At 43.2% G+C, this 60,948-nt stretch overlaps 1 protein-coding gene across 2 annotated transcripts; it reads right to left on the bottom strand.

The window, feature by feature from the left end:
* Nucleotides 1-4,255: 4,255 nt before the first annotated feature.
* LOC106565740 (G-protein-signaling modulator 1) lies at nt 4,256-49,434 on the bottom strand. 2 transcript variants are annotated; one of them, XM_045691043.2, is made up of 14 exons: nt 49,201-49,434; nt 26,609-26,830; nt 25,467-25,602; nt 25,134-25,276; nt 24,555-24,678; nt 24,120-24,235; nt 23,632-23,787; nt 18,945-19,053; nt 18,527-18,641; nt 12,389-12,459; nt 12,058-12,222; nt 6,648-6,807; nt 6,246-6,451; nt 4,256-6,006 (listed from the first exon to the last, which is right to left on the bottom strand). In XM_045691043.2, exons 1-14 carry the CDS (start codon nt 49,257-49,259, stop codon nt 5,809-5,811), a joined length of 1,980 nt encoding a protein of 659 aa, XP_045546999.1. In that variant the 5' UTR covers nt 49,260-49,434; the 3' UTR covers nt 4,256-5,808. The 2 variants fall into 2 exon arrangements, with proteins under 2 accessions (XP_045546999.1, XP_045546994.1); XM_045691038.2 differs by having other exon boundaries at nt 6,648-6,810; nt 49,201-49,429.
* Nucleotides 49,435-60,948: the final 11,514 nt, after the last annotated feature.

Genomic DNA, 60,948 nt, shown 5'->3' with positions numbered 1-60,948 from the left:
GGCCATGCTTTTTCATGCTGAAACATGAGGTGATGGCGGTGGATGAATGGCACGACAATGGGCCTCAGGATCTCATCACGGAATCTCTGTGCATTCAAATTGTCATCGATAAAATGCAATTGTGTTTGTTGTCTGTAGCTTATGCCAGCCCATATCATAACCCCACTGCCACCATGGGGCACTCTGTTCACAACATTAACATCAGAAAACCACTCATCCCACACAACACCATACACGTGGTCTGCGGTTGTGAAGCCGGTTGGACGTACTGCCAAATTCTCTAAAATGACACTGGAGGTGGTTTATGGTAGAGAAATTTAAATTCAATTCTCTGGCAACAGCTCTGGTGGACATTCCTGCAGTCAGCATTCCAATTGCACACTCCCTCAAAACTTGAGACATTTGTCGCATTGTGTTGTGTGAAAACTGTTATTGTCTTTAGCACAAGGCGCAGCTGTGTAATGATCATGCAGTTTAATCAGCTTCTTGATATGCCACACCTGTCAGGTGGATGTGTCACGTCCTGACCATAGTAAGATGTTATTTTCTATGGTAGAGTAGGTCAGGGCGTGACATTGGGTGTTTTGTGTTTTTCTATGTTTTGTATATCTATGTTTAGGTTCTAGTTTTTCTATTTCTATGTTGTAGTTTTTTGGGATGATCTCCAATTAGAGGCAGTTGGTCCTCGTTGTCTCTAATTGGAGATCATACTTAAGTAGGGTTTTTTTCCACCTGTGTTTGTGGGTAGTTGTCTTCTGTTTAGTTTATGTGCCTGACAGAACTGTGCGCTTTCGTTTTCTCTTTATTATTTTTTCTTTAGTGTTCTGAGTTAAAATAAATATTCATCATGAGCAATCAACACGCTGCGCTTTGGTCCCCTCTCTACGACAGCCGTTACAGGATGGATTATCTTGGCAAAGGAGAAATGCTCACTAACAAGGATGTAAACAAATTTGTCCAAAACATTTGATAGCATCTTTTTGTGCGTATGGACTATTTCTGGGATCTTTTATTTCAGCTTATCCTGTTATGGCTAGGGGGCAGTATTTTCACGGCTGGATAAAAAACGTGCCCGATTTAATCTGGTTACCACTCCTACCCAGTAACTAGAATATGCATATACTTATTACATATGGATAGAAAACACCCTAAAGTTTCTAAAACTGTTTGAATGGTGTCTGTGAGTATAACAGAACTCATTTGGCAGGCAAAAACCTGACAAGGTTTCAGGCAGGAAGTGGCCTGTCTGACAAGGTGTCGTTCTTCTTGTCTCTGTTTATTGAAGAGTGAGGATCTTAGCTGTCCCGTGACACTTCCTACGGCTGCCATAGGGTCTCAGAAGGCGGTAAAAAGCTGAATCGTGGCTTTGCAGGCTCTGGCTGAAACAAAGTAGCGTGTTTGGGTAGTGGCTGGTTACAGTACTGTGAGACTCAGGCGCGTGCCCGCGTCGACCGAATGCTTTGTTTTCTTTCCTCTGTTTAGCTAAAAGGAGATTCCCGGTCGGAATATTATCGCTTTTTTACGAGAAAAATTGCATAAAAATTGATTTTAAACAGCGGTTGACATGCTTCGAAGTACGGTAATGGAATATTTCGATTTTTTTTGTCACGAATTGCGCCACGCGCGCGACCCTGATTTACCATTTCAGATAGTGTCTGGAACGCACGAACAAAACGCCGCTATTCGGATATAACGATGGATTATTTTGGACCAAACCAACATTTGTTATTGAAGTAGCAGTCCTGGGAGTGCATTCTGACGAAGACAACAAAAGGTAATGAAACTTTTATAATAGTAAAGCTGATATTGGTGAGTGCTAAACTTGCCGGTTGTCTAAATAGCTAGCCCGTGATGCCTGGGCTATGTACTTAGAATATTGCAAAATGTGCTTTCACCAAAAAGCTATTTTAAAATCGGACATATCGAGTGCATAGAGGAGGTCTGTATCTATAATTCTTAAAATAATTGTTATGCTTTTTGTGAACGTTTATCGTGAGTAATTTAGTAAAATGTTAGCGAATTCCCCGGAAGTTTGCGGGGGGTATGCTAGTTCTGAACGTCACATGCTAATGTAAAAAGCTGGTTTTTGATATAAATATGAACTTGATTGAACAAAACATGCATGTATTGTATAACATAATGTCCTAGGGTTGTCATCTGATGAAGATCATCAAAGGTTAGTGTTGCATTTAGCTGTCTTCTAGGTTTTTGTGACATTATATGCTAGCTTGAAAAATGGGTGTCTGATTATTTCTGGCTTGGTACTCTGCTGACATAATCTAATGTTTTGCTTTCGTTGTAAAGCCTTTTTGAAATCGGACAGTGTGGTTAGATAAAGGAGAGTCTTATCTTTAAAATGCTGTGAAATAGTCATATGTTTGAAAAATTGAAGTTTTTGTATTTTAGAGGAGTTTGTATTTCGCGCCACGCCCATCATTGGATAATGGAGCAGGTGTTCCGCTAGCGGAACGTCTAGATGTAAGAGGTTATGAAACATGGGACCAACACGTTGCGTTTATTTTTCTGCTCAGTGTACAGTAGTTAACAGTCTTATGGCATGGTATAGAAGCTGTTCAGGAGCCTGTTGGTGTCAGACTTGATGCATCAGTACCACTTGCCATGCATAAGCAGAGAGAACAATTTGTTCATCTGCTCCTGCCATGCCCTCTACTTCTCATCCTGTGTCTCCCTAACCTGCCGCCACTCCCCCAGTGGTCTCTCCCTCTCTCTCTGTGTGGGTGTATGTGGTTGTGTGAGTGGAGACAGGTGTGCTGGAGGCAGAGCGGATCCCCACCAGCTGCAACCTGTTCCATAATCAAGACCTCTACAAATACTCTTCCCCTGGCCTGCTTCCCCTGGCTTGCACCCCATCTCCCCCCTGCTTTTCAATAAACACCTTAGTTACCTTATCCCTGTCTCCTCGTCTGAGTCTGCACTTGGGTTCACCTGCTCCGCCCTGCCTAACAACAATAGCTTGGGTGGTTGGAGTCTTTCACGATTTTCCGGGCCTTCCTTTCACACCGACTGATAAAGAGGTTCTGGATGTCAGGAATCCGGCCCCAGTGATGTAATGGGCTGTCCATACCACCCTCTGTAGTGCCATGCAATCGAGGGCGGTGCTATTTCCATACTAACCAGTGATGCTGCCAGTCAAGATGCTCTCACTGGTATAGCTGTAGAACATTTTGAGGATTTGAGTGCCTATGCCAAACCTTTTCCACCTTATTCACAACTGTGAGCATGTGTGTGGACCATTTTAAGTTTTTGGAGATTTGGATACCGAGGAACATGAAGATCTCAACCTGCTCCATTGCAACCCATTGATGTGGATTGAGGCGTGCTTTCTGTAGTCCAGCTCCTTGGTCTTACTGACGTTGAGGGAGAGGTTGTTGTTCCGGCGCCACACTGTCAGGTCACTGTCCTCCTCCCTGTCGGCTGTCTCATCGTTGCCGGTGATCTGGCCTACCACCGTTGTTTCGTCAGCAAACTTGATGATGGTGTTGAAGTCATGCGTGAACAGGGAGTACAGGAGGGGACAAAGCACACACCCCTGTGGGGCCCCTGTGTTGAGGGTCAGCGTGGCGGAGGTGATGTTGCCTACCCTCACCACCTGGGTTCAGCCCGTCAGGAAGTCCAGGATCCAGTTGCAGAGTCCTAAGCTTTGTTACGAGCTTGGAAGGGACAATGGTGTTGAACACTGAGCTGTAGTCAATGAACAGCATTCTCACATAGGTATTCCTCTTATATTGGTGGGTGAGGACACTGTGGAGTGCAATTGAGATTGCGTCGTCTATGGATCTGTTGGGGCGGTATGCAAATTGGAGTAGGTCTAGTGTTTCTGGGATAATCTCCTCTAGAAAACAGAGAAAGGCAAACCAACCTGTTTGGTCAGTCCACTGTGCCTTGCCCAACCAAGGGGAAGTCAATGACACCCCCCATCTTTTTTTAAGGCCTTGTTTTCCTTTGCAGTCTGTAAATAGACTGTAAATATACTGTAAAACGTTCCATATCTGATATCAAAAGAATGTCTATGTCTTTGGACTGGGGGGAAATTGAATCATGCACAGCACGTAATGAGGGTCGGGCCATAAGAATAGTTTTACAAAATACTGTAGAATGGGGTGTAATAAAAAAAGGCAGTCTCAACACCACATACGTACAATGTGTTTAAGATTAAGCATAGCCCCGAATTTGAAAACAGACATTCTTATGGTAAACTTTAGAGCAACACTGTTGATGACTACGGAGGCACATGAAACATTTGAATCAACATTTTATTAAAAGCAGAGGGGACATCTTCATGTCCTCAAATGGAACATAAATACAAAAAATATGTACATATGGCAGTGACAAATAGAAGCGTAGCAGATAGGTCTGGACCAAGTTTATCCTCATAAGGTATGAGAAAATAGAGGAAATCAACTATTTTTGGAGAACAGTGGAGACCTTGTTACCCTCTTACTACAGAGATAGAGATTAATCATATGGACCACGACCCATCCTGGGTTAGGTTCACGACCCTTGATGTGCAAACAAGAGCTACACGCTAATACTAATACATTTACAAATGGAGACTCAAAGAAGAAGAGCAACTAAAATGTCCATTGTGGAACATCAGTAAGGCAACATATATGTACAGTACGTTAGATCTTACTATAAGCTGTTTTTGTTTAGTTTCCCCAGTTTGCACCCGTCTTTGGTCTGCTGGGTCTGTAACAGAATAACTCTGATATCCACAACGGAATAAAATACACACAAGGCACTACATTTTTGTTGCAAATACACTAACTTTAAAAAAATTATCAGCAAAAAATATGCAATGTATATACTGTACAGTTTAAGTATAGCTTGTCACTAAAATAATAAAATGTGCTTAAAATCAATATACTTGCGCAGAAGATTACAACCTCAACCTTCCACAGGAATTACAAATCATTTCCATTGGGGTACACAGGACAGTTGTAGTATACAAGTTTCACCACAATGGGGAAGTATACCAACAGAACATGAGACATCCGTTGTAGATGACTGGAAATTGAAGACTAACAGCTGTGGCATTGTAGCAGGAGTTCCCTGCAAAACAGGATTCTGTGTGCATAGGCTATGCATCTACCCCCTTGCTGTCCTAAAAAGTCCCCTGTTCCATCTACTCAATTTCTCCCTTGAATTTGTCCCTAAAATGTGCTTTTCTTGATTTTGTATACTTTTGTCCATAAAATGTATTTTCACTGTATCTTTTACTATTTTGATAAATTGATATATTGTTTGAAAACCTGTTTGGTTGTGCTCCAGAGGACATTAACTCAATAATGAAGAGACCTTAATTAACGATGCTGTTGCCACCGAAAACTGTAGCCAAAACTGTTTGCTACACCAATAATACCAGCAGCATTCATCGTCATCCTTCAAACCGAATACTATTCTATCATGCACTTTGAACCCACAGACCCCTGACACTTGGGAATACAATCTGAGTCAGAGAAAAACTGATTAAGGCAGTAAATGGGGTAAATATGAATATCTGTTATTTGTTGTTGGCGTCTCAAACCCTAGCGAAACACCCCAAAACTTAATTCACATAAATGCATTCCATTTCATCATTATCGGATTTACACACATTTCAAACCTAAACAGATTCACAACAGCTGAAAGGGGGCCACCTATTGCACATAGGGTTCGGATCTTGCATCACACATCAACCTAATTTACTTTCACCCCTTCACGGATCTCCTCAAGTGGTGGCCCATTTCTCCTCTTTCTCTCCACCTTCTATAAGGCAGACTCCCCGAGGGATGTGTGCTTGGGTCCCTAGCTGGAGTCTCCGGAGGGTGGTTCTGGGTCGGAGTCGGGCCCGTCCTGTTCATCTGACGGGAGGTGGACCCGCTGCTCGTCCATGCGCTTGGCCTGTACCCTCTGGATCAGACTAAAGAAGTCCTCGTCAGGCACCGTGGGGGCCCGGGGCCCCCCTTCTGGTGGGGAACACCGTTGGTCATCAATCCTGGAGGACTGGAAACAGACACAGAGAGTGAGAGAGAGGGAGAGACAGACATCTAAAATAGCAAGTCCTGCAGTTTATGAATCCTGCATAGCCTGAGATATGCAGAAACATTTGAGTATTTTACCTAAATCACGCATTGATTGATGGTACCAGAGACTGACTCAACACAAGAATTTGAGTTATTTACGCAGATCTTAGGTTAAGATTCAACCCATAGAGATGCTGAGGCAGTGAGACATGTCCCTACCTGGCACTTCATGAGCATGTTGAAGAAGTCATCGCTGGGCTCCTGGGGGTCTGCATCGACACACAGGTGGCCTAGGTTGTTGTGGGTGATCCTGAGGCCGGGCAAGTTGCTGACGCTAACCCGCTGGTCGTCCAGGCGACGGCTCTGGGAACTGACAATCAGGTCAAATAGCTCCTCTGTCTGGGGTGAGGTGATGAGTGTAGGGTCTGAGAAGCACAAGAGGAGGAGAACTATATTGTACTGTCATTGACAGAAGATATTCCAAGCCACACATTCCTGACTAGAGACTTGCTTTGAGTGAATCATGCATTGACGTCAAATCAAGTCGCTGGAAGTAATGACGGTCCCAAGTAGTATTAGTGATGCTCTAGCTTTAGACCGCCGTCACAGTCATTAACCTACCTAGCATTTCATTGAGAGAGACGGCCCCTCCGTTCTCGCCATTTTCTCCATTCTCTTCGTTCGGGTCGTCTAGGTGGCAGCGCTGGTCGTCCATGCGGCTGCTCTGGAACTTGCTGAGAAGGTCGAAGAAACAGTCCTCATCGGAGGGGTCACGACCTAGCTTCTGAAACAGAGGGACATTGTTGCTAAGTGATGTAACAGGCGCACACAGTGCATTCGGAAAGTATTCAGACCCCTTGGCATTTTCCACGTTGTTACGTTAGATGGATGCCAAGAGTGTGCAAAGCTGTCATCAAGGCCAAGGGTGTCTGCTTTTAAGAATCTCAAATATAAAATATATTTAGATTTGTTTAACACTTTTTTGGTTACTACATGATTCCATATGTGTTATTTCATAGTTTGATGTCTTCACTAGTATTCTACAATGTATAAAATAGTAAAAAATAATGAAAACCCTTGAATGAGTAGGTGTGTCCAAACTTTTGACTGGTACTGTATATACATTTGCAATAATTTCAGAAAACCTGTTTTCTCTTTGTCATTATGGGATATTGTGTGCAGATTGATAAGGACATTAATAAATGTAATCCATTTTAGAATTAACGTAACAAAATGTGGAAAACGGGGAGGGGTCTGAATACTTCCTGAATGCACTGTATTTCCACATACACTGACCCACTTGTCTCTTGTATCCTGTTTATGTGGTTTCTGTTTGGCTTGTTTAAGAGGATGCCAGGTTTGGGGCGGTTGGTGTTCCAGATAGAGGAGAACATTTGCTTAGCATATCAAGTACTATTGAACTGCTGTGAAATGACCATGCAGTATGTCCTGGTGTTAGAGTGTCTAATGAGTCACATGGCCAAATAGATACACAGTCTGTCTGTTTGTCTCCATTGATTGGCTATTAGATTCTCCAGTTGTTGCCCAATGCAATCAGTGGCAGTACAATTATTGGCTCTCTAACATTATGGTGACCTGTACCATTATATATTGAGTTGCTGTTGTTTGAGTTGTTCTCAACCTTTTCAGAGCACTTTGGACAAAAAAAAATTATTCGATACTACCTGGAATAGCACATAACCGTGTTCTCACTATCTGAACTAGGATGCCTTCAAGTTTGCGCAATCCGTCCCGTGACATAATGTAAAAAATACAGAATTCTCCATTAATATATTCATGAAAATAGACTTTTGAAGCTATCTTCATTTCAGTGTTAAAATGTTGGTGTATAAAGTTTGTTACAAATAATGTGTACTCTTATAATGACCTAATTCCAATGGAAACATGAATATGTATGAATTTTCTCTACATTTAGTTTTCATACAAAATTGCTGTTAGGTCATCAAACATAGCACAACCTCTCAATATAGTATTGAGTTTGGGGCGGCAGGTAGCCTAGTGGTTAGAGCATTGGACTTGTTACAAGATCAAATCCCTGAGCTGACAAAGTAAAAATCTGTTGTTCTGCCCCTGAACAAGGTTCCTAGGCTATCATTGAAAATAAGAATTTGTTCTTAACTGACTTGCCTAGTTAAATAAAGGTCAAAAAATAAATAAAATATAGTACACATATAAAACCTCCACAGCCTCCTCTGAGTATCAACATCCAGTAGTGTGGCCATCTCCATTATCAGCATGGTTCTCTGTATTGGTTAATGTGTGATCCTGCCTCCATGTTGATGATAAAACCCTGGGCAGGTTAATGGCAGGCATCAAAGGCAGTGAGCCACAGGACACATCATGGATCAATAATGGCTGATGGTGTCCTTATCCTCCTCACCCTTTCCCCACCACCCCTCGCAGGCACACACACCATAATGTCCCAATCAACACCAAACATTATCTGCACAGAAATAGGACTGGATACACGTACTGTACAAGGCAATTTTGTCTGGTAGCAAATGCTCTATATTTTTTAATTTACGTTGATAATTAAGAACCTTGAAGTCTCAACTCGGTACAGTGTGATTTGTACAAAGGCAACTATCAGTGAATAAGCTCACCAGAATCTGGTCAGAGGCTACAATGTTCAATAGTACGATACAACAGTGCTGTTGCTGTAGGCGGTCACATTTTCAGCAGAGACTTTTCTTCTGAAAACTTTGTACCAAAATTAGGCTACACTTCAAACGTTTGCTTTACTGGGCATCGTAAAATAATTAATTGCCACAAAATGTGTCTGCCTCTCTGGCAGAGCAAGAAACAGACATTTAGGCTAACAAAGTCAAAAATTAGAAAGACTAGTTCAAGCAACACCATCATCCATCAAATTATCATACAGATAAAGAGTACAGTGAAGTGTCTTACCACACAAGCACCTCTCTCCCTTTCTTCACTCTTTCTCTCTCTCCGAGCGCTCTCCTCTTTCCCTCACTCTCCACACGCCTGACTCACACTCCCCTATCTTCCCCACTTCCCTCACCACTCTCCTCCTTTTCACCCTTCCCTCTCGGTGCTCTCTTTCCCCCATCCCTCCCTACTGACGCCTATCCTCCTCATTACGCCCTCCCCTCTTCCCCTTCTCCCATCTCTCATTGCTCCCCCCTCTCTCATTGCTCCCCCCTCTCTCATCACTCCCCTCTCTCGTCACCCCCCCTCATCTCTACCTCTCTCCTAAATCCCCCTCTCTCCTATATCCACCTCTCTCATTGCTCCCCCTCACTCCTATATCCCCCTCTCTCATCGCTCCCCCATCTCTCCCCTCTCATCGCTCCCCCTCTCTCATCGCTCCCCCTCTCTCATCCTCTGTCATCGATCCCCCTCTCTCATCGCTCCCCCCTCTTTCCTATATCCCCCTCTCTCATCACTCCCCCCTCTTTCCTATATCCCCCTCTCTCCTATATCCCCCTCTCTCATCACTCCCCCTCTCTTTCCTATATCCCCCTCTCTCCTATATCCCCCTCTCTCATCGCTCCCCCTCTCTCATCCTCTCTCATCGCTCCCCCTTGCTCATCGCTCCCCCCTCTTTCCTATATCCCCCTCTCTCCTATATCCCCCTCTCTCCTATATCCCCCTCTCTCATCGCTCCGCCCTCTTTCCTATATCCCCTTCTCTCCTATATCCCCCTCTCTCATCGCTCCCCCCTCTTTCCTATATCCCCCTTTCTTCCATATCCCCCTCTCTCATTGCTCCCCCTTTCTTCTATATCGCCCTCTCTCATTGCTCCCCCTCTCTCCTATATCCCCCATCTCTCATCGCTCCCCCTTCTCTCATCGCTCCTCCCTCTCTCATCGCTCCCCCTCTCCTATATCCCCCTCTCTCATCTCTCCCCCCTCTCACCGCTCCCCCATTTCTCCCCTCTCATCGCTCCCCCTCTCTCCTCTCCCCCCTCTCTCATCGCTCCCCCTCTCTCCTATATCCCCCTCTCTCATCTCTCCCCTCTCTCCCATCTCCCCCTCTCTCTTTCTCTCACTCACACACTCGCTTTCTCTCTCCCACTCGTTCATATATATATAAAATCATATATCCATCTTCCCCCTCCCTCTTTCCCTTCTGCAGGACATCTCTGTCCCAGCTGCAGCTCTCTCTACCACTGTGGGAAAATAACTCATTATGAGGAGAGGGGGGTCTTCTGATGAAGGTCACATTGTCAGCCGAGGCAGGGGGATGGGCAGAGAGTGCCCACTAACAAATCACGGGAACAACAAACTCTGAGCACTGCCAAAAGACAGTTCCGGCAAGCACAATGGAACATCTCATTGGGTTCAATCAAGCCATCTATTTAATAATTGTATCTATAGCAGCAATAAATTAATATGGATCTCTCGTGAATACTATAAGTTCATTAAAATGCTATTCTGTGATCAATTCCCAAATTGACCAGCAAAAGAAAAAACATTCTGTGTGTCTTCCTGTGCCTCAGCTGAGCTCCATGTGATTGTAATTTTCTCCCCCTCCGAGCATAATGAGCTGTGACTTCCTGGATTCTGTCTGTTCTCCCCTTGCCTCTCTGTCTGGATCTTCCCTCTGCCTATGTATTGTTCAATTACTCAATTATGGTGAATGGGAGCGAGAGAGTGAGGTGGAAGGAGAGAGTGTGTGAGTTGGGAGAGAGAGAGAGAGAGAGAGGTGGAAGTGAGAGGGGAAAGGGCTCTCCATAAATTAAATCAGTGTTGCTAAGGAAACCAGAACTCAAAGTTGTGCCGCTATCCTTAACAGACACACACAGAGGCACACAATTGTACCCTTTGACATTTCACCACTTCCCAATGGCCGACCCCTTCCCCTCGCATTTTGTGATCAGAGTGACTTGTGACCTGGTGTGAAAAAAATTGACCAAGTACCCTTTTTATTGTCAGTTCAATATATTATTGAGTCTAGTTCTAGAATCCAGAGAGAGATAAGCAATAGAGGAAGTGCACCTTGTCTCCATACCATCCCACAATGGTACAACAGCTATTTTAGTCAGCCAATAAATAACAGGCATCCTTCACTCAATGGCTTCCTCACTCTTTTCAACGGCAGTCCACTGATTACAACAATTAACAGCATCACAGAACCGAGATGCATGGTTGGTCGAGTGGGGCGCTGAATTACACAACTCCATTGGCTGAAGCTGGCCGATGATGTTCTAAGGATAAGGACAGCAAAAAGGTGTAGGACAATCTAGAGCAGTCAAAAAGGCCAGCAAGTTTACTTTGTGTTATTCCTGGAAGCGCCATCAGACACAGCACTCCTCTCTACCAGGAAGTAACCTGGAGACCTAGTCTGGCCATTAACCCTCATTTAAATCACATCATGTTTCACCTACAGCACTTTCCCTTGCCACTATCATCATATGACGTAAATCTGGATGCAAGGACCCAACAGGCTTCAGATGCCTCTTCCTGACCACCAGCATTGGCTCACTAACCACATTTATGTCGTTTTAGCTGTCAGGTTAGCTTTCATTGATTGCTTAAAAGGCTGCCGATCCTTAAATGCAGAGGGGAAACTGAAGCTGGAGTCAGTAGATAATGCCTTTCAGTAGAACACTTTCATACTAGGTGGAAAGTGTGAGATTTAATTAATGCTTTAAGGAGAAACAAGCTACTCAGAGGAGCAATCGCTACTGTTAGCTAAAGCTAACACAGTTCAAAGTCATTGTGTCTGAGTCCATTATAGAGCTACACTACACATTGAAAACAATAGTCTTTGTAATTGATGCCTTTTAGTGGAGCTGATGAGACAGGGATGAACTTGACTGATCTAAATTAACTTGACTAGTAAACACCAGGCGCATGTTATTGTTAAGCAGAGATATAATGACAATGTGAAGTTATATGCCATCGAGAGGGCTGGTAGGCAATTTAAAAAGAAAGTTCAACAAATAAATCTACTCAGATTAAAATCAGTTGAGTGGATGGAAAATCATCTTTCATGGTTAACTGAGTTTTTCAGAGCTCAGTTGAAATTGAAAATTAAGACTCACTGGAGGCGGGACTTGGACAGTTATGTCATCGGTGTCCACAGGGGATTCCAACCATTGCCTGTCATCTGAGGACTGGCTGTCGGGGTAGCCCTTCCCTCTGCCTGGCTGAGACTGCTGACTCTTGGTTCTCCGGGATATACTGTCCACGTCCTGGCTGTCTCCAATCTGCAGGGAAAGTAACGTATACCAATGGATTTTCATTTATTTTACATTTGTATGCTGTAATTATATAGAAACTTCAAATGTACCATGTAAGTTGTGTTACAGAAAACTGTCAGAGAAATGATGTGAGAAAACGAAAATGGAATCAACAAAAATACTTTGTTTTTACCTTATCTGACGAGTACTTCCACAGTTCGACACTGTCCATGCTGTTTCTCTTGGTGAATTTTGGTCTGGCTCCTAGAACAGAGAAGAGCGCAAAAGAGGACATTAAAGCAGATACCCTTTGTAAAGTTGTCAATGGAAGATTAAGTGTGCCCTTTAGTAATGTAATGAATGGAGGGCCATTATTGCCCTGAGTGGGGCTTTAAAGACAAACATCCTATCCACAATCCCACGTCAGAGACACAGTAACTCATCAAGGCTAGGATTGTTAGCGAATACAAATATTTGATCAATAATTATCAGTTCATGATTGAATCTGTACGATCATCATAAGCTATAAAAAATCTGAAATACAAGATCCCAGAAATTTTCCATACACACAAAAAGTTTATTTCTCTCAAATTTTGTGCACAAATTTGTTTACATCCCTGCTAGTGAGCATTTCTCCTTTGCCATGATAATCCATCCACCTGACAGGTGATTAAACAGCATGATCATTACACAGGTACACCTAGTCCTGTGGACAATAAAAGGCCATTCTAAAATGTGCAGTTTTGTCACACAACACAATGCCCCAGAAGTTTTGATGGAGTGTGCAATTGGCATGCTGACTGCAGAATGTCCATCAGAGCTGTTGCCAGATAATTTAATATTTATTTCTCTACCAGAAGTCACCTCCAACGTCGTTTTGAATTTGGCAGTACGTCCAACCGGCCTCACAAAAGCACGCAAGCCCAGGACCTCCCAGGGGGGCTGCTGGGGACGATTACTGTCTGTGGGGAAAAACTAATTCTGATTGGCTGGGCCCTGGCTCCCCAGTGGGTGGGCCTATGCCCTCCCAGGCCCATCCATGGCTGCGCCCCTGCCCAGGCATGTAAAATCCATAGATTTGGGCCTAATGAATTTATTTATATTAACTTACTTCCTTATATGAACTGTAACTCAGAAAAATCGTTGAAATTGTTGCATGTTGCGTTTATATTTTTGTTCAGTGTATCAACAGTTTACAAACCCCTTATAGAGGGTTGAGTAACATTCTGTTTTACTAATGACTCTAGCATTGATGTATTACAGAAAGTTCTGTACGTTGACCATTCAAAAACTACATTGCTCAACCGTGAGATAAATCTCGTAAACAGAAAATCGACAGTTTTTCACACATACAGTGCAAACAGTTGATTCCCATGAACTCTATGGGAGCTCAACGCAGCATGCATGGTTTCCCATGTGTGTGCTGTGGTCTTATGTGCAGTGAGGACGAGGTTCAGTCAGACAGCCAGGCAAACAGACTATGAATAAGGGGCCCTTTACGAGCCATGCGCCCATAGGGAATGTTGGGCCAGTGTGTGACATGGAGGACCTTCACAGAGACCCAGAACAGCTCTGTGAGGGATGGGACTGCATGTCCATTTCTGCAGTCCACTTCTCACACTTCTTCTATCTGTGTAGATCTACAGATGTAGGATCTTAATGTGATCACTCGTGTTGCAGATCATTCCTACGCTGCAGGAAATGCAGATATGCTTAATCATTTATATAAATTCACTGATAACCTGCAGTAACACACGGTTATATTAACAGTATTGGACTTTTCATGCAGCCTACTTTTGTTTCAGCTAATAGCCTAACCAGCGATCAAGCAACGTTATGGACTAAACGTGTCATAGGCGTCGTAAGGGACGCAGCATGTAAAGTGCTCATCTTCTTTTATTTAACCCCGGGCTGAGAGGCGTCGCTGGAGGCCCCGGGCTGAGAGGCGTCGCTGGAGGCCCCGGGCTGAGAGGCATCGTTGGAGGCCCCGGACTGAGGAGCGTCGCTGGAGGCTCCGGGCTGAGGAGCGTCTCTGTAGGTTCCGGACTGGGGACCTTCGCTGCAGGCTCCATGCCATGGGTCATCACTACTGGTTCCGCGTCATGGATAATCACTGGAGGCTTTGTGCCATGGATCATCACTGGAGGCTCCGGGCCATGGGTTATCACTGGAGGCTTCGTGCCATGGATCATCCCTACAAGCTCCGGGCCATGGATCATCACTGGAGGCTTTGTGCCTTGGATCATCCCTAAGGGCTCCAGGCCATGGATCATCACTGGAGGCTTTGTGCCATGGATTAACACTACAGGTTCCGGGGCATGGATCATCACTGGAGGCTTCATGCCATGGATTATCGCTGGAGACATCGGACCATTGACCATCATTAGAGGCTTCCTTCGGGGCGCTGGAACTGGTCTCACCGGACTGGGGAGACGTATTTCGGACCGCGTGCTCACAGCAGGGACCGGCCTTACCGGGCTATGGTGGCGCACTGGAGGTCTGCTTCATGGGGCTGGCATAGGAGGCGCCAGGCTAGTACCACATACCTTCGGGCTAGCGCAGGGAGCAGGAACAGGACGTACTGGGCTCTGGTGACACACTGGAGGTCTGCTACGTGGGACTGGCATAGGAGGCGCCAGGCTAGTACCACATACCTTCAGGCTAGTGCAGGGAGCAGGAACAGGACGTACTGGGCTCTGGTGACACACTGGAGGTCTGCTACGTGGGACTGGCATAGGAGGTGCCAGGCTAGTACCACATACCTTCAGGCTAGTGCAGGGAGCAGGAACAGAACGTACTGGGCTCTGGTGACGCACTGGAGGTCTGCTACGTGGGACTGGCATAGGAGGCGCCAGGCTATTACCACATACCTTCAGGCTAGTGCGGGGAGCAGGAACAGGGCGTACTGGGCTATGGTGGCGCACTGGAGGTAGAGTGCGCGGAGCAGGCACAGGGTCCACTGGGTCTTGGATGCGCACTGGAGGTCTGGAGCGCACGGCCTGCACAACCCGCCTTGGCTGGATACTCAACTTCACTCGATCACTGCGGGGTGCGGGCACAGTTCGCACCGGCCTTTGTATTCGCCCTGACGACACAGTGCGCGTCTCCGCAAAATACGGTGTCTGCTCCATCACTTGCTCCTTATAGTAAGCCCGGGAAGTTGTCTCAGGACTCCATCCTGACCCTGCCCAACTCCCCTTGTGCCCCCCCTACATTTTTTGGGGGTCTGCCTCTCCGTCTTGCCTTTAGGTGCATTTAGAGCCTCCTCTCGTCGCCGCTCTGCTCTTGCTGCCTCCACTTCTTCCCATGGACAGCGATTTCATCCCTTCTGGATCTCCTCCCATGTCCAGGATCCCTTGCCGTCCAATATCTGCTCCCATGTCCATTCCTCCTGCTGCTCTTTCTTCCACTGCTTGGTCCTTCTTTGGTGGGTGGTTCTGTCATAGGCATTGTAAGGGACAGACCAAGGCGCAGCGTGTAAAGTGCTCATCTTCTTTTATTTAACGTGAACACTTAACCAAAAAATAAACAATACCACAAAACAGTTCTGTAAGGTGGACAGACTATACGAAAACCAACCACCCACAACCCACAGGAAAAAACAGGCTGCCTAAGTATGGCTTCCAATCAGAGACAACGAAAGACACCTGCCTTTGATTGGAAACCATACTCGGCCACACATAGAAAATGAAACATAGAAAATGAAAACTAGAATAAACCCCTATGAAACAAACCAACCCCAAAACACACAAAAACAACACCCCCTGCCACGCTCTGACCATACTACAATGACAAAAGACCCCTTTACCGGTCAGGACGTGACAAAACGTTCAATTCCTGTTGCTGCAGGATTATTTTGCTACTACAATACTGGTCAAATTAAGATCCTCCATATGCATCTGTCAGTATGACACTTGAAAAGTAGAAAATGAAAACACTATGTATGTATTTGGTTGTATCGTTAGCTCTAGCATTATTGGAATGAATTAACAATTACAGTTAGAAAGTTATGTTATTATTTGACCAATGGATTTGAACCATGTATCTGGAGCCTATTTATTCAAAATGGGATGCAAATGCCTCTTTATTTACAGTGTGTTTATGTTATGTGCGTCAGAGAACCCATCTGTCTATTTATTTAGAGGGAACAAATGTATTTAGGTATCTACAAAGGTATGTTGGTTTCACGCTGGATTTGGCCACCCCAAATCTATCTACACTCGTTCCTTTTGGCTCGCAAGTGTTCCAGTGTACTGACACACTGAAGAGCTATCACAGACAGACATAAAATGAATGGACAGGACATATTTTATCATACATCACCTAACCAATAATGCAGATCGCTACATTCCTGCATAGAGAAAAGAAAACACCAATAAATCACCAACTACAATCTTAATCACCATCACCAGCCGGAATGTCTGTTCTACTTGTTGTATTTCTATTCTGTGAGGTGGCAGTGCCAGGGCTGCCTGACCTCAGGTCCCACCTAACCACAATTTATACAGTGTGGGCCTGCTGCTCCAAACAGACGCTCCCTGTTTAAATAAACATCCAACACGTCCTCTCCGTACACAGAAAAGGGCTGTGTCCACCTGACTCACCCTTTCCTCCTAGACCCAGATGCAATGGAAGATGCAATGGCCCAGAATGACCTAAAGTGACCTCAAACATTGACCTGTCAAACATTGACCTGTTGATCAGTCTATCTTCATCAGACAATATCTCACATGGACCCTTTATCTTTCTCCTGTCATAGCCTTAGAACATTGTTGTAGGAAGAAAGAGTATATTGCCTGAATATTGGTTTACAAGCTGTCACAATGACTTAAAGGGTTATTAAGATAAGGACAATACATGGAGTTCCTCTTAACTCTCAGCACTGTGCATGTAGAATTGTAGAGTATGTAATTTGTACAACTGTACATGAATAATTAAGACACATTGGCAGATGAAGTGCATGTCTGTCTGGCAGAAACATTAAGAATAAGTTTTCCTTTACAAAGCACACAACTCCATCGTCTGACCCGTGATTGATTGAATCCAACCTCAGAACAATAGAGCTGAAATGATGACTCTACAGAAGACTTTATACTTGTACAGAAATGCTTTTAGAGGGTCATACATAATGTATTCACCAAGACTATGGCCCTAGAGATGAATGATCAGCAGAGGAAGATTCTGTTGACAGAAGCACAGTGACACATCATCTATCTACGCCCGTGGCTTGGAGATATTTGCACAAGGACAAATGTATGCATTCTCTAGAGCTTATTCTGAGCTTTGCTAACGTCACTCCACCTCTGACATATACTGTACATACATCTCCCTCAACCGATTGAATGGAAAATGGGCTATAGCATTTTACAAAAGCCTTTTAAAGTGTGCATTCAAACCTCTCAAGGGTTCTTTGCAGATTCATGGCAACTAGAAAGGAAAGCTTCCAATACCATGTACAGTATTTTGAAAGAATTAAAAGGCTATAATTAAGCCTCGACCTTGCTTACCTCATACTCCGGACTCAGAGAGCTATGGTACAGTTATTGTTGTCAATCCCATGAAATTGAAATCAAATGTTGCTATAATTGTTATTAGTCTACAGTTGTATTCCATTTGCGGTGTCCAGTAAGTATCCTGGAGGAACTAATCACAGGTCCTGCCTCTCTCAACTCAAAGTTTGGATGGAGAAGTGGTATGTTCTCCTTCCAAGCGAGCGTGAGAGCGAGTCTGTGCTCAGGGTTGTGCGTGGGGTGTGGTAAGGAGAGAAAGAGAGAGAGAGAGAGAGAGAGAGAGAGAGAGAGAGAGCGATGGGCAGTGCATGTGGACTAAGGCTGGTCAGAGACAAAACTTACTGTACAGGACTTTCCATATGTATTATTACTGTCATTACCGAGAAAAAAAAGTGCAGACGGGTCAAATTGAAAATCTACTCTTTATAAACAACAAAAGTAGATTAAATAATTTGGACTGTTAGTTCAGCATGTTATGATTTTGGCGCTCCAGGTAGAATTATCAAGAATTCTATAATCATCTTACCCTCCTCAAATCCCACACTGAACCACCAAGAGGACAAACACATCTAGACTCAAACCAGTGTCTACATGGGAAACTTCATCTTTTTCCAAAAACAACTCCAGTGGTCATAATTGATGTATTTAAGCAGAATCCTGTGGCAGAGAGGGGTACAGACAGCATGGTCGCGAGGGGCCTTGTGTGGTCCGGAGTTGGGTGCTTTGACTGTTACACCAGACTCTGGCACCTGGTCATAATTTCCTCTCACACTGAAAATACAAGTTCAAGGAAGAACCATAGAAAGAAATCTTCCTGTTACCTTGCACCTCGAACTCTGACCCACATGATGAAAGGTCACTCTCGTTGACCCCCAGAGCCTCCATCATCTGCTCCACATTCATCCTGGCAGTCAACTCGCCATTCCTGTCCCCAATCTGAGAGTAGGATAAGCGAGAGAGAGAGAGAGTGAGAGACACAGAGAGAAAGAGAGACACAGAGAGGGAGTGAAAGAGAGACACAGAGAGAGAGTGAGAGACAGAGAGAGAGAGAGACACAGAGAGAGAGATAGACACACAGAGAAAGAGAGACAAACACCGTATTGACTACAGGTGTATGGGATTTCACAGTTTTTCTTAGTAAAAAAAGTGACTGCAAATATATTGGTGTTGAAAATAAACTGTCTCCACAGTAATATACCTCATTTAAAAAAGAGTGTAGCTGCAGTGGTCACTAGTTACCTCTCTGGAAATGTCTAGGTATTTGCGGGCGTAGTGCAGGGCCTGGCGATGGTTCCTTAAAGACACATAGGCATTTCCCAGACTCCAGCAGGCACGGCCCTCTCCAACCCTATCAACACATACACAGTTAGAGAAGGAACAAATCAAACACCATAATGATAAGCATTTTAAGTAAAGGTTTTAAAGTGTGTGTGAGTGCGTGCGTGTATGTGTGCAGGTGTAAAGGCTCGGACACTCCAAGGATACGGACTGCTGAAAGGTGCACATCTGCCCGGCTGTCAACTTTTTGATGTTCACATAGCACAGATTCCCAACCGATCAGCCTAGTTAAAATACTCCAGACCACAAAGTGGCAGTAGCTTACTTAAACTACAGGTATGTTTGGCTTGTGCCTGCTGTAGATCAGAACTAGCAAGCTGTGATAATGTTGTAGCCAGCTAGCTAGAATTTGTAATAAGCCCTTGCCAGATGGCCACAACTAGAAAACTAGCGTACCTACCAACATTATAATTACATCACAATGCATTTAATATAACAACATATGCCATTTAGCAGATAATTTTTTCTAAAGGGACTTACATTCATTCAGCTATTTTACATATGGGTAGTCCCAGGAATCAAACCCACTACCCTGGCATTACAAGTGCCACACTCTACCAACTGAGCTACAAAGGACTTGTTTTTGAATGATGCAGCTGCCGATTAGCTGCCGAGAGTCAGTGGAGTAGCGAGCTAGCTATGTTGTCCTAACTGTTTAGCTAACATTAGCTAGCAAGTGAGCTGTTGCTGGCAGTATGGGATAATGGAGAGTGAATTATTTTCATCATCATCTTGCTAGATAGCTAGCTTGATAAAGCATTTAGTGTTGTGTGCATTGTGTTGCACTAACTCTCTTGCACACACACTGGACTCTACCCACACTCACATACTTACACTGACACCCCAACAGACACACACATACACACACTTTCACACTCACCACATATGCTGCTGGTACTGTCTATTATCTATCCTGTTGCCTAGTCACTTTACCCCTACCTACAGTGCCTTCAGAAAGTATTCATACCACTTGACTCATTCCATATTTTGGTGTGTCACAGCTTAAATTAAATATTTATTAAATATATTTTTATTCTCATTTACACACAATGCCCCATAATGACCAAGTGAAAAATAATTGTATATATTTTGCAAATATGAAATACAGAAATATCTCATTTACATGTAATTCACACTCCTTTGCTATGACACTCCAAATTGAACTCAGGTGCATACAATTTCCTTCGATCATCGTTGCGATGTCACTACAACTTGATTGGAGTCCACTTGTGGCCAATTCGGACATGATTTAGAAAGAAACACACCTGTCTATATAAGATCCCACAGTTAACAGTGCATGTCAGAGCAGAAACTATACAATGAAGTCCAAGGAACTGTCCTTAGATCGCCAAGATATAACTGTGATGAGGCATAGTTATAAAATGATTTCTAGAGTGTTGAACATTTCCAAGAGCACAATGGTTACCACCATTGGGAATCTGAAAAAATATGGAACTACCCAGACTCTGCCTAGAGTTGGTCGTCCAGCCAAACTGAGCAACCAGGCAAGAAAGACCTTGGTCAGGGAGGTGACCAAGAACCCAATGACCACTCTGATAGAACTACAGAGTTCCATGGCTAAGATGGGAGAACCTGCCAGAAGGACAACAGTCTCTACATCACTTCACCGATCTGGGCTTTATGGGAGAGTGGCCAGACGGAAGCCACTCCTGAGAAAAAAACGCACATGACTGCATGCTGTTCTGACCGCAGTTCTCTGCTGCCCGCAGTTCTCTGCTGCCAATGACTGGAACGAACTGCAAAAATCACTGAAGCTGGAGACTCATATCTCCCTCACTAGCTTTAAGCACCAGCTGTCAGAGCAGCTCACAGATCACTGCACCTGTACATAGCCCATCTGTAAACAGCCCATCCAACTACCTCATCCCCATACTATATTTATTTATTTATTTTTGCTCCTTTGCACCCCAGTATCTCTACTTGCACATTCATCTTCTGCACATCTACCATTCCAGTGTTTAATTGCTATATTGTAATTACTTCGCCACCATGGCGTATTTATTGCCTTACCTCCCTTATCCTACCTCATTTGCACACACTGTATATAGACTTTTTCTTCTGTATTATTGACTGTATGTTTGTTTATTCCATGTGTAACTCTGTGTTGTTGTATGTGTCGAACTGCTTTGCTTTATCTTGGCCAGGTCGCAGTTGAAAATGAGAACTTGTTCTCAACTAGCCTACCTGGTTAAATAAAGGTGAAATAAATAAAAAAATGAATAAAAATGCCTGGACTTTGCAAAAAGGTATGTGAAAGACTCGGAGCATAAGGCAAACGATTCTGTGGTCTGATGAGACAATCATTTTACTGTTTGGCCTGAATGTAAAGCTCTGTCTGGAGAAAACCAGGCCCAGCTCATCACCTGTCTAACACCATCCCTACCGTGAAGCTTGGTGGTGGCAGCATCATGCTATAGAGGTTATTTTCAGAGGACTAGGGACTAGGACACTGGCAAGGATAGAGGGAGCATGAATGGAGCCAAATACAGGAAAATCCTTGATGAGAACCTGCTTCAGAGTGCAAACAGTCTTAGACTGTGGTGCGAAGATTTACATTCCAACAGGACAATGACCTCAAGCATACAGCCAAAGCAACACTGGAATGGCTTCAGTACAAGAATATGAATTTATGTTGTCAAAATTCATGCCATAGCCAACTGCTAAAACCAGCTTTTGGTTGGTCTTAAATGGCTCTATTAGCACTGCCTGAAAATCGCACTTTGGATCATTAAGGACACACCTCTCATTTTTCCACCCCACCCATCTGAGCGCAAGCGAGCTGATATAAGACAGATACATTTCCGAAACTGGCGTTAGGGCTGGAAAATGCCAGTTCACCAGAAATTGTAAACTAACGTGCATTTTGAAACTAGAGCGGCCTTAACGCCAGCCAAAAATAGAGCCTCTTGAGTGGCCCAGCTAAAGCCCGGACTTGAATCGCATTGAAAATCTGTGGAAAAACTGGAAAATTGCCCCCCCAAAATTTGGCAAAAATCCAGATGTGCAAAACAAATGCAGACATACCCAAGATGACTCAAAGCTGTTATTGCCACCAAAGGTGCTTCTACAAAGTATTCACTCATGGGTGTGAATACTTATGTAAATTTGAGATTTCAAGCAACAAAGCAACAAATACAGTGAATAACGAGTAAAAATAACATGGCTATATATATATATATATATATAGCCATGTTATATATAGCCAAATTTACATGGCTATATATATATATATATAGCCATGTTATTTTTACTCGTTATTCACTGTATTTGTTGCTTGTGTCACTATTTATATTTTTTATCTTATCTTTAATTCTGCATTGTTGGAAAAATACCAGTAAGTAATAATTTCACTGCTAGTATAAATCTGTTGTATACGAAGCATGTGACAAATAAAATTTGATTTGACTCACCACCCCATTCATTGCATATGTGTGAAATAACTTAGACTGCCTGGCTAAGTTAGTTAGCAAGCTAACGTTAGCTATCTAGCTAACTAATGAGCAAATGCACATAATCAAACCTAACAAAAATCCCCAAGCACAAAACTCCTTAGCTAGAAACTTTTATAAGGAACGGCCCTTTTTTTTGTTCAATTTTCGCCTAAAATGACATAGCATAAAATCTAACTGCCTGTAGCTCAGGTCCTGAAGCAAGGATATGCATATTCTTGTTACCATTTGAAAGGAAACATTTTGAAGTTTGTGGAAATGTGAAAGGAATGTATGAGAATATAACATATTAGATCTGGTAAAAGATAATACAAAGAAAAAAAAGAAAACATTTTGTACAATCTTTGAAATGCAAGAGAAAGGCCATAATGTATTATTCCAGCCCAGGTGCAATTTACATTTTGGCCACTAGATAGAAGCAGTGTATGTGCAATTTTTTTGACTGATCCAATGAACCATTGTATTTCTGTTCAAACTGTCATATTAAGACTTCCCAAATGTGCCTAATTTGTTTATTAATAACTTTTCATGTTCAAAGCTGTGCACTCTCCTCAAAGAATAGCATGGTATTATTTCACTGTAATAGCTACGGTAAATTGGACAGTGCAGTTAGATTAACAAGAATTTAAGCTTTCTGCCAATATCAGATATGTCTATGTCCTGGGAAATCTTTTTGTGACTTACAACCTCATGCTAATCACATTAACCTACGTTAGCTCAACCGTCCTGCAGGGGATCCACCAATCCTGAATAAGTTATTAAAGATGTAAAGAGTTGCTCTAGAAAAAAAAAAATATTATGCAGCTTTTGTTTTTGGTCACAATTCTTATTACACCGTGAAATTGCCCTATTTTCTTTTAAATGACCTTGCCATTCCTGTCGGCTCCCCCATGTGGAGGTTTGTGCACTCTGATTGGATCAAAGTCAAGTTGTTGTCCATTGACGAAGTGCGATTCTACTAGTAGTTTGTTGGTACCAGATTGATACACAGTGGTTTGTCTTTGTTTTAGCAAGAGAAGGAACGGCCTCCTACTGTGCTAACTACCTATCGGCAGTCAGATTTCTCGGTGTGTCTGACTATTAAGTGAGTGTGTATGCCTGCATGCGAGTGTGCATACCTGTCGGTGAGCTCCTGGGCTATGAGGAGGTGTTTGAGGTGGTAGTCTATGGCTCTCTCGTACTGCTGCATCAAAGTGTAGGTGTTCCCCAGGCTGTAACATGCCTGCGCCTCCATCACCTGGTCCTTCAACTGACGAGACAGCTGCAGAGTTTTCCTAGATGGAACAGGAAGACAGGGCGATTGAGAGGGAGAGAGGAAGAAGGAATGAGATTTATACATAGGGGAAGTAAGAGGGTGGTGAATGGAGAAATAGGTATTTAAAGTTAAACATTTGTTTGTTCCACACAAAATTCTAAGTATTTATTTTAAATTAAACATTCTTATTAGAAATGAATCTCATACATCATACATTATATATTGATCTTAAAACATTAATAGATTTGAATACATGCAGGTAATCAAGTACATAACATGGCGTAGCGCTCTGAGATCCATTGGTTGATACATATCAAGTCCACTAGGTGTCAGCGTGTAGTCTTTGTTTACCTGTAGTACTCCGTGGCAGTGTTAAACTGTCCCAGGAAAATCAGAGCGTTGCCTAGGTTACTATAGGCTCTACGTTCAGCTGCTTTGTCACCAAACTCCTTGGCGATGGACAGTCTCTGAACAAAAGAAAGTTTATATATTTTCTTGAACGTATGTGTATATTGCTCACCTTGACCAGTTTTTACCGTATTGATGGAACAATAGCATTGCAAAACTGATACTTTTACGTCTTGTAAGTACGTCATACACTTTACATTGAGCTCATTCAAACAGGCAAGTTGATTATGTGTTTTCATCCAGGGGGCGAAATGGTTGAATGTGAGAACACCTTTTCTTACCATGAATTGTGTTACACTATTGTGTATGTGACATACTCTATCTCTTTACTAGTACACATGATGGTGTTGACTACTGTCCCAGGGATATGTATATCACCTGTCTGTGGAATTTGATGGCCTCCACAAAATTTCCCAGCAAGTAGTGGGTGTTGCCTAGGTTACCGAAGGCCCTGCCCTGAGCAGCTCGGTCGCCCAGCTCTTTGACCAGACATAGATTCATCCTGTAGGAGAGAGGAGGACTTGAGTTAAAGTATCGTGTACCAATTGTGTTTTACACAAATTAATCAAAAGTCTCATTTTTGTTGTCTTGAACTAAAATGTTTATTTTTTATGCTGTGGTTGCACAAAATGAACAGTACAGTACTTCAGTAGTTATGAAAGCTTTGACGTATGAAACTGGCCTGTCAGTGTGTTGTCATACAAAACCGAAGGCCTTAGCGAGCCTCTCAATGTGTCCACAGGGGATCGTGTACTACAGTTTTGACTTAACTGTAAAGGCAATTCACTTTTATCCCACTCCTCCACACACTGATTCAGGTAGTGTTCATTGCCTGCAGAGATTTTGAGGGAGCTAATAGCCCAGTGGGATATATCAATCATATGTATGGTGTCTGTGCTGTGTCCATGCACGGGTGTGTGCACATGTACAAGCATGTGTATACAGCTTAACACTTACTCATAGAAGCTAGTAGCCCTTTGCAATGTATCTCTGACGACTGGTGGGAGGTCCCCAGGGTCCTGGGTACAGCCCCATAGCTGCTGCTTTCCTTTGGCATGGAACACATTCCCTATATTATACAGAGCCCTGGCCTCTCCCACCTGGTCAGATGCAAAGGGGAAAAGAAGGCAAATAGAGACATTGGAAGACATTAGGGTATTTTTCAACTGAAATAGCATGGACCTAACTGAAATGTATTTTCAATACAATACGCCGTTCCTCAAAATCTGATAAGTGGTACTTAACATTTGCAATCCTCCAATCCAATGTGGTGGTGTGTTTGTGTGCTACCTTGTCCCCCTGCTCTTGAGAGATGTCCAGGTGTCTCTGACAGCACACCGTTGCCTCGTCGAAGCGCCCCAAAACCTTCAGTGTGTTTCCAAGGTTACCACTGGCTTTCCCCTCCCCTATCCTGTCCCCTATTGTCCTGTAAATAGAGACCGTATCTCATTATCAGTCATGGTTTTGAAGTCATAATGAATGCGTACGTAGCCTGAGTCCCAGATCTGTTTGTGACGTCTTGCCAAATCCATTGCTCATTGTCAACACAATAACACACATGCTACTGCTTAGACTTAGCGCTTAGGTCATCAAATCCAACTGTTTAAGTGGTCCCTACCTTCTTAGGACAGGGTTCCAGTTGTCCTGCTGTTATTGTAATGTACTGTAACTAAGCACAAGCCCTCTGGGTTTGTAATCACTAGGCTAACAACTGCACACCTCCCCACAGGAGACAGGCTTAGTCATCTGAGCTAAATACCAAGGGGGTCTCATAAAAATGAACACTATCAAAACCTGCCTCTTTCTTCTAGGAGGGCAACAGGCATACAACTCATATTAGTAATGGGGGGGATTGATACAGTTCATTATCGGGATATTATTTTTGACATTGTGTCAATTTGGCAATATCGCAATAATATTGTTGCGCTAGTTGTACCTGCACCAAAACTCCATAATTTTTCATAGCTTGTTCTCTTTTTAAATACGGAGCCAATTTGTTTTCAGCACTTTTTTATTTCCATGACTGATCAAAACTTGTTTTCTCATGGCTTTCTCTTGTCCCTCTGCAGCAGACATGTAGTGAGCAATATTGAAACGTTGAATTGCAATAAAATCTAATTATCGGATCACAATGCATATAGAATTGTGAGAATCGGAATACATATCAGCATCAAAGTATCGTGATAATATCATGTCGTGAGGTCCCTGAAAATTCCCAGCCCTACTCTGTATAGTATGCAACCCATAGCTAAGGATAAAGGTTTACATACTCTCTTATCCTTTATGAATGACTTTAGTCTAAATGACATATACATCCATTGCACTCTATAAAATGACTCTTTTAAACATATTCATACCATAGGCTGAAATACTTTAGCTACAATTTGAATCCATAATCAGACATGATGTGGTCTGGTATTCCATGGCCTCACCTGGCCAGAGTGAGGTCGTGTCTGTGGTACTCCAGGGCCTTGCCGTATTCCTTCAGGTAAAAGTAGGCGTTGCCCAGTTGGCTGTAGATGGCACTGAGGGTCTTCAGGTCTTCTGTTCCCACCTGCACAGCCGCCTCGAAAAACGCTGTCCCCCCTTTAAAGTCCCCCGCTTTACACAGCCTCTCTCCCTCCAGGGCCAACTCCAGACATGAGGCCTCCATCCTGAACACACACACACGGACACACACACAGGGGGACACACACAGGGACAGAGAAAAAGATAATGTCAGTATTACAGCGCCAGAGTGCGAAACAGTGTGCCTATGAAGGTACCATGGCAATGGTGTCCGAAAACTGTCACTAACAATGAAAACTTTATTCCTAAATGTCTCCATGGCAACAGTGTCTGAATCAATATCACTGTGCGGTTACCACAGCAACAGTGTCAGAAGAAACACTTGCCTTGACATGAGTACCTTGGAGATGTAGTCTTTTCAGCTCCTTGATCTCATCTCTATCTCTCCATAACACTACTGTTTAAAAGTCCAGTTTATATAGTGAAGATAACTGACACGTCTTTTCTTCCCTGCATTGAGAATCAGTGTCTCATCCTCCCAGAGCTGTCCAGCCCACACACTCTAGTTCAGTCTGGTTTAACCAGGCTAGTGTTGATGCGCTGCAGGTCTTAAATGCTGCATTGGGAGACAGTGGAAAAAAATGGGAAAACACCTCATCTCCACACTGACAATAAGGAAGGAGACAAAATTCATATCACTACACACAAAGCCTCAAGCCCAATGAACATGCTCTTTGGAGCATTTCCTTGTCCCCTCAAGCACTGTATTTTTGTCAGTGTTGTCCAAGCTAAATATTTTTCAGTATGCTGTAGGGCCTCCAACGTATAGCCCAAGAGTACAATTATAAAGTGTCTGGGTTTAGTCAATATAATAACTGTTCATTATAATTCTGAAGAGAATAGAGGGCTCATATGCCATAAATAACTGCTGTAGAGTCAGGTCCCTCTAGCCCTCCAGAATGCCTTAGTTACCATGGTGACATGATACCATGCATGCCTAACCTCTTTCTGGACTTCACATAACAGTTTCTGTCACTCAAAACTGTCCAGAATATTTGTAATATCAGCTAGCCTCATTCTTGAGACCATTCTAAGACCTTCCCCGCAGTCATCTGAGAACCATTGATATGATGAAAGCAACCAGCCAATGTGGATTTGGTTATGTTATCGTTTGAAACGCAAAAGATAATGCCACTTGTTCTTCAGCAAGCTCAGCGTAGAGTTCAGTGTAGATTAGCCCCACAGTGTAATCCATATGTGTATATATGATTAGTAGCACATTATTTTACGGTACACTACTTCCCTGGTATTTACTTAGAAATTACTTAATATTACACAACAATTACTCCTTTATGCCAATTTCCAAGGGGTTCAATGACAACAACAAAAAATCTTAAATACAGTAAGACTTATGACTCATGCAGCACCTGACAATAATTTGTCCCAAATAGGTTTGAAATGGAATTACTTGAAATATGCAGCCAACCAATACCCTTGCAGTCAGCATCTAGGCTATATGTTGAGCAAATGCCTTAATAGTACAGTAAAATAAAGTACAGTAAAATAAAGTGCTACATGTGAGCCTGCTGTTGGCAGAACTTCAACCAGTACCTGTGTTTCTGTTTGGTGCGGGTCTTCTCGACGTACACCCCCAGCTCCAGCCTTATGGGCCTCAGCAGGGCCCGGGGTCTGAAGCCCCGGTGGACCAGCCTGCACACCGCACTCTGGGCCCCAGTGAGATGGTAAGAGTTAGACGACATGGGCTACCAGGTCAACTAAAGGCACTCCTTAGCTGCGGGGATGTGTGGCATGAGGTGGAACTTTAGGGTGGGGGTGAACTTGAATGCAAAATCTCACGTATGCTAATGTAATACACTCAAGTGTTCTGCTAGAGAATCCAGGAGAAAAACATAGCAATACTATGCTGCCACCAGGATACACATACACACTGCCGGGTTTGAGATGTAGGGCTTTGTATGACCCTGATAAGTCTATATGAAAGCAGATGTCAGATTTGATTAATTACTCCATAGTTGAATACACCAATGTTAGCAACAGTGCATCCAGACCATTTGGACAGAATCCCATTGGAGATACTATGCACGCTTTAAAGCCCTGTTCCTCAGGTATCCTAAAATGCTGCCCAAAGTACCAACGATGAATGTCTGAAGCTATTCGGGACAATGATAAGAATCCCCAAAACCCCTTCAGATTAGAACACAAACTTCTAACAAATCAACAAAGTTAGTCCTTCCAACACTGCAGATGTCTTCTATGGATATCCACAAATGTAAAACTCCCCAATTCCACAGAAGCACTATATGAGGCAGGTTAACAGGTGAGTCAGTAAATGACTGTATAGTGTTGTCCTCCCTAAGTAGTATTGCATGGTCCTTCTCTCAACCAGCACTGAGTACTGTAGTCGATCCCGCTGAGCCACGCTGAGAGAAGGGGAAGTATCTTGGAGCGAGGATCCTGGGTGACTGCTGGTGACGACAGTGTGACACTAGCGTCTCTCAGCAGGACCGGTGCCCCAGTGTGAGAGAGAGCGAGAGAGAAAATAGAGAGAAAGATAGGAAGGAAGAGAGAGAGAGAGAGAGAGAGAGAGCGAGAGAGAGCGAGAGAGAGAAATAAAGCGAGTGAGCGATACCAATACCCAGGTTTACAAATCGGAGACAAGTTGCAGTGAGTACACAATTGATTTTGATTCCATTAAATATGGAATATTTGGCATTTTATTTTTGACTGGTCTATTTCTTGAATCAGGGTGTTTTTGATGTATAGATTAAAGAGCCTGAGTTTTATATCATCAGTTCTCATTTGAGCAGCAGAGAGAAGCACAGGCCTCAGGAAGGGAAAATAGGACACATTGGCTGTTGGTCTTTGAGACAGTTTCCCATGGTTACTGGGTTGGACTAGTGTAGGGTAAGAACGCTAAGAGGTTTTTGGCTTAGATGGATCCTTTAGCCCCCGGAGGGACAGATTTACTAAACCTTTGCATTAGATTGATATCTGCAGTGCCTGCTGCAGCCGGACCAAACCAGATAAGGCATCTGCTGAACATAATCTGCTAAAAAATCCATTAATTCCTTCATTGTTATTATCAGAAATAGAAATAGTACTGTAGAAAAACAAACTATTAACATTGCGAGTTAAGTTTTCAATAAGCTACCCAGGAAAGAGTTAAATTTAGCTCATATAAATTACATGTAGCCTCAGAAACAAAATTGATGAGAATAGTAATTTCCTAATCTTAGATCAAATGAATATATTAGCCATTTCTGATACTCACTTATACAGTACATTTGATGATACAGCAGTAGGAATACATGGATATAACATCTATAAAAAATACAGGAATATCTACGGGGGAGGTGTTAATGTACATGTATACAGTGGGGCAAAAAAGTATTTAGTCAGCCACCAATTGTGCAAGTTCTCCCACTTAAAAAGATGAGAGAGGCCTGTAATTTTCATCATAGACAAAATGAGAAAAATAAATCCAGAAAATCACATTGTAGGATTTTTAATGAATTTATTTGCAAATGATGGTGGAAAATAAGTATTTGGTCACCTACAAACAAGCAAGATTTCTGGCTCTCACAGACCTGTAACTTCTTCTTTAAGAGGCTCCTCTGTCCTCCACTCGTTACCTGTATTAATGGCACCTGTTTGAACTTGTTATCAGTATAAAAGACACCTGTCCACAACCTCAAACAGTCACACTCCAAACTCCACTATGGCCAAGACTAAAGAGCTGTCAAAGGACACCAGAAACCAAATTGTAGACCTGCACCAGGCAGGGAAGACTGAATCTGCAATAGGTAAGCAGCTTGGTTTGAAGAAATCAACTGTGGGAGCAATTATTAGGAAATGGAAGACATACAAGACCACTGATAATCTCCCTCGATCTGAGGCTCCACGCAAGATCTCACCCCGTGGGGTCAAAATGATCACAAGAACGGTGAGCAAAAATCCCAGAACCACACGGGGGGACCTAGTGAATGACCTGCAGAGAGCTGGGACCAAAGTAACAAAGCCTACCATCAGTAACACACTACGCCGCCAGGGACTCAAATCCTGCAGACGTGTCCCCCTGCTTAAGCCAGTACATGTCCAGGCCCGTCTGAAGTTTGCTAGAGAGCATTTGGATGATCCAGAAGATGATTGGGAGAATGTCATATGGTCAGATGAAACCAAAATAGAACTTTTTGGTAAAAACTAAACTCGTCGTGTTTGGAGGACAAAGAATGCTGAGTTGCATCCAAAGAACACCATACCTACTGTGAAGCATGGGGGTGGAAACATCATGTTTTGGGGCTGTTTTTCTGCAAAGGGACCAGGACGACTGATCTGTGTAAAGGAAAGAATGAATGGGGCCATGTATCGTGAGATTTTGAGTGAAAACCTCCTTTCATCAGCAAGGGCATTGAAGATGAAACGTGGCTGGGTCTTTCAGCATGACAATGATCCCAAACACACCGCCCGGACAACGAAGGAGTGGCTTCGTAAGAAGCATTTCAAGGTCCTGGAGTGGCCTAGCCAGTCTCCAGATCTCAACCCCATAGAAAATCTTTGGAGGGAGTTGAAAGTCCGTGTTGCCCAGCGACATCCCCAAAACATCACTGCTCTAGAGGAGATCTGCATGGAGGAATGGGCCAAAATACCAGCAACAGTGTGTGAAAACCTTGTGAAGACTTACAGAAAATGTTTGACCTGTGTCATTGCCAACAAAGGGTATATAACAAAGTATTGAGATACACTTTTGTTATTGACCAAATACTTATTTTCCACCATAATTTGCAAATAAATTCATTAAAAATCCTACAATGTGATTTTCTGGATTTTTTTCTCATTTTGTCTGTCATAGTTGAAGTGTACCTATGATGAAAATTACAGGCCTCTCTCATCTTTTTAAGTGGGAGAACTTGCACAATTGGTGGCTGACTAAATACTTTTTTGCCCCACTGTATGTAAATGTGTGATATGTGTATGTGATATTTCGTATGTACAGTTGAAGTCGGAATTTTACATACACCTTAGCCAAATACATTTAAACTCAGTTTTTCACAATTCCTGACATTTAATCCTTGTAAAAAATTCCCTGTCTTAGGTCACCACTTTATTTTAGTAATGAAATGTCAGAATAATAGTAGAGAATGATTTATTTAAGCTTTTATTTCTTTCATCTCATTCCCAGTGGGTCAGAAGTTTACATGCATACATTCAATTAGTATTTGGTAGCATTGACTTTAAATTGTTTAACTTGGGTCAAACGTTTGGGTAGCCTTCCACAAGCATCCCACAATAAGTTGGGTGAATTTTGGCCCATTCCTCCTGACAGAGGTGATGTAACTGAGTCAGGTCTCCTTGCTCGCACACGCTTCTTCAGGTCTGCCCACAAATCTTCTATAGGATTGAGGTCAAGGTTTTGTAATGGCCACTCCAATACCTTGACTTTGGAAGTATGCTTGGGGTCATTGTCCATTTGGATGACCCATTTGTGACCAAGCTTCTTCCTGACTGATGTCTTGAGATGTTGCTTCAATATATCCACATAATTTTCCTCCCTCATGATGCCATCTATCTTGTGAAGTGCACCAGTCCCTCCTGCAGCAAAGCACCCCCACAACATGATGCTGCCACCCCCGTGCTTCACGGTTGGGATGGTGTTCTTCGGCTTGCAAGCCTCCCCCTTTTTCCTCCAAACATAACGATGGTCATTATGGCCAAACAGTTCTATATGTGCTTCATCAGGCCAGAGAACGTTTCTCCAAAAAGTATGATCTTTGTCCCCATGTGCAGATGCAAACCGTAGTCTGGCTTTTTTATGGCGGTTTTGGAGCAGTGGCTTCTTCCTTGCTGAGTGGCCTTTCAGGTTATGTCGATATAGGACTCGTTTTACTGTGGATATAGATACGTTTGTACCTGTTTCCTCCAGCATCTTCACAAGGTCCTTTGCTGTTGTTCTGGGATTGATTTGCACTTTTCTCACCAAAGTACTTTCATCTCTAGGAGACAGAACTCATATCCTTCCTGAATGGTATGACGGCTGCGTGGTCCCATGGTGTTTATACTTGCATACTATTGTTTGTACAGATGAACGTGGTACCTTCAGGCGTTTGGAAATTGCTCCCAAGGATGAACCAGACTTGTGGAGGTCTATAATTTGGCTGATTTCTTTTGATTTTACACATGATAAGCAAAGAGGCACTGAGTTTGAAGGTAGGCCTTGAAATACATCCACAGGTACAGCTCCAATTGACTCAAATGATGTCAATTAGCCTATCAGAAGCTTCTAAAGCTTGACATCATGACATCATGTCCTAACCGACTTGCCAAAACTATAGTTAGTTAACAAGAAATGTGTGGAGTGGTTGAAAATGAGTTTTTTAATGACTCCAACCTAAGTGTATGTAAACTTCTGACTTTAACTGTATTTGCAGTGCCTTCGGAAAGTATTCAGACCCCTCGACTTTCTCCACAGTTGTTTTACGTTACAGCCTTATTCTAAAATTGATTAAATTGTTTTTTCCCCCTCATCAGTCTATACACACAATAAACCATAATGACATAGCAAAAACATTTTTTTTACATTTGAGCTAATTTATTAATTGAAATCACATGTACAATAAGTATTCAGACCCTTTACTCAGTACTTTGTTGTAGCACCTTTTGGCAGTGATTAGAGCATCGAGTCTTTGGTATGACGCTACAAGCTTGGTACACCTGTATTGGGGAGTTAGTCGCATTCTTCTCTGCAGATGATCTCATGCTCTGTCCTGTTGGATGGGGAGTGTTACTTCACAGCTATTTTCAGGTCTCTCCAGAGGTGTTCTATCGGGTTCAAGTCCGGGCTCTGGCTGGGCCACTCAACGACATTCAGAGACTTGTCCCAAAGCCACTCCTGCATTGTCACTCTACCATAAAGGCCTGATTGGTGGAGTGCTGCAGAGATGGTTGTCCTTATGGAAGGTTCTCCCATCTCCACAGAGGAACTCTAGAGCTCCGTCAGAGTGCAAAAATTTCTAAAAAAACAGTTTTTGCTTTGTCATTATCGGGTAATTTGTGTAAATTGATGAGGGGGAAATAAACAATTTAATACATTTTAGAATAAGGCTGTAACACAACAAAATGTGGAAAAGGTCAAGGTGTCTGAATACTTTCCCCATGCACTGAATACAGTACTTCCGTTCATTTTTTCAACTGGTACCAGGCGACCTTCAGATGAGTCGTGTGAGGCCTGTGGGCATCCTAGAGCAAAATAATCGACATGTACGTGCTCGTGAGTCTCACCTTTGCACAGAGGGGTGTGTAGCCTATATTACTGTGTATCCCAAACTGTTCGGATGCTACAGACAGAAGTTGGCAGATCGGCTGTACCGACTTCAGACGAGTCTCAAGATGCTTGTATGGGTTATAGAGCAAAACGGAGAACACCATCGTGAGAGTCCCATCCAGTGGCGTAAAGTACTTAAGTAAAAATACTATATAGTACTACTTAAGTAGTTTTTTGGGGTAGCTGCGCTTTACTATTTATATTTTCGAGAACTTTTACTTTTACTCCACTACATTACTGTGCTTTTTACTCCATACATTTCCCCTGACACCCAAAAGTATTCGTTACATTTCGAATGCTAAGCAGGACAGGAAAACGATCCAATTCACACACTTATCAAGAGAACATCCCTGGTCATCCCTACTGACTCTGATCTGGCAGACTCACTGAACACATGCTTTGTTTGTAAATTATGTCTGAGTGTTGGAGTGTGCCCCTGGCTATCTGTAAAGAAAAAAAGAAAATGCTGCTGTCTAGTTTCCTCAATATAAGTCATATAAAATTATTTTTACTTTTGATACATAAGTATATTTAAAACCAAATACTTTTAGACTTTTACTCAAGTAGTATTTTACTGAGTGACTCACTTTTACTTGAGTAATTTTCTATTAACGTATCTTTACTTTTACTCAAGTATGACAATTCTGTACTTGTTCCACCACTGGTCTCATCTTTCAATAGAGAGGTCAAAATAGCTTGTAGGCCAAACCCTCCGGACACTACAGACGATTTTGTGAGGAGCGATTTTTTTCAGGACGTTTCATTGTCAGACGAACACTGTTCTGGCTCTGTCACCTTTCACCGCAGATGTGGAAGTGCAACATAAGCGGATGCGGTGGATTGAGACTCAACCAATGCAAAAAAACAACAGACCTGTAGCTTAAACTGACAGATTTTTCTAGGGATTATTTTTTATTATGCTAATAGAATTTCCACAGGGGCGCGGACATTGACCATAGTGGGTTTTAAACCCTAAATCAGTAGCTATATCGTTGTTTGCGCTTTGCTGTGTGGCCTGTACTTATTCATTGAGGGGGAAAAACAAATCATCAGTGAGTTAGGAGTGTTCAGCGGGAGCTAATAGAAATATGCTAATTTAACACAGGCAATGTTTAGTTGAATATTTACCCAAGTATATGATATCCGAATACTCATTCACACTGTGAGGTTACTGAAGGAGCCAGGGGCACATTCAGCAGGATGTAACGTTTTGTTAAATTCAGATAGAAATATGCTATGTATAACAAATATGCCTCTCTGACATGTAGAATAAGGAATCACATCGGCTCTATTCATGCATTTCTATCTGCAACATTCCACAACGTTTGGCTACTGGATGCGGCCCAATTTGAAGCCAGGATAAACCTCCAAAGAGTGGAATCAAAAAGGGAGCCATGGTTACTCTGGGCCAAAGATAGATAGTACTCAAAAAGGAATAATACATTTTCCCTCCGTGACAGTTGGTCTTTGCATAGTAACACTAAGTCGCCATAATATACCAGTAAAAAAGGCTGTCATGTGGTTTTATTGAAGATATTGGGAATCAGTGTGCAAAAATGTGGAGTGGAATTATGGTTTAGTCTGTAAAAGGGAGGAGATTTGTTATTGTAGCATGCTTCTTGATGTTTTGTTTTTACCTTGGATGTTTTCATTAATTACTTTATAGTTGAGGACAATGAGGAAATTACAACGAGCGAGAAGGCGAGAGAGATCTTTAATAAGCTTACACCACTGAATGTGGAATCCTTCTAGACAAACAATAATTACACAGCATGTCATAAAACACCCTCATGCCGCTGAGCCACAAAGTAGTCGCATAAAAATGTGGTGTGTGTGACCACAGAGACTTCGTTTAGTCTTAAAATTACAGTTATAAATTCAAACGAGGTCAAACGATTTCCTCTTTCCCAGAAACGATATGGATACTTAGATCATGTTTCTTGCCTTGCATAAAGCTCCCAGATGTTGGCTGTGAATTTTTTTAAACATATGTAGAGTGTGCTTTCTCTTCCCTGAAGGGAAGTTATATTGGGAAAGTATATATTTACAATTAAAACAGGCACAAGCTTCATCTGTGTGGCCTGAACTCAAGACCCCAGCAGTAGTCAAGCATTATAGTGCCAATAAAAATGGAAGATGTCTTTGTTCTGATTGCGTAATCAGAGTTATTTTTACATGACCTTTCCCTTGGAAAGGAGGCAAAGGGGTCATCGGGGACAGTTGAGTTGAACAAGTGACAGAGAATGTCCTAACTGAAGATGTGTGTGAGTAACATTGACCCGGCAGACAGACGAAGGTAGTAAAAAAACAACAAGAGAAATGCACTGACATAAATCTTACATTATTGGCATGTATTGGAGGGTTTTAAGACCCGGCTCCAATACTGTATTTTCCCTGTGGCTGTTCTAAGAATGTGTCTGTGTGGTAAAGTCTGCCATGCTCTCCTCTGATTACTGCTCAACTTGGTCTGTTTGGAGACAAGCATCCCATAATAACCCGCCTGTGGTCTGAGGGAGACGGCATGCTAGCCCAACACTCATCATGGCAGCCCCCGGGTTACACGTCCTCGTTGGTCAGTTTACAGGAAGTGAGTTTTGTGAGTTCATCAGAGGTGGCTGTGTCATTGGTCGGCCACACTTATCAGAAGAATGGGTGAACTTAAATGTGTCTGTCTGTTGAGAGAAGAAAAGGTTTTGGTTGAACTTTGACCGTCTGAGTGGAGACATTAGCATGGTTAGGTAGGTTACTTTCTAAATGTAATCCATTACAGTTACTAGCTATCTGTCAAATTGTAATCAATACAGGGCCGGCACCAGAACAAATCAGATTGAAGGGCATTTGATTTAGAAAGGGGGGCACGTTTTTTTTCAGGTGCGCCTGCACACATTTTTTTAAATGGGTTTTATATTGAAGACATTTCTACCAGTCTGCGTGCCAGTTATGATTTTCATATGCGCGTTGTCGTCGGACAGTTTCATTTCAATAATAACGTTTTTGTTCATCAAAATCATTGTCTCTTGATTAATCATAAAATAGAAAAGTTATAATTCAACTAATGCGAGAGCCCCAGTCTCTGCCATATGGACACATTGATACACCTTGATCCATTGGCAGCTAAAGAAATGAGCGTGTGGAACTCAGAGATAGCCTATAGGCTAATGCAGCAGTAGGCATACAACTTTTATTGTCAACTAACAAAAAATGAATCAAGCCAACAAATAAAAGGGGCGGCAGGTAGCCTGGCGGGTAGGAGTATTGGGACAGTAACTGAAAGGTTGCTGGCTCGAATCCCCGAGCCGACAAGGTAAAAATCTGTCATTCTACCCCTGAGCAAGGCCCCCTGCACCTCTCTGATTTTATGACATTTCCACTGGATACAGTATATGGGATCATCAGATCATGATATTTTGTTTCACACCGAGGAAATATTTTTCAAATACAGTGAGGAACTATTATCATTTGCAATGGATGTTTAAAAAACAGACTTCGTTGACTTACTGTGTGAGATGAAGAAAACATGTCTGAGAAGCTCAGCTCATTGTTGGACGTGGTGAGTTAAGACAATCAGACATCCCCAAATGGGCACTTCGCTACATTTGCGCCCAGCAGGCCAGGTAAGCTACTATGCATGCGAGATCCCTCAACATTTAACAGGACAGAGAAAGCAGACACATGCTTATTGCTCATATGGAGCACTCCAGACAGAAGACAATGACAAAATGGACAACTCTTAAATGATGGTTATGAAATAAACCAAAACTTGTTTCTCACAAGTGTAATAGGTTGCGAACTCTGCAAACAACGTTTCCACTCCGACAATGAGAATGGTAAATGACTGATTTAATACATGCATTAACATTAATGAATAGAACCAAGTGACGGGGATTAACGATACATTTTACTACTGGTGACATATGCACATGCACGGCGCTACACCGGGGCTAGAGGGGGCTATAGCCCCGTCACAAATCTGCGTTGCCCCAGTTAAGCCCCCTCAAGCATTTTAGTATTTAAAAAATATATAAATAAAAAAAATATGTTAAAGTTAATAACCAGGCATTCTGTTCCCAATCCTATCCCTGGCTGCGTGCTCGTGCCTTGTGTGTACCCTATGGCTGGCATGCTTGCGTGCTCGCGTGTGTGTGCGTGCGTGTGCTTGCGCACGTTAGGCTATGTTATGTGAGCTAACTTGTAGCTAGCTAGTCGCCCATCTCACCCCGTTGCAATGGACTGTTTTCTGATCAAGAGAAGAGTACGGGTAGAAATTGAATATCCAGACCCTGTCTCTGAGGGGGCTGAAGAAGAGGGAGCTAAGAAAGATGAGTCGGAGAGAGAAACTCATGAGCCACGACGTGAGAGAGAACCAGAGCAGTTCGTCGCTGCTAGGTGCTCCACAGCCACCGTTAGCTGCACTGTTAGCACAGCCACCGCTCCCTCTGATTTAAGCCAGTCACCTGTTGAAGAACCAAGGCGGCCTCTTCTTCGGCATTATCCAGTCACAAAAGTTGGACAGCAGGATCGCTACTTCAATCGTAGATGGTATGAGGGTTACAAATGGCTGGAATATTCTATTTCAAAGGATCGTGCTTTCTGCTTTGCATGCGGCCACTTTCAGCATCCAGGAAACCATTGTGGAGAGAAGGCGGCATTTACCCATGATGGCTAACAGAACTGGAAGAAGGCGACAAGTTCGTTCAAGACACACAATGCTAGTGTGGAGCATAAATATGCAATGACAGCGTGGAATGAGTGGACTATTCAGGAAGAGTCTGGCTCAACAATATGCAATTCTCTATGTGCTGGACATTTGAAAATAGTCAGAGAAAACAGAGTATATGAGATCAGTTGTGGAGTCATTGCGTTACACTGCATACCAGGGACTTTCACAGAGGAGACATAGAAAACGACACGGCTGTCAACAAGGGAAACGTCATTGAACTTTCATGGGCAAATTCGACAAAACAGTTGCACAGAAAATCTGAGATAATAGTAGAAATGCTAAGTATACGTATCATGATATACTGAATGAAATACTGGGCAAACCCTCAACTCAGCAACCTTGTCTGCCTGTCCATACACGCAGAAAGAACCAAGGCCCTGGATGTCCAGAAGATTATAGACTAATTTGCACTGAACCACAACAGACGCATCGTCCTTCTATAAAACAACACTTGGTGAGTATCTGAAAGGCCTTTTATTTATTGACAGAGCATGCCTGTCTGGTGGTGGGAACATGATTCAATCACGCTGATCTGGATGGAACAAGAAGATGCATGCATATTGTCGGCCTACAAGTATTTTTGCAATAGAAATATAATCGCTAAGATTGTGATAGCCAGCTCATTTTACACCATGTGTGCACAGTGGACAGGCATAGGGTAAATGCACTTCTTGTTGTGGCTGCACTGTGGATATTATTCCTGTCATTTCTGGTGTTGTGATAGACATTTAATCCGTAACATTATAACCAATACACAGCATGATGCATGTATATTGTCGGCCTACAAGTAATTTCTGTTTGCAACAGAAATATAATCACTAAGATTGTGATGATAGCAGTTTGTTTTACAAGTGTGTGTGTGTGTGTGCACAGTTAACAGGCATAGGCTAAGTGCATTGCACTTCTCATTGTGGCTGCACTTTGGATATTATTAATTTCATTTATGACGTTGTGATAGCCATTTCATCCAAAAACATTATTACCAATGCACAGTTGTCTGATTATGCATATGGTATAAATGCACTTGGTGCATTTTGGATGTATTGTGGTGCCAAACCCACTGGCTCCAGGTCATCTATAAGTCTTCGCTAGGTAAAGCCCCACCTTATCTCAGCTCACTGGTCACCATAGCAGCACCCACCCGTAGCACGACCTCCAGCAGGTATATTTCACTGGTAACCCCCAAAGCCAATTCCTCCTTTGGCCGCCTTACCTTCCAGTTCTCTGCTGCCAATGACTGGAACGAATTGCAAAAATCACTAAAGCTGGAGACTCATATCTCCCTCACTAGCTTTAATCACCAGCTGTCAGAGCAGCTCACAGATCACTGCACCTGTACATAGCCCATCTGTAATTAGCCCATCCAACTACCTCATCCCCATACTGTTATTTATTTATTTATTTTATTTTTTTGCTGCTTTGCACCCCAGTATCTCTACTTGCACATTCATCTTCTGCACATCTATCACTCCAGTGTTTAATTGCTAAATTGAAATTATTTCGCCACTACGGCCTATTTATTGCCTTTACCTCCCTTATCTTACCTCATTTGCACAAACTGTATGTAGACTTTTTCTATTGTGTTATTGACTGTATGTTTGTTTATCCCACGTGTAACTCTGTGTTGTTGTATGTGTCGCACTGCTTTGCTTTATCTTGGCCAGGTCACAGTTGTAAATGAGAACTTGTTCTCAACTAACCTGGTTAAATAAAGGTGAAATACATTTTAAAAATGTAAAAAGAAGTTATTGCTGAAAGACCTTTGCACGTGAAAGACGTTTTTGTCATTGCCTTGTGGTCACTTGTGTTAGGCTTATAGCTATTTTGTTGAATATTTTTTGGCCAAATTCAATTAAACTACATTTATATTGAATGTGCTATGCGCCATATCTGCTTTTATTGAAAAAGGAGAATTTCCTTATAACTCTGAAGTCATGAAAATCAACTATTTTCTTAGCACCCCTACGTATTGGTCAAGCCCCCCCTTGGCCCCGGGAGAGAAAAAATCCTGGCGCCGTGTCTGCATATGCAATGGGGAATTTATAAATAAAACAAAAAATGAAAGGGCAAACAATTCACACAATGAATGCGCAAGAACTGGTGAGAGACAGGAGAGCTGAGCGCATGCATTCTGGTGAGCGATGGCCTATTTCTTCACAACACACCCCTCCACTTCTTTTTGTCCCAACAATTTAAATTATACTCAAGGGAAACAGTACCCCTCTGTCTTACTATATCCTGTTGGGGCTAGGGGGCAGTATTTGCACGGCCGGATAAAAAACATACCCGATTTAAACTGGTTACTACTCTTGCCCAGAAATGAGAATATGCATTTAATTAGTAGATTTGGATGGAAAACACTCTAAAGTTTCTAAAACTGTTTGAATGGTGTCTGTGAGTATAACAGAACTCATATGGCAGGCCAAAACCTGAGAAGATTCCATACAGGAAGTGCCCTGTCTGACAATTTGTTGTCCTTTTGTTGCATCTCTATCAAAAATACAGCATCTGTGCTGTAACGTGACACTTTCTAAGGCTCCCATTGGCTCTCTAAAGCCGCCAGAAAGTGGAATGGGGTGTCTGCTGTCTCTGGGCAAAGTACAACAGCTCTGTTTGTGAGTGGTCAGCCTGGGGACAGTGAGACTGAGATGCGCGTTCACGAGAATTCTCAATTTTTTTCTTTCAGCCTTTGAATGAATACAACGTTGCCCGCTTGGAATATTAACGCTATTTTATGAGAAAAATAGCATAAAAATTGATTTTAAACAGCGTTTGACATGCTTCTAAGTACGGTAATGGAATATTTTGACATTTTTTGTCACGAAATGCGCTCGCGCATCACCCTTCGGATAGTGACCTGAATGCACGAAGAAAACGGAGCTATTTGAATATAACTCCGGATTATTTGGAACCAAAACAACATTTGTTGTTGAAGTAGAAGTCCTGGGAGTGCATTCTGACAAAGAACAGCACAGGTAATACAATTTTTCTAATAGTAATTCTCAGTTTAGTGAGTCCCAAACTTGGTGGGTGTCAAAATAGCTAGCCGTGATGGCTGAGCTATGTACTCAGAATATTGCAAAATGTGCTTTCGCCGAAAAGCTATTTTAAAATCTGACACCGCGATTGTATAAAGGAGTTCTGTATCTATAATTCTTAAAATAATGGTTATGTTTTTTGTAAACGTTTAGCGTGAGTAATTTAGTAAATTCACCGGAAGTTTTCGGTGGGTATGCTAGTTCTGAACATCACATGCTAATGTAAAAAGCTGTTTTTTATATAAATATGAACTTGATTGAACAAAACATGCATGTATTGTATAACATAATGTCCTAGGAGTGTCATCTGATGAAGATCATCAAAGGTTAGTGCTGCATTTAGCTGTGGTTTTGGTTTTTGTGACATATATGCTTGCTTTGAAAATGGCTGTGTGATTATTTTTGGCAGGGTACTCTCCTGACATAATCTAATGTTTTGCTTTCGCTGTAAAGCCTTTTTGAAATCGGACAATGTGGTTAGATTAACGAGAGTCTTGTCTTTAAAATGGTGTAAAATAGTCATATGTTTGAGAAATTGAAGTTATATTATTTTTGAGGTATTTGTATTTCGCGCCACGCGATTCCACTGGCTGTTGAATCACTGGCTGTTGAATCGCGTAGCCCAGGGAAGTTAAATAGCCCATATATCTGATGCCGTCTGGCCAAAAAGAGTATGACATGCCATACTGTTTTTGTACAGACAGCATCAGATACTGTACATGGGCTACACATACTGAGACATAGGGGTTCTGTTTTGCTCGCTCGGATGCTTTACCTGAGATTGATGCATCTTTGTCAGGGAGCGCATCTCGGTGAAATTATCAATATTGAAATATTTTATTTGGACAGGCAAGGAGGTATGGTAGGGTGCACCAGGCCCCCTAAAGCCTGCCCATAACGCCGGCCCTGAATCAGTAACACAACTTTTGGATTACACACATTCATTATAGTAATCTGATTACTTTCAGTTACTTTTTGATGACTTTCCCCTTAGAGGCATTAGAAGACAAGTGATCCATCAAATGCATTTGGTGTGTCATCAGTGGTCTCTGACTTGTGGTCAGACTTGCTCAAGTGGAACAAACTTAACTTCAATGCTGAATTGAATGTTATTGAGAAAACAACAGAATTTGTAAATAATGTCTTTTTTTTAAACATCCTTTCTGAATTTAAAAGTAATCCAAGAAATAATCTTCTAGTTTTTCAAAAGTATCTGTAATCCGATTACAATATATTATGTAATCAGTTACTCCCCAACCCTGCAAATTAGTCTGTACTCAGTTTAGGGTGAAAAAGTGAGAGATCAATCCCAAATGGTAAAACATTTGATGATTTGTGGTGGAATGCCCATCCACCAAGATCTCTGATTTCAAAGCTAATATGTAATTTATACCAGGATATACAGCACTAATAAAATCAGACTATAACATTCTCTGCCTTGATATTTGGCACAAACTGATATCAATGTCAATGTAATAGTAATGCGTCTCGTTTTATTCAATAAACATATAGATCTGTACCACAGACCTGTGGTTTTCTGACCAAGCTTTCCAATTCTCCAGCTTCTCCCATCCACCATAATGACAAGCCCAGCAAATATTGGACTATGGTGAGTTTCCTCTGGTTCTGATAAAGGTTACTATTATATTGATCGGGGTTCGGCCTGAGACCTGAAGACAGTTGTTTGCCTTCAGTTTCAGTTGAAATAGCTCTATAACCACCCACGGTAATCAAATATATTTGAGTGTGGGCATGAGTGTCAAGGTGACACAGTTCAGATCTGTCCTGTTACATTTGGCAAGGCCAGAGTATGTGTCATGTGATGCTTGGCTGAATGTGTATATGATTCTGGGTACTATGATTCTGGGTGCTATGATACTGTTCTCTTGGCTGCTTCCTTGTTTGGCTCAGGAGAGCTGTGCTCAGAGTACTAATCCGACCATAATTACAGCGAGGCAAGGCTGGTTGTCAGGGGAAACCAAAAAGAAACTCTCCAGGAATGTTTTTTCTCCTCAGTAAGTGTCCCTTTCAGTTTTGGCTGATCCCTGTCTTCCCCTCCTTCTCTCCTCTCTGTTTTTCCTTCTCTATCTTTCTCCTTCTCCTAGACTCTCACTATAATAGATGGTGTCAACAGATTTTACTGTCTGTGGAATTGGGAGAAAGTTTGAAGGAATGTAACCAAAAAAATGTATATTAATATCACATTAATACCACATTCAATGCCTCTTAAAATAGACTGATTTAACAGCGATGGCGCACTTTGCTTGAGGAGAAAGGTTTGGTTTATGCCTTTATAAGGACCTCAAAAGATCTCAGTATGCATGTGAGCAGGTTATTCCTGATACACAGGTGGCTGTGTTTATCTCTCCAAGAAGTATGAACACACAACAACAACAAACAGGGTGCACAACTTCAGGTCATGATGAGGCCTTCATATTACAGTGCCATATAGAGGTTTCCTGAATCCTTTTCTCTATTGCTCTTATAGTCTAGCTACATCAATTGAATGCAATAGATAATGGAAGAACTTGTCATTGAATATTTTGACAGAGGAAAACCTCTTGGTCACGGACAGATGGAGTGCCAGACACTGTTTCAGCTCTGTACAGGAACACCGACATTAGCTCTGGGACTAATGAATAGTCATCTGCTGTGTTAGAAAACAGAGAGGGTCTGAAGCACCTCTTCAGAGCTGAACCTCTCCATACTTCAGTATTGTTGTGTCTGCACTGCCCACAAAGCCATGAATGGATCGTTGTGTATCAAACACAAACAGATGAATGAGAGAGACTTTATTTAGCTTGTGATTAAAAAATTGCCCCAGACAATGCCCTGCTGTTGACTAATCTGTGTTTTTCCCTTTACTCACGACACAAACACACACATGGATGCACAGACGCACACACGCACACAGAGTACCATATAGGGTTGTTCCATTTGATTTCAATCATTTTTTGACCACAACCCTTTTGATTTGAACCAAACTTTCCAAACATACTGTATTAGCCCATTGAAGAAGTGGTCAGCAAGTTACTTTATGAACCTGAATGCCAAAATGTTTAGGAGATACAGTAGGTTGCTCAAAGCTTATTTCGCACACCCTAACATGAGACATCCATGTCTTCATCACTGGAAAAGATAAATGGTTGAGTTTATCATTTGAAAGTTTATAAACAGGATAGTCAAATTATTTAATAATTTCTTGAAAAATAAGTTAAATAACAATGTCATTTTTTTTACTTTTTAACATCCATCACCTAAACTCTGATTTATTTCATTTTTGCATACATTGTAGCTTAGACCCTATTTTACATCATCTGAGGTTTTTGTGTTGTGCCTGCCATCGGTTTAGACACAGCAGACTCTTGAATGCAGGGTGGGTGCATTTCAATCATAGAAATAGAATTCATAGAATTAACATATCCCTTCAGACCACTGCAATTTAGCTGGTACATATTTACATTTTAACTTCCAATTATTACCACAACGATGGCCGTCGGTCCACCCACCATCAAATGTCAACTTAGAATATAAATTCCCATGTATCGATATTTCAACAGGAGTCATATGGAAGATTAACAGTATAATTTAAAACAACTGATATTCTATTTCAAGTCAATATTATCTAATGTGTGGACCTCCAACCATCTTTGTGCTACCATTTAAGTTGAAATGTCTATTTTATTCCCATTTTAGTATATTTATCAGCTAAAACATGTTCAATTCAAGAGCATATTCAAGAGCATGTTGTGTCTCAACCAAAGACTTGCACAACACAAACAGCTCAGATAATATAAAATAGGGTCTAAACCACAACACATGCAAAAATGAAGAAAAAAAAACGGAGTTTAGATGTTTTTAGATCACTTACAGCGAAGGTAAAAATGATGACACACTTTTTGTAAAACTTTTTTTCAAGAAATTATACAATGGCTTTTAAATTATATCAAACAATGGTTTCTTTTTTCCAGTGATGAAGACAGATGTCTCATGGTAATACGTATAGAAAGTTTTGTTCGAATCAAAAAGAGTTGTAGTTAAAAACTGATAGAATTGATCAAAACTGATCAGCCTCCAGTATTTATGCTGCAGTAGTTTATGTGTCGGGGGGCTAGGGTCAGTCTGTTATATCTGGAGTATTTCTCCTGTCTTATCCGGTGTCCTGTGTGAATTTAACCTGTCTGGGCTAGGGGGCAGTATTTTCACGGCGGATAAAAAACATACCCAATTTAAACTGGTTACTACTCTTGCCCAGAAACGAGAATATGCATATTATTTGTAGATTTTGATAGAAAACACTCTGAAGTTTCTAAAACTGTTTGAATGGTGTCTGTGAGTATAACAGAACTCATATGGCAGGCAAAAATCTGAGAAAATTCCAAGCAGGAAGTGGCCTGTCTGAGAATTTGTAGTTCTTCTTTAGATTCTCTATCGAAACTACAGTATCTGTGGGGTTACGTAGCACTTTCTAAGGCTTCCATTGGCTCTCTAAAGCCTTCAGAAAGCGGATTGAGGCGTCTTCTGTCTCTGGGCAGAGTATAGTAGCTCAGTTTGTCAGTGGTCTGCCTGGGGACAAAGAGATTGGATATGCGCGTTCACGAGACCACGCTATTTTTTATTTTCCTCTTTGAATGAATACACTATTGTCCGGTTAAAATATTATCGCTATTTTAAGAGAAAAATACCATAAAAATGTATTTTAAACAGCGTTTGACACGCTTCTATTTACGGTAATGGAACATTTTCAATTTTTTTGTCTCGAAATGCGCTCGCGCGTTACCCTTTGGATAGTGACCTGAACGCACAAACAAAACAGAGGTATTTGGACATAACTATGGATTATTTGGAACAAAAACAACATTTCTTGTGGAAGTAGCAGTCCTGGGAGTACATTCTGACGAAGATCAGCAAAGGTAATACAATTTTTCTAATAGTAATTCTGAGTTTAGTGTGCCCCGAAGTTGGCGGGTGTCAAAATAGCTAGCCGTGATGGCTGAGCTATGTACTCAGAATATTGCAAAATGTGCTTTCGCCGAAAAGCTATTTTAAAATCTGACATAGCGATTTCATAAACGAGTTCTGTATCTATAATTCTTAAAATAATTGTTATGTATTTTGTCAATGTTTATGATGAGTAATTTAGTAAATTCACCGGAAGTTTTCAGTGGGGATACATTTTCTGAACATCACACACCAATGTAAAAAGCTGTTTTTTTATATAAATATGAACTTGATTGAACAAAACATGCATGTATTGTATAACATAATGTCCTAGGAGTGTCATCTGATGAAGATCATCAAAGGTTAGTGCTTCATTTAGCTGTGTTTTGGGTTTCTGTGACATATATGCTTGCTTGGAAAATGGCTGTGTGATTATTTTGGGCTATGTACTCTCCTAACATAATCTAATGTTTTGCTTTCGCTGTAAAGCCTTTTTGAAATCGGACAATGTGGTTAGATTAACGAGAGTCTTATCTTTAAAATGGTGTAAAATAGTCGTATGTTTGAAAAATTGAAATTATTGCATTTTTTAGGTTTTTGTATTTCGCGCCACGCTGTTCCACTGGCTGTTGAATAGAGTGGGACGGTCACGTCCCACTAGCCCTGAGAGGTTAAGTATGCTCTCTCTAACTCTCTCTTTCTTTCTTTCTTTCTTTCTTTCTTTCTTTCTTTCTTTCTTTCTTTCTTTCTTTCTTTCTTTCTTTCTTTCTCTCTCTCTCTCTCTCTCTCTCTCTCTCTCTCTCTCTCTCGGAGGACCTGAGCCCTAGGACCATGCCTCAGGACTACCTGGCATGATGACTCCTTGTTGTCCCCAGTCCACCTGGCCGTGCTGCTGCTCCAGTTTCAACTGTTCTGCCTGCGGCTATGGAACCCTGACCTGTTCATTGTGATTACTATTATTTGACCATGCTGGTCATTTATGAACATTTGAACATCTTGGCCATGTTCTGTTATAATCTCCACCTGGCACAGCCAGAAGAGGACTGGCCACCCCTCATAGCATGGTTCCTCTCTAGGTTTCGTCCTAGGTTTTGGCCTTTCTAGTGAGTTTTTCCTAGCCACCGTGCTTCTACACCTGCATTGCTTGCTATTTGGGGTTTTAGGCTGGGTTTCTGTACAGCACTTTGATATATCAGCTGATGTAAGAAGGGCTATTTATAAAATTGATTTGATTTTGATTTGATTGAATCAAATGGAACGTACCTATATACATAAACACACGTTGTGCAGTGCATATTTACATATCCATTTCTCTGTTGTGGTGTGTGTGTAACATTATATTTGGATAGTCCATCTGTAGACGCTCTACAAACGATCTACTAGCCCTAACCCTCATCTAAACCCTAACCCTTATTCTAAACCTAACCTTAGTAGGCTGTTGCTTATGAACAGATAGAACTGCATGACCATCTGTAGAGCATCTGCAGATGGAAAATCCGGACTATCCAAATAAAGTGCCCGAAAAACACAGGATTAACCTGTGTATGTGTGTTTGAAAGAGAGGGTAGCGTGATGACCTCGCAGGCCCTGTGAATGTTCATTCACAACAGTCATTAACATTGCCAGCAGACATTTTTTTTGTTTTATTTAAAGCTAATGAATCCAACATGGTCTTACTGCTGATTCAGACAATCGACACACACTTTCATGTATCCCTTACTAGTTTAGGACATTCAAATCTAGAATAAAACTGACACACCATTATTTTCACTGTCATACTCTCTATACAGTCTATAATTAAACTGTCCATAATGTTTAACCTTAAAGCAATGTGAAACCAATTGATATAGTGCAGTCAGTAGTAGAGAGCACAGGGAGGGAACAGACAGAGACAGAGAAAGACATGGCTGTGCAAAGACACGGGAAGATTCATACACCCCTAGACAGACTGTTGCATATACAAATCCACCTACCGCAGATAGACTTAACTGAGCAGCTGTGTGCTCTGCTTGTTCGTGTGTGTGTGTGTGTGTGTGTGTGTGTGTGTGTGTGTGTGTGTGTGTGTGTGTGTGTGTGTGTGTGTGTGTGTGTCAAATATTGAGCCCAATCTCAGCTGAGACGCTCCACTCCCACGTTCTTCATGGCCCCTTCCAGTCTGCTCATTCACTTAAGATCCCACAGAGCAGCATCAAGATCAAAGTCTGGGAGAGGAAAGGCTAAGCTATCCAGGACCAAGGCCAGGAATGAGGCTTTGGCTGGAGCCTACTTCCAGGGAGTTGTGGCTAGGCTAGCTCCCCTGTCTTGCCCTCCTCAGGCAGCCAGGCAGAGAGCCGGCAGCCCTTGTGTCTCTCAGCCCTGCCGCTCCCTCATATCTCCCCGTCTTTCCACTCTCCTCCCCCCACTAAGAACAGGGTCTGTCAACCGTCCAGGCGTCCCACATCACACTAACTCCCCCCCCCCCTCCAGCTCGGGTCCTACCTCGTGTGGAGCCTCTTGCTGGCCAGATCCTGGTCCACACCGTTAGCAGACTGAGCCATGGGCAGTGTCCTCCTGTAGCTAGCCCTTCACAAATATTTATTCAAGCTGCTCAAGACCTCTTTCACTGTGCTGCTACTACCGCTTTCCTAGCAGCTCTCTCTGCCTCTCTCTGCCTCTCTCCCTCCCTCACTCGCTCTCAGCACAGCAATGGCAGATGCTGAGGAAGTTAGGTATTGTGCAAATAAAGCCATATAAGGCAAGCCCCTCCCCCGCTGCTGACATCACAGAGTTTTGTGTGTGTGTGTGTGTGTGTGTGTGTGTGTGTGTGTGTGTGTGTGTGTGTGTGTGTGTGTGTGTGTGTGTGTGTGTGTGTGTGAACAAACAGGGCTGCTGACTAAAGGGTAAATTACAAATTACAACTGTCTCTTGCCGTGTTCAAAACAAAAAATCCTGCCGGGCTGTAACACCGCCTGTTACGGCAACTGCACCACACACAACCGCAAGGCTCTCCAGAGGGTGGTGCGGTCTGCACAACGCATCACCAGTGCCAAACTACCTGTCCCCCAGGACACCTACAACACCCTATGTCACAGGAAGGCAAAAAAGATCAACGACAATAACCACCCAAGCCACTGCCTGTTCACCCCGCTCCCATCCAGAAGGCGAGGTCAGTGCAGGTGCATCAAAGCTGGGACCAAGAGACTGAAAAACAACTATCTCAAGGCCATCAGATTGTTATACAGCCACCACTAGCACAGAGAGGCGGCTGCCTACCTACAGACTTGATATCACTGGCCACTTTAATCAATGGAACACTAGTCACTTTAATAATGCCACTTTAAGAATGTTTACATATCTCGCATTACTCATCTCATATGTACAGTATATAATGTATAATGTATCATTCACTATCTATTGCATCTTAGCCGATCTGTCACTGCTCATCCATATATTTTATACTTAAATATTCTTATTCCTTTACTAGACTGTGTGTATTAGGTTTTGTTGTGGAATTGTTAGATATTATGTGTTAGATATTGCTGCACTGTCAGATCTAGAAGCATAAGAATTTTGTTACACTCGCAATAACATCTGCTAACCATGTGTACTGTATGTGACCAATAAAATTTGATTTGACATAGGTCGCACACACAGACAGGCTCTTTTTCTCATACTTCTCTTTGTTCTTTTCTTCTGTCTTACTGTATGCTGAGCTCTGACATTTTTCTGGTCTCTTTTCAAAGCACATAGCTAGCCCTGTTTTTTTCCCACAGGGTCCCTTTCCACAACTGACTTACCTCTAAGCTCCTCCAACTTCCATTTCTCACCATCTTTCACGTGTTACATTTAACCGTTTCCCCACATCATATAAAATAATTCCAGGTTATTTTCTGTTTAACTCTTGAGAAACATGGCAGTGATGGTATCAATAGATAAGCTAGGCTCGGTCTGTGTTTATGGCAGGGTGATAACAAGTATGCTTTATGGCAGCCCCCTAATTGCATGTACCATTTTAGAGATTGACTAAATAAGATCTTAAGCAATTTAAGCAGTGATTACAATATTGGATATTGTGAATGCTAATTACAAACATAACAGCTGTACAGTTAGTATATGAAGCTATAGGTCTAGGTTCCAATGTGTGACACCTCCGCTACTTCCCTGAGGAGACAATCCTCTACAGCTGCTATTCCCAAACTGAGGTACGCGCAATGCCATCAGGGGTATGCCAAATAAAAATGTGATTCGCATTTTCAAACAGTCCATTTATATTTTCCAACGAGGCTATACATTTGGGTGATGTTTTTTTCTCTCCTGAGTAGCCTCGTTTCAATGCCAAAAATAAAATTAAACCATCTAGTGTTCAGCGAAAATAACAACACAATGTCAAATACAGGTAGCCTAGTCAAATAATTAACATCCAATCACATGAACCGTTACTCTCTCACAAGAATGCCACTAACGGTCCATATGTAGCCAAACATAGCTGCTGCTAATTCCGTTTGCTCGAAAATTGATAAATGGTTAAAACAGACATACCAGTTCTACTGGTAGTACTGCGTTTACCAGCAGTACTACACCTGCACTGTTTCACAACACTTCAATGGCATGGCAGGAGATGTTTTGAAACAATTTCTGCTTCGCGTACAAGCCAGTGAATTCTATGCGTTACAGCTGGATGAGTTAACAGACGTGGCGGGCCTGGCACAGCTCCTGGTATATGTCTGTTTTGTTTATTCATCCTTTTCTGCAAACCACTGGAAACCAGGACATCGTGAGAGGATATTTTTAAAGTACTGGACAGCTTTGTGACATCAAATGGACTTTGGTGGTCAAGATGTGTTGGTATCTGTTCTGATGGCGTAAAAGCCATGACAGGGAGACATAGTGGAATGGTAACGCGCGTGCAAGCAGTTGCTCCCGATGCCACTTGGGTACACTGCAGCATCCACCGAGAGGCTCTTGCTGCCAAGGGAATGCCTGACAGCTTGAAAGACGTTTTGGACACTACAGTGAAAATGGTTAACTTTGTTAAAGCAAGGCTCCTGAACTCTCGTGTATTTTCTGCATTATGCAATGATATGGGCAGCGACCATGTAACGCTTTTACAACATAGAGAAGTGCGCTGGTTATCAAGGTGCAAAGTATTGACATGTTTTTATTAACTGAGAGATGAGCTTAGTTTTCTTTACTGACCAAAACGTTCACTTGTCTGACCACTTGCATGATGACGAGTTTCTCTCTACGATTACAGGGACTCTCCGCAACTGTATTCAATGAGCGGGACATAATTGAGGGTATGATTAAGAAGATGGAGCTCTTCTCTGTCTGCATTAACAAGGACAACACACAGGTCTTTTTTCCATCATTGTATGATTTTTTGTGGGCAATTTTTTATTTAATTAGGCAATTCAGTTAAGAACAAATTCTTATTTACAATGACAGCCTACCAGAGAACAGTGGGTTGTTCAGGGGCAGAACAACAGATTTTTACCTTGTCAGCTCGGGGATTCGATCCAGCAACCTGTCGGCCCAACGGTCTAACCACTAGGCTACCTGCCGCCCCAAAAGATCTCTAGCTTACGGAACAATGTCAAATGTGATATAGCAAAGAACCTGAGTTCCCGAAACGGACGACACAAACAACTGGATTCGTTATCCCTTTCATGCCCTGCCTCCAGTCAACTCACCAATATCTGAACAAGAGAGCCTCATCGAAATTGCAACAAGCGGTTCTGTGAAAACTGAATTTAATCAGAAGCCACTGCCAGATTTCTGGATCGGGCTGCGCTCAGAGTTTCTTGCCTTGACAAATCGTGCTGTTAAGACACTGATGCCCTTTGCAACCACGTACCTATTTGAGAGTGGATTCTCGGCCCTCGCTAGCATGAAAACTAAATACAGGCACAGACTGTGTGTGGAAAATGATTTAAAACTGAGACTCTCTCCAATACAACCCAACATTACAGAGTTATGTGCATACTTTCAAGCACCATTAACCTGTAGTGAGTTATTCACAATTTTTGTAAGATGGCTAAATAAAGAGCAAAGTTATTGATTATTATATTATTATTTGTGCCCTGGTCCTATAAGAGCTCTTTGTCACTTCCCACGAGCCGGGTTGTGGCAGACTCACATTCATTCTTATGTTTAATAAATGTATCGTATAGTGTGTGTGTGTGGCAGGCTTACAATGTTTGCAAAAAACAACATTTGAGAGTGCGCTGACTCTGGTGCTAGAGGGGGTATGCAGCTGGAAGTTGAATGTTTGCAGGGGAACGGGACTATAAAAAGTTTGGGAGCCACTGCTCTACAGAACCCCTGCCCAGCCTCGTCTCTTGACACACTGTACTGCTACCTGGTCTCTCTGAACAAACACTATCAAACCTGTCAGAACTTTGCATATGGACAACTGAATAAACTGAAAACAGATTAACTAAGGAGCATGTGCATGTTTGCATGTGTTTGAGAACAGACTTACATTTGTGTATGTGTTTTTCTTTATGAGAATTTCAATCAATATCACACCAAACATACACAGAACATGGTTTGCCATGTTCTCAGAATATAAGATATTAATGTTCTACACAAGTTTCATGAGACGTTGCAAGAACATTACTGTGTCCATTTCTGTGGGTTAGTAGAATATTCCATCAACGCCACAACAAACATACACAGAACATGGTTGCCATGTTCTCAGAGTATAAGACATGAATGTTCTAGACACGTTTCTTTTTTTGTTTTTATTTTCTTTTTTATCTAACAATACAAAACATACGGCAGCATACAAATGCACACAAACATCAACGACATCACACCTACCCAGACCCACCTGCTCACACACCCATATCACTCTCCGCCACATGGCCTCAAACCACCATTTTGTTTCTCTCCATTGATTAAGCCTACATTTTCATTAACTGAAATTTTGTTAGTTACTTATGTTCCAACATTCCCTCCATCTTGTGCCAATATCAGTTATTTTTAAGTCTTGGTACAAATAGTTTATATTTTTTTCTAACAGATTGTCAGTTGGATAGGCTTTCTGCAAGGTTTTATATATCTTACCTGTCATATGAATCTCGTTTTCTGACTTAAATAGGATTGCCTCAAAATTGTTCTGATGTCCAAAAGATTTCAAATCAACATTTTGTGATATTAAACTTTTAAGTTGCATGTATTTGAAAATAGTCAGTCCAAAATTGCTTTTATTTCTATCATGGAAATAAATGTATTTCATATTACCAAGTAATTTACGGTTTCCATGCCTTTCATTTTGCATGTGGACCAATTTATTGGTGAATTCTTGGCGTTTCATAGGATGTTGCAAGAATATTCCTGTGTACAATTAGAACATTTTACTATCAATGTCACATCAAACATACATGTTCTCAGAATATAAAATAGTAGAGTTCTCGACACATTTTATGGAAAGAGGGGGAGGGGTATGTCTCTTCATCAACAACAAGTGGAATCTATGTGGAAAATACATTTGATTTGAAAAAGTTAACTGTTTTGAGGGTGAAACTTCTACCAAAGGATTATGTCATTGTAACCAATTTTCAACAAAGACAAACCTTTTGAACAACGTCAGATCATCAATGTTTTATCCACTGTCAAAAACAAAAATATAGGCTGGGCAGCACCTCCTAGTGCGCAGTTGATGTATAGCTATTGGTCTCCCACTCAGGGTTTTAACCAAGTCCTGCTTTTATATTAGTTACTGATTACTACTAATGTGCTGTCCTTTTTTTTTTTTTTTACTATTTTCTACATTGTAGAATAAGAGTGAAGACATCAAAACTATGAAATAACACATCAAATCATGTAGTAACCAAAAGTGTTAAAAATATATTTCATATTTGAGATTCTACAAAGTAGCCACCCTTTGCCTTGATGAGAGCTTTGCACACTCTTGGAATTCTCTCAACCAGCTTCATGAGGTAGTCACCTGGAATGCACTTCAATTAACAGGTGTGCCTTGTTTAAAGTTAATTTGTGGAATTTACTTTCTTCTTAATGCGATTGAGCCAATCAGTTGTGTTGTAAGAAGATGGGGGGGGTATACAGAAGATAGCCCTATTTGGTAAAAGACCAAGTCCATATTATGACAAGAACAGCTCAAATAAGCAAAGAGAAATGACAGTCCATTACGTTAAGACATGAAGGTCAGTCAATGCGGAAAATTTCAAGATGCGGAAAATGACACGTTTCTTCAAGTGCAGTCGCAAAAACCATCAAGCACTCTGATGAAACTGGCTCTCATGAGGACCGCCACAGGAAAGGAAGACCCAGAGGATAAGTTCATTAGAGTTACCAGCCTCAGAAATCGGCAATTATCTGCACCTCAGATTGCAGCCCAAATATACTGCTCAAAAAAAAAAGGGAACACTTAAACAACACATCCTAGATCTGAATGAAAGAAATAATCTTATTAAATACTTTTTTCTTTACATAGTTGAATGTGCTGACAACAAAATCACACAAAAATAATCAATGGAAATCCAAATTATCAACCCATGGAGGTCTGGATTTGGAGTCACACTCAAAATTAAAATGGAAAACCACACTACAGGCTGATCCAACTTTGATGTAATGTCCTTAAAACAAGTCAAAATGAGGCTCAGTAGTGTGTGTGGCCTCCACGTGCCTGTATGACCTCCCTACAACGCCTGGGCATGCTCCTGATGAGGTGGCCGATGGTCTCCTGAGGGATCTCCTCTCAGACCTGGACTAAAGCATCCGCCAACTCCTGGACAGTCTGTGGTGCAACGTGGCGTTGGTGGATGGAGCGAGACATGATGTCCCAGATGTGCTCAATTGGATTCAGGTCTGGGGAACGGGCGGGCCAGTCCATAGCATCAATGCCTTCCTCTTGCAGGAACTGCTGACACACTCCAGCCACATGAGGTCTAGCATTGTCTTGCATTAGGATGAACCCAGGGCCAACCGCACCAGCATATGGTCTCACAAGGGGTCTGAGGATCTCATCTCGGTACCTAATGGCAGTCAGGCTACCTCTGGCGAGCACATGGAGGGCTGTGCGGCCCCCCAAAGAAATACCACCCCACACCATGACTGACCCACCGCCAAACCGGTCATGCTGGAGGATGTTGCAGGCAGCAGAACGTTCTCCACGGCGTCTCCAGACTCTGTCACGTCTGTCACGTGCTCAGTGTGAACCTGCTTTCATCTGTGAATAGCACAGGGCGCCAGTGGCGAATTTGCCAATCTTGGTGTTCTCTGGCAAATTCCAAACGTCCTGCACGGTGTTGGGCTGTAAGCACAACCCCCACCTGTGGACGTCGGGCCCTCATACCACCCTCATGGAGTCTGTTTCTGACCGTTTGAGTAGACACATGCACATTTGTGGCCTGCTGGAGGTCATTTTGCAGGGCTCTGGCAGTGCTTCTCCTGCTCCTCCTTGCACAAAGGCGGAGGTAGCGGTCCTGCTGCTGGGTTGTTGCCCTCCTATGGCCTCCTCCACGTCTCCTGATGTACTGGCCTGTCTCCTGGAAGCGCCTCCATGCTCTGGAAACTACGCTGACAGACACAGCAAACCTTCTTGCCACAGCTCGCATTGATGTGCCATCCTGGATGAGCTGCACTACCTGAGCCACTTGTGTGGGTTGTAGACTCCGTCTTATGCTACCACTAGAGTGAAAGCACCGCCAGCATTCAAAAGTGACCAAAACATCAGCCAGGAAGCATAGAAACTGAGAAGTGGTCTGTGGTCCCCACCTGCAGAACCACTCCTTTATTGGGGATGTCTTGCTAATTGCCTATAATTTCCACCTGTTGTCTATTCCATTTGCACAACAGCATGTGAAATGTATTGTCAATCAGTGTTGCTTCCTAAGTTGACAGTTTGATTTCACAGAAGTGTGATTGACTTGGAGTTGCATTGTGTTGTTTAAGTGTTCCCTTTATTTTTCTGAGCAGTGTATATGCTTCACAGAGTTCAAGTAACAAGTAACAAACATATCTCAACATCAACTGTTCAGAGGAGACTGCGTGAATCAGGCCTTCATGGTCAAATCTTGACTGCCACTGCACAAAAAAAGCAAGATTTTGTTGAGGGCCCCCACCTTGCAGCAAAAAATTTTAGTGGCCCCCCTCTTAACGACAGAGTGTCACGACTTCCGCCGAAGTCGGTTCCTCTCCTTGTTCAGGCGGCGCTCGGTGGTCGATGTCGCCGGTCTTCTAGTCATCGCCGATCCACTTTTTATTTTCCATTTGTTTTGTCTTTATTTCCCACACACCTGGTTTTCATTTCCCAATTACTGGTCATGTATTTAACCCTCTGTTTCCCCCATGTCTTTGTGTGTGATTGTTTATTGTTCAGGTCGGTACGTTTCCAGCTGTTTTTTTCCGGGTGCTGTTTTCACCGGTGTTTTGTGACAACCGTTATTGTTCGCACATCGGTATGTTTATTGTGTGCTATTTCTCAAGTAAAGTGCGTTGTTCACTCATCTCTGCTCTCCTGCGCCTGACTTCATGCATCAGCTACACCCATCGCCTGACAGAATCACACACCCAAGAAACGCCATGGAGTCAGCAGGAGCCGGTACCCCTGTTATAGGGGTCGAAGAGCGCGTCCAGGAGCAAGCGGCGATGCGCCATCATCTCGGCGTCACCATGGACCGCGTCCTACAGACTATGGATCGCTGGGAGAGAAAGGGAGGTCCTCCAGCGCCTCCGCCATCTCAACCAAGGTCTACACTATTCGCCCCTCTTTCACCCGGTCCCAGTGGGATTTGTCTTGCCCTCCCTAGGGAGTATGATGGGACGGCTGCACAATGTCAGGGTTTCCTATTACAGCTGGAGCTCTACCTAGCAACCGTCCACCCGGCACCTTCGGACCGAGAGAGGGTGTCCGCCCTCGTCTCATGCCTCTCAGGGAGAGCCCTGGAGTGGGCCAACGCCGTGTGGGGGGAAGGAGATGCGGGCACTGGACCACTTCGAAGATTTCACCCACTGCTTCCAGGCAGTCTTCGACCACCCGCCTGAGGGTAGAGCGGCGGGTGAACGTCTCGTACATCTGAGGCAGGGGACGAGGAGCGCTGAGGAGTTCTCTCTGGATTTCCGGACCCTGGCCGCTGGCATGGGATGGAACGACAGGGCCCTGATCGACCACTATCGTTGCAGATTGCGCGAGGACGTCCGTCGGGAGTTGGCCTGCAGGGACGCCACCCTCACTTTCTACCAGCTGGTGGACATGTCCATTCGGTTGGATAACCTGCTGGCTACCCGCGGACGTCCAGATCGGGGTCTGTCGGTTCCATCCCCCAGCACCACCGCTCCGACGCCCATGGAGCTGGGAGGTGCTGCGCTTAGGGAGACCGGAGGAGGTTCCGTTTCATGCACCATCTGTGGCCGCAGAGGGTACACTGCCGGTCGGTGCTGGGGAGGTTCCTCTGGGAGTCGAGGCAGCAGGCAGGGCACTCTCGCGTCACCCCAGGTGAGCCGGCACCATGCTCACCCAGAGCTCTCTGTTGCCCACATGTTTTTGAACATTACTTTTCCTGAGTTTCCCCGCATTCCCAGCATAAGGCGCTCGTAGATTCAGGCGCAGCTGGGAATTTCATTGACAGATCATTTGCCCATAAATTAGGGATCCCCATTGTTCCTGTGGATATGCCCTTCCCAGTTCACGCCCTAGACAGTCGACCATTAGGGTCCGGGTTAATTAGGGAGATCACCGCACCCCTGGGCATGGTGACGCAGGAGGGTCATAAGGAGAGAATCAGTCTCTTCCTTATTGATTCTCCTGTTTTTCCCGTGGTGCTAGGCCTACCCTGGTTAGTCTGTCATGATCCCACTGTTTCGTGGCAACGGAGGGCTCTCACGGGGTGGTCACGAGAGTGCTCGGGGAGGTGTTTAGGGGTTTCCGTTGGTGCTACTACGGTGGAAAGTCCAGACCAGGTCTCCACCGTCCACATTCCCCCTGAATATGCCGATTTGGCTCTTGCCTTCTGTAAGTAGAAGGCGACTCAATTACCACCCCATCGACAGGGGGATTTTGCGATAAATCTCCTGGTCGATGCCACACTTCCCAGGAGTCACATGTATCCCCTGTCACAAGCGGAGACGGCGGCTATGGAGACATATGTCTCCGAATCCCTGCGTCAGGGGTACATTCGGTCTTCCATTTCACCCACCTCCTCGAGTTTCTTTTTTGTGAAGAAGAAGGAGGGAGGTCTGCGCCCGTGTATTGACTATCGAGGTCTAAATCAAATCACGGTGAGGTACAGTTACCCGCTACCTCTCATCGCCATGGCGATTGAGTCAATGCACAGGGCGCGCTTCTTCACGAAACTAGATCTCAGGAGCGCATACAACCTGGTGCATATCCGGGAGGGAGACGAGTGGAAGACGGCGTTCAGTACCACCTCAGGGCATTATGAGTACCTCGTCATGCCGTACGGGTTGATGAATGCTCCATCAGTCTTCCAAGCCTTTGTAGACGAGATTTTCAGGGACCTGCATGGGCAGGGTGTAGTGGTGTATATTGATGACATTCTGATATACTCCGCTGCACGCGCTCAGCATGTGTCCCTGGTGCGCAGGGTGCTTGGACGATTGTTAGAGCATGATCTGTACGTCAAGGCTAAGAAATGCTTGTTCTTCCAGCAGGCCGTCTCCTTCCTAGGGTACCGTATTTTCACCTCAGGGGTGGAGATGGAGAGTGACCGCATTTCAGCCATGCGTAATTGACCGACTCCCACCACGGTAAAGGAGGTGCAGTGGTTTTTAGGGTTTGCCAATTACTACCGGAGGATTATCCGGAGTTTTGGCCAGGTGGCGGCTCCCATTACCTCACTGCTGAAGGGGGGTCCTGTATGTTTGCAGTGGTCGGCTGAGGCGGACAGGGCTTTTAGTCACCTAAGGGCTCTGTTTACCTCGGCTCCCGTGCTGGCCCATCCGGATCCTTCTTTGGCGTTCATAGTGGAGGTGGACGCGTACAAGGCTGGGATAGGAGCCGTGCTCTCTCAAGCGCTCGGGCACGCCACCGAAGCTCCGCCCCTGTGCTTTCTTCTCGAAGAAACTCAGCCCGGCGGAGCAGAACTATGATGTGGGGGACCGGGAGTTGTTGGCTGTGGTGAAAGCCTTGAAGGTGTGGAGACATTGGCTTGAGGGGGCTAAACATCCTTTTCTCATCTGGACTGACCACCGCAACCTGGAGTACATCCGGGCAGCGAGGAGACTGAATCCTCGTCAGGCAAGGTGGGCCATGTTTTTTACCCGTTTTGTGTTTACCCTGTCCTACAGATCAGGTTCCCAAAATGTGCAGGCAGGTGCACTGTCCCGGCTGTATGACACAGAGGAGCGGCTCATGGATCATACTCCCATACTCCCGGCCTCCTGCCTGGTAGCGCCGGTCGGGTTGGAGCTGAATGCGGACATTGAGCAGGCGTTACAGGGCCCACTCCCCTCCAGTATCCAGCTGGGCCTATGTACATTCCGTCTGCTGTCCGTGACCGGCTGATCTATTGGGCCCACATGTCACCCTCCTCTGGTCATCCTGGTATTGGTCGGACGTTGCGCTGTCTTAGTGGGAAGTACTGGTGGCTCACTTTGGCTAAGGACGTGAGGGTTTATGTTTCCTCCTGCTCGGTGTGCCCCCAGTGCAAGGCTCCTAGGCAACTGCCCAGAGATAAGTTACAACCCTTACCCATTCCACAACGGCCGTCGTCACACCTGCCGGTGGATTTCCTGACCAATCTTCCTCCATCACAGGGTAACACCACGATCCTGGTCGTTGTGGATTGTTTTTCTAGTCCTGTCGTCTCCTCCCTTTGCCCAGTCTCCCTACGGCCCTACGGCACTACGGGAAGCCTGAGGATATTGTGTCTGATCGGGGTCCCCAGTTCACGTCGAGGGTCTGGAGGGCGTTCATGGAACGTCTGGGGGTATCGGTCAGCCTTACCTCGGGTTTTCAACCCGAGAGTAACGGGCAGGTGCAGAGAGTGAACCAGGATGTGGGTAGGTTTCTGAGGTCTTATTTCCAGGACCGGCCGGGGGAGTGGGCAGCGTTCGTGCCCTGGGCAGAGATGGCCCAGAACTTGCTCCGCCATTCCTCCACTAACCTCTCCCCCTTCCAGTGCGTACTGGGGTACCAGCCGGTTCTGGTGCCTTGGCATCAGAGCCAGATCGAGGCTCCTGCGGTGGACGACTGGTTCAGGCGCGCGGAGGAAACATGGGACGCCGCTCATGTTCACCTTCAGTGGGCCGTGCTGCGCCAGA

Source organism: Salmo salar, chromosome 01 (genome assembly GCF_965601325.2).
Source record: "Salmo salar chromosome 01, fSalSal1, whole genome shotgun sequence".
Lineage (NCBI taxonomy): Eukaryota > Metazoa > Chordata > Actinopteri > Salmoniformes > Salmonidae > Salmo > Salmo salar.
The sequence above is the reverse complement of the archived record's forward strand: the minus strand, read 5'-3'. Positions and strand labels throughout refer to the sequence as shown.

What these genes read in the sequence shown, in the direction of transcription:
- LOC106565740 (XM_045691038.2), bottom strand. Translation starts at nt 49,259, where the DNA reads ATGGCTCAGTCTGCTAACGGTGTGGACCAGGATCTGGCCAGCAAGAGG. An exon ending in AGCAAGAGGCTCCACACGAG is followed by an intron (nt 26,831 to 49,200) that starts GTAGGACCCGAG and finishes GTGTGTGTTCAG; the next exon opens with GATGGAGGCCTCATGTCTGG. An exon ending in CTCAAGAGCAGGGGGACAAG is followed by an intron (nt 25,277 to 25,466) that starts GTAGCACACAAA and finishes GCATCTGACCAG; the next exon opens with GTGGGAGAGGCCAGGGCTCT.